Genomic DNA, 72,089 nt, shown 5'->3' on the forward strand with positions numbered 1-72,089 from the left:
TAAGTCTGGTTTTATTTAGAAAACTAAAACTATATGTGAATGTATATAGTAGAATACTTTCTGATAAGCTATAAGTTAAATGTTTAACCGTGGTTAAACATCAGGGTAGGGAATCAGCCTTGCTCTGGAGGAAGTTGATGCATGAAGGAACACTTTCAATTTTCACTCCATACATTTCTACATTATTTGAATGTTTATTAGCATATACTTCTAAGTTGGCTGACATTGGAGGAGGAAATGGCAACCCACTCCAGTATTCTTGCCTGGAGAATCCCATAGACAGAGGAGCCTGGTGGGCTACAGTCCATAGGATCGCAAAGAGGTGGATACTACTGAGTGACTAACACATCAGAATATGCTTGTGTATTATTTGAGTAATTCTCTTCAAATATTTTAAGGATTTGTTTGCTTCTTGAAATCTACATTGGGTAGTGAAATCTAAGAAACTTGGCAATCATCATTGGAGAAATGTCTGTTTAGTTCTTTGGCCCATTTTTTGATTGGGTCATTTATTTTTCTGGAATTGAGCTGCAGGAGTTGCTTGTATATTTTTGAGATTAATCCTTTGTCTGTTTCTTCATTTGCTATTATTTTCTCCCAATCTGAGGGCTGTCTTTTCACCTTACTTATAGTTTCCTTTGTAGTGCAAAAGCTTTTAAGTTTCATTAGGTCCCATTTGTTTAGTTTTGCTTTTATCATCAGTGCCTTGGAAAAATTATGTCAACACTCATGGAAGCAGATTTAAAGCTAAACAGTTGTGAAACTTTGGGAGGAAATTAAATTTAATCAAGTCTTACTGCGCAGAAGGCAATGGCAACCCACTCCAGTACTCTTGCCTGGAAAATCCCAAGGACAGAGGATCCTGGTGGGCTGCCCTCTATGGGGGTCACACAGAGTCAGACACAACTGAAGCGACTTAGCAACAGCAGCAGCAAGTTTCACGAACAAGGCTCAGACCAGTACAGGCCAAGACGGATGGAGCCTGGTCAAATTGCATTCGTCATCGTCGTTAAGCCGCTCAGTCGTGTCTGACTCTTTGCGACCCCGTGGACTCTAGCCAACCAGGCTCCTCTGTCCATGGGATTCTGGAGTGGGTTGCCATTCCCTTCTCCAACTCGTGAAAGTGAAAAGTAAAAGTGAAGCCACTCAGTCGTGCCGACTCTTAGTGACCCCATGGACTGCAGTCTACCAGGCTCCTCCCATGGGACTTTCCAGGCAAGAGTACTGGAGTGGGGTGCCATTGTCTTCTCCATGGAGCAAAGCAGGGATCCCTAATTTGTCTGTGAAATTGAAGTATTGGCCAAAGCAGCTTTGAAAACATTTTTTCCCCCCTTGAACAGAATACTTTTGTATCCTTAAAATGTAATCTTATGAAAATCTCACTGTTTAAAATTGATAAAAGAAGCATTTCTGATCAAAAGGACAGCAAGGATTAGAGGACCACCTCCTCCACTCCTTGGTCAGGACAGCCACCTTCCCCAGGGGCCCCCGAGGCCCTGCAGAACACTCCTTGAAAACCTCTGGTCTCGATCCCCTTTAAAGCCCTTTAAACTTCTAAAAGAACATCATTTTTATTTACTAGATGTAATTTATGTGAGCCAACTAAATGAGAGCCACAGTGAGTGGAGTAGAGTGTGTGTGATGTGTAAGCAGAATTTGACTGAGGGATAAAAGGAAGGAAAAGCCAAATGGAGTAGCATTACTGGGCTATTTACCTGTGTTAGGTGTTGTGTAAGGGGTTTCAATCCTTATTTTGCTTACTCCTTGAAAACCACCCCTACCCTACCCGCCCCCACCCCCGCCCCGGCCCAGGGCAACCAGGGGAGAGGGGCCAGGAGGACTTCTCCCAACAATAGCACCTCATACTTCCAATTTTTGCTTGGGGTTGTACCTTCTAACAATCTCTTTGGACACCGAAGACTATCCTATGTGAAACAATTTCAGGAAAACATGAGGCAGCATGTTGTTAGCTATTCAACCACATGGTGTATTCTAGAATTGGGAGATGATAAATGTATATGGCTCTGGTTTCACCCTCTCCAGAGCTGGCAGAGCTAGGGTTTCAGTCAGTGCCTGGAGTCAAGGCATCATGATGTATATCCAGCATGATACCTTCACACACACATGCCAAAATAATCCTATAAATCTACCAACTGACCTCAACATCAATCTTAGTAGGTAGGGCTTTTCTGCAGGCTAGTCCCTGCTGTGACTTATTATTGTAATTTACATTATTTTCCAGGTAATCAGTTCACAGAACAGCCAAACAGGGGTCGAGTTATCTTGGAAAAAGCTCAAAAATCTCCCACAACAGCTAGCTTACAAAAAAGATCATCTTTTGTGGAATGCAAACAAAATGGCCTCCACCATTTATTAATGTTCACGAGAATTTATAAATCCAGACATTTTTATATTATTGAATCTACTTATGCCATGTAAACAGAGTATCTTCCCACAAGTTCCTCAGACGGAACCTGATATACAGCACTAGCTTCCAGGTCCTATCAAAGGAACACTGGTTTGGGACAAAGTGTAAACACTTTGGATAGGGACAAAGGTCCCTATCCAGGGAACACTTTGTCTTCTGAGCTGCAAGTTTAGGCAGGATTTACACTGAATTCAGCTGCAATAACCAATGCCGGGTACTTATGCTAAGCCGAGATGCACAGTTTTCTGAGTTATCACATTATTCAACTCAAAAAAGAATAAAATATTGGCATATCCCCAGTCCAAACCATTCTTCCCATGGTTGTTTGTATAAACAGAAATTTTAAATAATAATAAAGAAGGAATTCACCATGGCAACATAATTTCAATTTTAATGTATCATCTAAGGACTAAGAGTAATTTCAGAGAAGAAATAGCTGATGTTGAAAGCTGGTATGATTTTTTATTCAGAAAAGCAGACAGGAACTACATGTATTCATACACATATGTGCACAGCTAGTATGACCTGGAAGATAGTTGACCCTCAACAAACATTGATTATGTAAACAAGAAAGAGTTAGCTATGGGACTTTGTGCAATTAGTATAATATCCGTTTTGTTTGAAGACAAAACTTTTCTTTTCCTGTCAAGGTTTAAAATTTGGACAACACTGTTGTCCATTGTGGTAGAATGCCCACAATAAACTGTAATTACGTTTCCTTTTCCTTTCTAGTGAAAGAAGTTTATTGTGGTCAAACAACCTAGCTTTCCCTGTTTATGACCAGAGTTCTGATGTAATTATTAATAGTGACCTTTTAAAAATGTCCTCTATGGCTGAATCATGTTGATGTTTGGTAGACCCCAACACAATACTATAAAGCAATTATCTTTCAATTAAAAATAAATTTTTTAAAAAATGTCCCCATTTAGGAAACCAGTTGAACGATATAGTAATCTAGAAAAATACCACAAAGTCACCTTTGTGTTACTGGAGATTGTGCCCTGCAGACAATGATCCTTCTCCCAACTAAGGGAGAAGTAGCTCTGAATGCCTTGAGGTCTCTGAACAACCTTTAGGATAAAACACCTCTGAGTTTCCAGGGAATCTTCTGTCAGCATAGAGGTGGAGCAAGTTTTCTTAGTATGAGGGAAATTAAACTCATTGAACCCAAAGGAAAGAGGAGAGACAGTTTGGGGTCTGTAAATGGACCAGACCAGACCAACCAGGCAAACCCAAGGCCCACTGATGTTCTGAGAGATGCCTGTGAGAGAAGCAAACTTAGTGTTGGAGGAGTGGTACTGGACTCCCTCTAAGGACTCCTATGAGGTAGAACCTTGGAGTCATCACAGATACAACCAACACCAGTTCTCTTGGGAGCAATCTCCAATAGTGACATCATGTGACAGCCAGAGGCAATGGGAGCTGACCAGACTTACTTTCTCTCTTTGCTGGGATCGGAAAACCAGGCTCTTGATCCCCAGTGTTCCTGCAGACCCAAAAGAGGCAAATAAAGCAGACGGGAGCACAAGAGATTGTTTGAGAAGAAAGAAAAAAAGGTGGCTTTAATTTAATGCCAAGTTTTCAGAGGAACTCACCCAAGACAAGACAGAAATAATAGGGCCAAAGGACAACAAACAATTTTAGGTAACACTGAGAGTAATGTCTTGAAGGTATACAGAATGTCCACACCTGGCGTTGTTCAAGACCAAGAGTGGCTTGCAGTCTAACGGGCTCATAGTCTATTAGACTTGGGTCACAAAGTCTGGTGATGAGTAGGACCTCCCACTTCTAAACAGCTAGCACTGGGGTCTCCTGCATTGCAGGCAGATTCTTTACCAACTGAGCTTTGAAGGAAGTCCTCTAAACAGCTCATTATATGCTAACTCTGTGTTTCATAACAAAAGACCACAGGGCACTCTTCTCTTCATCCAAAAAGAAACCTAGGCTGATTTAGAATATATTGATGCTTTGAATTTTCAGGACAATGACATGGTTAATAGAGCTTAAAATTGTTTTGAGGACTATCTAAAGCTGAAATTTTTTTCTACACAGAGGTATTATCAGAACGACTGCCAGAAAAACTAAGACTCTGGAAACTGAAAGCTGAAACTAACAGTGCCATTGAGAAAAAGTACCTATCTTTTTCACCAGTTTTCATTGCAAAGAGACTTCTTTAGAGACACCATTAGAGTCAAGGGAGCAGAGTACTGAGAGTGGATAAAGACCAAGAGATCTAGAGAATCTATAGAAAAGATACCTGTAAAGAAGATTGATAAGAACCAAGAAAGAAATGGAAGGGAAAATTATATAGACGGACAAGGAAGATGCAAAGAACATAAAAGAGCCAAATGTGGCACATGCTTTAAGAAGACTGCTACTGCTGCTGCTAAGTCGCTTCAGTCATGTCTGACTCTGTGTGACCACATAGATGGCAGCCCACCAGGCTCCTCTGTCCCTGGGATCCTCCAGGCAAGAATATTGGAGTGGGTTGCCATTTCCTTCTCCGATGCATGCATGCATGCTAAGTCACTTCAATCGTGTCCGATTCTGTGATCTTATGGACAGCAGCCCACCAGGCTCTTCTGTCCCTGGGATTCTCTAGGCAAGAATACTGGAGTGGGTTGACTACTGACACCAAACTATGATTTTAGAGGGAACTGCTCAAAACAAAAGGATGACTAAGAAATGGGAATGTGTTTACAATAATGAATCTCACAATAATGAGTGAGAATCTAAGAATAAGACCCTAAATGAAGAGCGAATTTTCTTTTTTTAAGTACAAAGCCAGTGTTTAAATAGTCCAATGTTTATAGATATATGAAGTGTGAGATGGCATATCTGATCACCTATATAAGCAGTCATAGATCTGACCAGTACATATAGTGAATTCTCTGATCACTAATTCAACAGCTCCACAAGATGGCACATGGGAATTTTCCACTGCTTATAGACTGGGCCAGCCTTTCATTTCCATGAGAAGTAATCTCTTTACAAAGAGCTTGGAGTTTCAAAGGGAAAACTACAGACTGAATCTCATCTCTCATCTCAATGAAAGTTGAAAAGAGTTAGTTGCTGCCAATTATGAAATACTTCTATTGTTGACTATTTGGTGGTGAGGCGTCACTTTTAAAAACTGGTTTCACTGATAATTATGGAGCTTATGGTTTATGTTCTAACTGCTCTGAGATTTGGTCAGCAGTTTTCCAGGTTTGAAACAGAAGTAGGTTCTTTGCAACACCATATTCTCAAATCCTTACTCAAATGTATCAAGTTCTGATTATGGAGATCAAAAACTCAGTGAGGACCTCATGATTGAGCTAATGAGTGAAATGGATCCCTTTAAGAGTTGTTGTAGCACTTAATATAGACTGAATCATTCCATTAAAAGCCAAGCACAAGAGCTTGTAGAATTTCACTTTACTCACTACCACCACCCCTCCCCCCCTGCCTCCCCCCCCTCCCCCCACCCTGCTGCCCCACATACCCACGAAGGGATTAGGTTGTTAAACTGAGTTTCGAAATGTGTTTGCAAGAACTAAACAAACTTAAGCACATAAAGGACATGCTAAGGATCCGGTCAGGTATGAAATAGTAACCCTTGTTTTACAGAAGAGAAGACAAAAAGAATAATTGTGAACTAATCCAAGTAAACAGGATATACTGTCATAATACATTTAAAATCAAACACAAGGATCTGGCAATCTGAATCAGGAAAGAAAACAAGGAAAACTTCCAGTACTCAAGAGGAATGCCAACCTTGGTAGATGCATGTCAAAGAAGGATGGGGGTCTCATTTGTGCATGGATCTTCATTTCTATCCTGCACTTTGCTAAGGCTTCACTCTGTGATATGGGTAAGACACTCATTCGTTCACCACATACGTATGGATACACACACAGTACCAGATCCCTGGCACATTGCATTCAATGCTTTTTTTGCCTATGAATTGAAGAATACCTTGATTTAGCAAAATAGATGGAAAGAATGTTTAATAAAATAAAATGACCCATGTCTAGTTTATGTTTGATTGCTTACTAAATATGTGACAACAGCAAGCTAGATCTTTGATTTTCTAATTCATAAAAAATTACTTTTGAACAACCATTCATGTGTAGCTAAATATTAATATAAGTGCTTATAAAATTATAAAATAGTAAGTATTAGGCAAGTTGCTGTTTTCTTCATCCAGAGAGGAGTTTGAATGTGTTAGTCGCTCAGTCATGTCCAACTCTTTGCGAACCCATGGACTGTAGCCCCCAGGTTCCTCTGTGCATGTGGATTCTCCAGGCAAGAATGCTGGAGTGGGTTGCCATTTCCTTCTCCAGGGGATCTTCCCAACCCAGGGATCAAACAGGGGTCTCCTGCATTGCAAAAAGACTGTTTAGTGCCTGGAAAAGTCTAAAGGAGAGCTTGGGACTCTTGAATTCCAGATTAACAGGCGTCAGAGAAAGTTCTGTTCTAGAAAGAGATGGTTGGTAATCCCATCCTCCCCTCTGCTCAGCTGCCCACAAAATGGACATTGTCATACCTCCCTGCCCTTGACAGTGACGGGCTCACAGTGCAAGCCAGGCTTATTGTATCACATAAGATCCTGAGTCTGGAGCTTTTGTCGCCAGGTTCCTGCATGTGGGGAAAGCTGATCTGGGAGATCAGAACCAATACTCGGCTTCTCTAGCAGAGATGAGAGAGAACTCTGATGGAATGTGAACTAGTTCTGGAGACGTCTCAACTCTTGTTTCTCACGTCTTCCTTCAATTCAAACACATACCTTTTTTGTATAAGCTAATTTGCACTGGTTTCTGTCAACAGCACAATGGCTGACCCATAGAAAAAGGCAGAGACACTCACTCAGATATTCATTCCTGGATCAATGCTAGCTATATGAATGCTTGGGCCTGGGAAAGCAGCCAGAACACTTTCCAAAGGGAGATTCAAAGCCACAGTCTCTGGCTTTGGTGGATATGGGATGCATGCTGATTTGTTGACTGGGTAGTGGTGGCAAGAGGGGAACGAGCCAGGGGTCCTCTGGCCTAGGTCTGAGCTCAGGCCCCCAGAGCTATGCCACTCTGACCTTTAATACACATTTGAGGGATTAGAGGCACAAACAGGATATTAATCCTGACACTGCAATCACATAAGTTTCTTTTTTTCTTTGAATCATTCAAACAGCCTTCCTGGGGCTGGTTTTCATCTATACGTAAGAGTCTCACATTGCAAAGTGCTGTAATTGTTGAAACTCCATGAAAATTTACACTCAGCAAAAACGTAACTATGAGAAATGACATGTGAAGAGTGGTTAGGGAAAGACTGAAATGCAGATAGTTGACTGAGCCCATGCTTGTTTTCAATGACAATATGCATGATGATAACAATAACTTAAACCTGCAGCATTACTATATGACAGGCACTGTTCTAAAGGCATTTGGATGTTAACTCATTTAATCCTCCCAGCAACTCTAGGAGAAAGACACTCTTATTATCCCCATTTTGCAGTTGGAAGAAAACCAAGGCACAAAGAGGTAACTTGGCCAAAGCTACAAATTAGCACATCTTAAACAGGAACCTAACTCATCATGCAATTAGTGTTCCAAATCCAAACTCTTAACAACTACATTATGCCCTCTGTTTTTAAGCGCACCTACTTCTCTACCTGGCACAAAGTCGAATTCAACAAGTGCTTTTCAAATGTTAGCACGTGAATAAAGCGACCTTTTCGAAGAAGGCGTTGATAACAATCACGTGAGATATTTTTTCAAAGGCACAAAGACAGTCTTGGAGGTACCTGTCCAGGAGACAAGGCATCCTTTCTCCAGAGTATTTTGCAGCCACACGCCTAAAAGCACACTCTTTTTCATCAGCTTTGCCTAGAATTCCTCGAGCATTATGTGCAAGGACTAATTAAGTCTTGTTAAAGGTAGGCCAATCTTTGTGTAACTGCCTTAGAAACTGAATTCTACTCAGCAGGCTGGTTTTTGACAAGTAGTACTGTTCCTCACACCGGTGGGTAAAATCATAGGAAATAAACTACTGGAGACAGAAGAGCAGAGGAGAAGAATGCAGTCATCCAAAACTCTCATTTGTTTTCTTTTCCATTTGTTCAATGAAGGTACCAAGTTCTTCTCTTATCAGATACCTATCTAAAAACACAGTTTTAAATCAGGGGTCCCCAAACTCCAAGATTTAGTGCCTAGTGATCTGAGAAGCTGATGTAACAATACAAATAAAGTGCACAATAAATGTGATGTGCTTGAATCATCCCTAAAGGATCCCTCCACCCCCAGTCCATGGAAAAATTGTCTTCCATGAAACCAGTCCCTGGTGCCAAAAGAAAAAAAAGCAGTGGTTGGGGACGACTGCTTTAAATCATGGCTTTCTTAGCACCCAGAGTGTTGGCAGGCAAGACTTCCGTAACTAGAGTCTATAATTTGAACAGTGTGCTTATAATACAATTTATTAAAGAATGTGTATTAAGTAAACCGGAATTTAGATCAGAGTAAAATTTTGATGAATAACCTCACTAGCCTTTTTCAATAAGAATCAAGTTTTCCTACATTTTTACTGTAAAGATTATGTTGCTAGAACCAAACTTGGTAGCTTACTATAACCACTCCTTCGGTGAAATGCTGAGATCAAGTTTATTAATCCTGCCAGCAAGCTTATCTAAGAACTAGTAAAGACCATTGCAATTATTATTTACTATGTGGTTTTACAAAACAGCCAAAGTTTGACTGCTTGCACTCTTAATTGTCTAAGGGCTTCAAGGATCGAAGGAACAAAATGGCTTAAAGGTTGATTCAAACTCGAATCATGACAACTGCCACTGTTTGGAAAATTTGGATTCTAAGAACTACTAACAGCTCTCATATGCTCAGAATAACAGCTATGGAAAAAACCTATTAGATCACTGCCTCCACCGATCCCCTTGCTGGTTCTAGGGTGGCAATTAGATGCTCCCCGACTCTGTCTTGCTTCACTGGTGCAGAGGGACAGGTTTAACTCCTTGTGGTGTAGCCAGGTTGGCTGCAAATCTCCAACAGGACATCTTGGAGCTCTTATTTTGCTGCTCTTCCCCTTTGAGGAAACATAGCCACAGGAGCAACCTCACCAGGTGCCGAGAAGACGGAAACACTGTTCACAGGAGACAGTTTGCAGCACTCAGCCCATGGAACAGCCCTGCCTCTGTGAGCCCAGATGTCTCTCTCCCATGGCACCAGGACCCAGGTGCATGTCCTTGCTCGTCAGATGACTTTTTAATTCTTGCATAAGCTGTGAGACTGCTAATGGATGTAACACTCTCTAGATGGAAATATTGCTTGTTTAGAGGCTGGACTAGAGGTTTGAGGAAGCCCCTTATTGTGAAGATAGTCTTTAAGGTCAAAAAGAGGCTGTGCAAGCCAGAAGTTGGGAGGTTTGAAGTGATTAAAAGGATTTACTCTCACTCCTGCCTAGGATACTAAAAGAAGCCGAGTTGAAAAGGTAACTCCTCTCCTCCCCTTCTGACAGTTTGCACAGATCAGACTGATTCAGAGATGCTAGACTAGCATAAATTTTGCTCTTGGGCCCCAAAATGGTTGGCTTTAGAAGTATTCCAGTTGAAACTCTATAGCAGAAACCTATGGAGGATCTTTAGAGTTTGTTTTGAACTTGTAGACAGCTTACATCTTTAAAAAAAAAAATATTCAAATATTTCTGTAGCCTAGAATAGACTATATACTTCTTGAGGGTTAGGCTATTCATGCCCCTCTGGAGCCTCACCCTTTACAGAACCGTGCCCATCGCAGCTACTGCAGTCAGCCTCTCAGGGGGACCCCAAGGATCCCAACCTGCTGGCATGCACACATTGGAATGGTTCTTTCCTGCATCGCCCTCAAGTTGGTTTGTGTAAACCACAGAATATGGCAGGAGTAATAGGATGTCATGTCTGAGAATAGGTTATAAAAGACTGTGACTTCCTCTTTTAATCTCAGTCTCATTTCTCTTTCTCATCACTCATCCTGGGGGAAAGCAGCGTCCCGTGTTTGAGCTGCCTTAAATACAGGTTCCCATGACCTTGTTGTCGATCTACTAAGAGCCAGCGAGGAGCTGAGGTCCGCCAACCACCACATGAGTGAGCTTAGCAGCTGCGTCTCTTTCCCCCGTCGGGCCTTGACATGACTGTAGCACCAGCCAGCTACTTGGCAGCATCCTCGTCAAAGACATTGAGCCAGAACCACCCACTTAAGCTGGGCCTGGATTCCAAAATACATTTCTACATTTCACGTAACTTTGCAACTCAGCAACAGATAACTAATATAACCACAGAGCCTATACCCCTTCTCATAGTAGATGTTCTACAAAACTCTCTTGACTACAGGGTACAGGGAAGGCAACACGGGATATACACAGCTGACAAAGAGTCCGATTAAGTCGCACAGGTTTCTCAGTGGCTCTGATTTAAATAGTTCTCTTCAGCTACCCATGGATCAAAATCATCTTCCTTGACTCCTGGGGAAGACTACCCGGTCCTCTTCTAGGATGACAGCTTCTAATTTCAGTTGAAGCTGAGTTGTGCCCATCTAGTTTGCTTTAAGCTGGTTTTCTTCCTGCCTAAGTTGCATGAGATGTCTCACTGTATGTTCATTTATTCATTCACTCAACATTAATGAGCATCACTGTTCTCAGTGCTGGGGCTACAGCAGTGAACAAAACAAATAAGGTCCTGGCCTCAGGAGTTTACACCGGCATACACTCCTGACAAGCTATATTTGCCAAACTACAGAACTGTCTTGATCTCTTCTGCTAGCTTCCTGGGCTGTGGATCCCCACACTAAGCTCTTGCTTTTAAGGACCCAGAACTAGACAGCGTTTACAACAGAAGCCTGAAAGACATACCTCTACAAGAGACAACACCTCTAACAACTCTTAATTACTGGCAGTCATTTAACCCATAATTGAGGCCACTGCATGAAGCACAGTTATGGACACATTCAATGGGGACAGGAATTTGCCACACATACCCTGCTTCCACCCCTCTAATGTGTATGTTCCATGGCATTTAACAGTGTTCCTGATATACCATACCATGTCATACCATAGTTTTAATAAATCATAGTTTATCAACTCATAGACATTCTGATATGACATTTGCTGCTTAACATCCATCTGGAAGTAGACCATGCACATCAGTAGGATACAACCAATTTTCTTAAAAATTGGATAGTAAATTGTATCTAAAATGCATATGTAATCATATTTCCAAGTCTCCGGTGGTTGTTCCACCCACTTTGGCTCATCTTTGCTCTAGTACAAACTCTAAGCTGGAGGAAAATTCTTATCTCCCAGGTCACTGCAGCCAGCAAATAAACATGCCGTCAAAATGATGATCACAAAACAGTATTTTCTAACTCTGGGCTCCTATCAGCCTCAGTCCCTTCCACAAAGTATGAGAACTCTCAAGAAATGCTTCCTTTTTGTTCTCAAACCAGTCTTCATGGTGGCCAAAGGCCGGTGCCCTGTCCCAGATACAGGGTGACATTCACCCTCAAAAGCAGCAGCCACCATCAATACCACCATCAATACCACTAAGGGTAGAACGCTCCCTCCTGAGAATGCAAACTCTGAGACAAGGCCACCATCTCCTGAAGCTACGAGGGTCCCATCTGGCAAAACTGCTGAAACTGTCGCATAGAAACTGTCGCATGGATGAGTCTGGGTCCCAGGGATTAATTTCAGGGGGTGGTCACAATGTCACCCCTCTACTCTAGTATCGGTTACCCTTTCTGGCAGTGGAACTTTGCTCAAGAGATTTGTGAACACAACACATCTCTACCTTTTCTTGGCAAATTTTTCAGACATATTCATATGTATCTGAATGCTGGGTGCACTTGTCTTAAGTTAACACTCCTGATTTAAGAGTATCTTAGGAAAACTAGTTTGGGAGCCAGATTAATCCGTGTACTTCCAAAACAACAGGTGTTCGTGAAAATCACCAGAAAGGCTGAGAAGCCAAAGTTGGAGAAATTATACAGACCAAAAACTGAATTCATTTGTTCATCACATTTGAATTTATCCACAAAAATCTATTTTCTCCCCTCAGTGCTTTCATCTCAGTCATTAAATTTCCAATCAGAACCAAAGAAGTTTATTGCTGTACTCAGTAGGTTAATTTTTATAAAGTCTTTGAAATTCATAATAAGTGCAGCCCATTACAAAGAGGAAAAGCTCTGGTTTAGAGAAAGCAGACTCTTAGCTGTTAGGAATAAGACTGTTTAGTTGGTGTTATGCTTAGCTTGATTTTTCTATGATCCAGTGAACAAAGAGTTTTTAACTAAGGAGTTAAAATTTAGAACTTAAGCTGTATCCATAGCTCTTTCTTTTATCCTGCTTATTCATTACTTTGATGTGTTTAGTGGTTATTTCCTTAAGGTTATATAAGACAAATTTGTTTTTAATAAACTAATTTTGAATTAGATATTCTTGAAGATAAGATGGGTTCATTAAGATAATTAGTTAAAAGTGTATACCCCAGAGCTATGAAAAAGAAAATTTTGGGAGTAAATTCAAAATGGAGATGAACATGGTATTTCAATTAGCCTAAATAAATAAAAATAAAAAAATCAAAGATATTTAGTGGTATTATATTACGCCACAAATGGAATAGATGGTTCTGCATTTTCCTTTCCAGTGGCTCATCAAAGAACTATCTGTAACCTGAACACTACACTGATTTTAAAAGTTGAATTTTAAAATTTGACTTCTTAAAAACTAGTCCTCCTTTCCGGGGAAAGCAAACAAGCCAACTAGGCTTTGAACATTTTCTCACTAATGGGCATATACATTCATGTTAGATAATGAAATAAATATATCCAGAAGTGTTAAAAATAGAAATAATAAATCTTGGGAAAGAATGTATACAAAAAATTGCAAAGTACATACATCAACTTTTTCTGCTTTGGGGAAAGGATTATTTTTGTTTCCTTCTGTACATTTTGATCACTACATGATTTCCTAATGAATAGATTTTGCATTAGAGGGAAGTTTAAAAAGGAAGAGGAGGAGAATGCTGTATTTGCCACTTGGCATTTGCCCCTTTCCTTTGGTAGAACTCAGCAGTAAGTGGCTTACTCCACACTGGTTCACTTAACCACTACGTATTCAGGTGTTGATACTGTATGCCCCACGGGAGCATCTGGACTGGCACACACAGAGATGATATGTAGGCTGTTCTCTTGGTTTTGTGCCAAGAACAAGCGCCACAAGCAATGGTAGCTAGTGTGCGTTTTCATTAATGGAAGGTAACAATCACCTGTAGAAGGGAGTGAGTAAGTGTGACTTTAAGAAAAGATGGCCACCCTGCCAGGATGGACCTTGATAGAGGACAGCAATATTCAAAGGCAACAAATATCCTCCAGAATTCTGGACTTGGTGCTGGGCTGGTCTTAAAGTATGGATTCATACAGTGCATTTCAGAACACTTCCATTTTTATATTATAGTGTGCCTGTGACCTGTGGGTTCAGAATACAGCCCCATGGTTCACTTATCTTGTTTCTCTCCCACCAAACAGAAATGGGAAAAATGGACCCATTTACGGCTTATGGAAAGAACAAAAATATGTGTAGGCATGCTCTATGTAAATGTAAGTAGCAGGATATCAGAGCAGAGAAAGCATTAGATTATTTCAGCTGTATCCAGACATTAATGAAAGCCAATTTGCAATTAGGTAATTAACCTAAGAGCCAGTGGTAACAAGCAGTGTGTTCTTATTCCTAACATCTTTGCTACAAATTGCTGTTAAAAGCTTCTCCCTGCCTTTTCTCTTTGTCTTTTGACTGCATGGTGATGATATAAGGTAATTGCAAAGTATCTGCAGAATGCTGCATGTTGTTTCATGCAAGCCATTTAGTAACTACGTCAGGTTACCACACAGGAAACCCTTTTAATTACAAGATACAATGGTGTGCATCACCCGGTGGTTAGGGGTTAGGGTTAGCAGTCTCTCTGGTTAACCTTGAACTAAAGGTTCATTCCTAAATCTCCTTTTTGTCCCAGGCTCTGCCCTGCTGGCTTCCAGGGCTGCACAAACCCTCGCTGGGTGGTCCTGTAGCTTAAGGCACACAGAGATGCTCCCTCATTTCTCTGTGCTGGTACCAAGGCCTTGGCTGCCTCTTGGACCCACCTGGTTCTTGTAAACGAACCCAGAAATTCCCATGAATCTCTATAAGGAAAGCGAAAACCTAATCATTGATGACTCAACCCACACTGAGGAATAAACTAAAGAGAGCTTCCTTAACAGCTATCTTAAGCGAATACATACATGTAGTTGCTGTAAGTGATTTGCAGCTTGCAGTTACTTCCCTTTAGCATTTTTTCTATATTTTTCCTCAGAGAATGGTGACTCATTTAGCTATGTGTGGCTAAAAATAATACACCTGCTGCATCTAGCTATGTGTGACTAAGAATAAACATAGCAACTATGGTCTTTTGTGTCCCCTCTTGCTTCATCATCTTGGTGATAAGTTATCTGCTATTTCCCTATTTTTGTGCTGTTTCACTTCCTACCTTAGTATATGTGTCAGTGTTGCTATTTCCCTCAGAAAGGTTGACCTGCTAATTTTCAGGGCATATGGTAAATGTTCCAAAATCCAGTTTCCAAATAAATGTGAGTAATTGGATGGATGTGAGAGTTGGACCATAAAGAAGACTGAATGCGGAAGAATTGATGCTTTCAAATTGTGGTGTTGGAGAAGACTCTTGAGAGTCCCTTGGACTGAAAAAAAATCAAATCAGTCCATCCCAAGGAAATCAGCCCTGAATATTCATTGGAAGGACTGATACTGAAGCTGAAGCTCCAATACTTCGGCCATCTGATGAGAAGAATCGACTCACTGGAAAAGACCCTGATGCTGGGAAAGATTGAAGGCAGGAGAAGGGGACAACAGAGGATGAGATGGTTGGATGGCATCACTGAGTCAATGGACATGAATTTGAGCAAGCTTCAGGAGATGATGAAGCACAGGGAAGCCTGGCGTGCTGCAGTCCATGGGGCTGCAAAGAGTCAGACATGACTGAGCAACAACAACTTGTAATTATAGCTCTAGATATTACTCTTCCTAATATCTATGGAACAGACACTGGAACTTAGAAAAACTTAGTCTCCTTTCCCAGGCCTTCTAAAAAAGTACCTGCTTCTGTGAATGACTTCCCTCTCAGGCACTCTGGCCTTTAGCAGTGTGAGGAGGACCGACTTCCAGGTTGGATGCTCAAGTGAGGGAGAAACCAGGTGCTATTGTGCAAAAATGTATCCCTTTGCTGAGTGCTTTTAAGCTGCAGTTACTGGAGGCCTGGTGCATAACTATTTCACAACCACACACACGTGGGCTCTCACTATTACACCTAAAAGAAACTTCAATCTTTTAAAATTTTCTTCATGAGGTTTGCGGGTATTTAGCAGTGACACAAAGTTTGAAGTGAAACTTTTAGATCTACATTAGATAAGTTTTATTTTACCTGAAAATGGCATTCTAAAAGTTTATCAGGTTAAAATATTTCACATTGGAGAGAAAGACCAATTGGGTTTTTCTGGACTCCCTAAAGTTTCAATACTCCTTATTTTCCTAAGGGCTCTTTGGTAATGATATCCTGCCTTAGGGTACTGAGTTAAAAAGACATCCCAGCATGCCTATCTTGAACCACACCAAATTAAGCACCAGCTCCTTTAAATGGGGCCCTTCTCCAAACTTTGTCTTGGTCAGTTCTCTCCAGCTGCCTCCAGAACGCCAGTGCTCAAACTAGAGAATATTTCTTGACTCCTATTCATGAGCCCCAAACTCATTATCAGGTAGCAAAAGCCTGTATTATTAGAAGCATAAAGACAGGGACGATGTATTCAATTCTTCAAGTGCCTGGTGTACATTATGTATTTACCCATAAAACCACATGGATTTCTTTGTTTTGGCTGGAATTATTTTATGTCAGTATAGTAACTTATTATCTCAGGATTATGAAAACATTCCACTGGCTTTTGATGGCATCAGAAGAATTTCTGAAACATGATTGTAGATCGGACTTAAATTTTAAACATTTATGTGATTGACCTTGGATACAAGCCTGTGACAAAGACCTGCAACTGAAAGCCATAAAATATTTTTAAATGTCTGCTCACTTGTTCAAGTTTGGTGCTTATCACAACTGGGACAATGCTGGGATTTTGAGCTCTTGATAATTATGGACTGTTAGTTACCATCTGGATGCGTTACAGTGGGAAAAAGAATGATCTCGGATAGAACACATTTCTCTTTGTTAAGTTAAATGCAGTTCGTGTCATAAACCAAAATTTTCAAACCATGGAATCACAGCTGGTAGAAGGACTAGGAATCACAAGCATAGCCAACACGCAAAGGATCTCTTTTCCCCACCCTCTCCACTCCCATTTCAATTGCACTTGCCCTTTTCTTTCACTTGGGCTAATTTTTTTTTTTTTTTTGGCCCTGCCACATGGCTTACAGGACCAGGAACTGAACCTAAGCCTTTGGCAGTGAAAGCACCTAAGCACCAGATCACCAGGGAACTCCCTACTTGGGTTGTTATATAAGACTTCAAACCAGGTGTCCAACCTTTCGTCTCTCTTGATTATGTACATTGCTACTCAATCAATCCCGATCCAAAAAAAAAAAAAAAAAAAGTTGAATACATCTCTATTAACATCCTAAATACAAAATCCCTTAACCTGGCACTTAAAGCCTCTGAAATATAATTGCAACCTGCATGCTAAGCCTTAACTCTCATTCGGCCTAAAAAATGTCTGTGTCAGTCGAGATGTACTGCTTTCAACTATTAATCACAGCAATGAAACATCAAGCTCTGGGTGGCTGACTCCATAGGTTCAAACCCTGACTCTGATGCTTATTAGGTCTGTGACTTTAAGCTCTTTAACCTCTCTGTAACTTCATCTTCTCACTGGCAAAAAAGCTAGCATTCATCATTATCATCATTCAAAGTGCCCTTCAATTTCTTACCTCTCAAAGTTGCCTGTTCTCTTTCTCTGGATCAAACACCCTCCGTTCTTTCCTCATCTCTCTCGAGCAATGCTTCTTCAAGGGCTGTATTTGAGTAAGCAGGACAAGAATCACCTGGTAACTTGTTAGAAATTCAAATTTTTACACCCCACCCCAGACCTACTCAATCAAAAATGTTGAATGTGGGGCCCAGCAATTTGTGTTGTAGCAAGTCCTCCAGGTAATCCTGATGCACATTCAACTGTGAGAATAAAAGCCCATTTCAAATGCTCCCACCTGTTTTCTTATCCATCCTGGGGTACCCGATCTGTTTCCCCATTCAAACCCCCAGAGTCAGAGCCTTTGGTATCATTTCTTAGCATTCATTTAAACCATATGTGTCTATTTACCTCATGTCATAACCCTGTCCCCCACATAGCCTTGCCAAATTATGAACTTTTTGTGAGAAGGAACTTGGCGTACTAATCTTCAAATGGGAAGCAGAGCTTAACAAAGTTCCTTTCAAATATTGGTTTGACTGCATTAAATCAAATTATCTTAGTACTCAAAGTATAAGAGATTGAAAAAAGAACTAGAAATACAGGGAAATTTTTTTATCTATTAAGAAGCTCCATGCCAGAAAAATATAGCCACAACATGGACTGAATGTTTCAGGTTCTTAATTAGAAACCAAGTTTCAAGACAGAGAGGTTAAAGTTCCATTCTTACACTCATCTCTTCATTCCTTGATTCTGTAGTGCGAGCCATTTTTTAAAACATAGTTTTCTAAATGCATGATGATGGGTAGAAAATGTAATATCAGGATGGAGGCAAAATGAATGTGCAAGGCTAAAGTACTTCCTATTTTATGTCCTACAAAAGGAACACACAATGTTATTTGTTTCTCCTTTTCCCTAAGTAGCTTTGAACTTGAAAATAAAGCCAAGCTCAGCTTATTGAATTGCAAATCCAGTAAAAACACATAATTTCTTTCTGAGAACATGAAGTTTGTCATATACAAAAGAAAAGAAAATGCTACTTATTAAACCATCATTCACTAATTAGTACCAGTAGCAATTTTTTAAAAGAAAAAATAAAATAGTATTTACTCTGGCTTTTCCAAACTATGTGTGTACAGTTGATTATACATGTATATTTATGTTATATATATAAATGTATTTATATGTATATATATCAGTGAGATCACTATGAACAAAAATGAACAAAATCACTTAGGGATTCTTTGCAGGCTTGATAGCCAACTGCTAGTTAGGCAGCAGTTGAGCACAAGCCTGATTTTCAAGCAATTTATAAGTTAATGTGACTTTCAAATGATGGAAAAGGAATCCACTGTTGTTGGTGGAAACAATTTCTTTTGATCTAGTACTTGGGCTGTACCTATTATATTTACTTTCCTTGAAGGCACCTTTACCTTCTTCATAACTTGAACAAAGTGAAACACAACCTGAGCTCGTATATAATCAAAAGCCGTGATATGACCCTGTTCCAGCCATATCTATGAGATTGTTGGAGTTTCCCCCTCTTTGGCAGAGACTCATATGCTGCTGCAGTCAGAGATAAGTCACCAGCCTGTGTATGCAACGAAATTCAGGTGAAGGTGATTAAAAGACTGTCCTATCCCATCAACTTTTTCACAACTCCTAGAGTCTCCTTTCTTTGCTCATTGTTTGAGGGAAAAAAAATAAGCCATGTAAATGACAGATGCTAGTGAGGCAGCTGACTGGCAGATAAAGTCCAAGCAAAACAATTTCCAAAGGTAATTTTATCCGTATTTCCCCTCTGTTTAAAGATTACTTCTAGAAGATCTAGAAGGAGCATTCTTAGCAAAATTCTAAGAAACACCTAAAAGGTTTTGGGAAAATTCCCCCTGCTGTGGCTGGTTGTGGAACAAGATGTTAGAGATTTCAGTGACGTACTCCACGTGAGTCACAGGACCAATAATCAGCGCACGAAACCATTCACCTGCTAGTAAAAGCCACACAAAAGGATTCTAGAATCCTCACTTTCATGACAGGGAGAGTCTGTTTTTCAGAAGAAAAGTGAAAGAGGGGAACAGGGGTGGTCCTAAGAATAAAGGGAAGACGTTTCCTTTGTGATAGAGTACTAGAAAAATGCAGGCTTTTTTACAGAGAACTAAGAAGAAACTTATAAAAGCCAGCAGGGATGAATCATGAAAACATTATAGTCAGTGAAATAACCAGACCCAAATATTGTAGGATTTCACAATGAAGGGCCTGAAATTGGCATATTCATAAAGACAGAAAGTAGATACATATTACCAGGACCTGGGAGGAGAGGATAATGAAAAGCTATTGTTGAATGGGCACAGTTTGTTTGAGATGATGAAGAAGTTCTGATAAAAGATGGTGGTCATGGCAGTACAGTATTATAAATGTACTTAATGCCACTTAATTGTATGCCTTAAGTTTCTTACAACAGTGAACTTTATGTACATTTTAGCAAAGTAAAAAATAATATATATATATATATATGATGAAAACAAACAACCAAAGTATTAAAGCAAGCAGGAAGACCTGATGACAGAAAGTAACTGATACAAAGATGTCATAAACCTGGAGAAAAAAGAATTTTCAGAGCTATAAAAAAGAAGGAATTAGACTGGATTCTCATCTGCAAGAATTATATCACGTTCCCAGAGAAAAAAATAGATGATCAAACAAGAGAGCTTGTCACTCATAAACAACTGGCTAGAGAAAAAGTCAAGAGTCTTAATCAAAATCCAGGGATACTGGGTTGGAGCACAAAAGCTAAAATTATTCTTAAGCCCAATAAAGAAAAGGGGGGGAAATAGGACATTAGAAAATCTGGCCCTGTACGGTGTATCCCACACCTGAAATTCAGTGATTTGGTGATTCAGAGAACTTTAAAAACATTATAAACATTCAGCATCGAGCAGTTAAAAAAAAATGGTACAAATACTCCAGGATTACAGAAAATGATTCCCTTTTGTTAAATAAATTCACTATAAAAATACCTCTGGTGTGCATATTAAAGCAGCTACTCTTCAAGGGTGGTCGCCAGACCAGCAGCAACAGCCCTTTCGGGGGAGTTATCAGGAAGGTCAGCTTCTGGGCTCCGTAACAGATCAACTACGTCAGAAACGCGGGGATCTGGGCAGCAATCTGTGTTTCTACAGACCTCCCAGGTGATGCTAATGCTGAAGTGTGAGATGCAGCGCCTCGTGAAGGAACCTAAATAAAGGCCTGCAGGTGATTAATCAGGCTGATTGGCCCAAGGGCGGCCACGGGCAGGCCTCGTGCTGGAGGCAGCTGCTCTGGAAAGGGGCAAAGCACCAAAGCCTACATTGGAGGATCTTTGCCTCCTTTTCCAGGAGGTTTTCTCATTTGACTCAGAACTACTTACCTGTTGCCAGTGTTAGGAAACCAAAGCTGTAGAGAAATCTGCACACTGATTGTGCTAGTGAGACATTGGCAGGGCTCTTCCTGCTTTCAGAATTCCTGCGGGGTTCCTGCCTTTCCCCTGCACGTCCCCTTACTGGGAATGTATCTGCAATTGACCATGTTGTTGTTATTGTCAAGTACGTCAGTATGTCAAGGCTGTATATTGTCACCCTGCTTATTTAACTTATATGCAGAGTACATCATGAGAAATGCTGGGTTGGAGGAAGCACACACTGGAATCAAGATTGTCAGGAGAAATATCAATAACCTCAGATATGCAGATGACACCACCCTTATGGCAGAAAGTGAAGAACTCAAGAGCCTCTTGATGAAAGTGAAAGACGAGAGTGAAAAAGTTGGCTTAAAACTCAACATTCAGAAAACTAAGATCATGGCATCTGGTCCCATCACTTCCTGGCAAATAGATGGGGAAACAGTGGCTGACTTTATTTTTGTGGGCTCCAAAATCACTGCAGATGGTGATTGCAGCCATGAAATTAAAAGATGCTTACTCCTTGGAAGGAAAGTTATGACCAACCTAGACAGCATATTAAAAAGCAGAGACATTACTTTGCCAACCAAGGTCTGTCTAGTCAAGGCTATGGTTTTTCCAGTGGTCATGTATAGATGTGAGAGTTGGACTATAAAGAAAGCTGAGCACTGAAGAATTGATGCTTTTGAACTGTGGTATTGGAGAAGACTCTTGAGAGTCCCTTGGACTGCAAGGAGATCCAACCAGTCCATGCTAAAGGAGATCAGTCCTGGGTGTTCATTGGAAGGACTGATGTTGAAGCTGAAACTCCAATACTTTGGCCACCTGATATGAAGAGTTGACTCATTGGAAAAGACCCTGATGCTGGAAAATATTGAGGGCAGGAGGAGAAGGGGACGACAGAGGATGAGATGGTTGGATGGCATCACTGACTCAATGGACATGGGTTTAGGTAGACTCCAGGAGTTAGTGATGGACAGGGAGGCCTAGTGTGCTGTGGTTCATGGGGTCGCAAAGAGTCGGACATGATTGAGCGACTGAACTGAACTGAGCTGTTGTTGTTTAGTCGCTCAGTCGTGTCTGACTCTTTGCAACCCCATGGACTGTAGCCTGCCAGGCTCCTCTATCCACAGGATTTCCTAGGCAAGAACACTGGAATGTGTTGTTAAATCATTCTCCAGGGGATCTTCCTGACCAAGGTATTCAACTACGTTCTCCTGCCTTGGCAGATGGATTCTTTACCTCTGAGCCACCAGAGAAGCCCAATTTATTACGTAGATTTATTCAAATATTTCAGAATGTATGGTCATATCTCAACATTGTCAAGAAACCTTTTCAAGTTAGGCCCCATCTGTTATGACTATGTACGTATTTCTACAACACAATAGTTCAGTTGGCAATTTAAGGAGGATCATTGAATGTGTGTTGTTTTTTCTTTTAATCTTTGCTCTTTTTTTCCTGTCATGGAATACCCAGGCACAAGGACCATATAAAGCTACTAGTAACACCTTCTGTCCATATTAGACTAAGATTATGAAACCTCCTTAGCCTCAGAATGATGTCATGTTACTATTTTTTTAATCTATAGGTGTATATTTCTTTTATATCATCTTCAAGTTTAATAAATATTAGAATTTTCCCTTTATGTCAAATGCATTCTCATTTTTCTCAAGATAGCCTGAGGGTCTAGCTTAATTCCACCTCCTTAAGGCTGTATATCTGCCCATCACCCTTGCTGCCCATCTGCCCCTGTCCCAGGTGTCTAGGCAGCACTCAGGAAGAACAAGATCAGTACCCTTTCTTGGTTCAAGGCCAGCTTCCAAAACCATCTGTGCCTCCATCTGACTTTCCAACCTTCTAATCTGTGCTCTTGTCACTTCTCTAGAGCATCACACCAATTTTCAACCTGATATTGGTATTACTTTTTTGGTCTTCAGGGGAGGAAAAATACTTCTAGGGTCTCTGACTAGACCTAAGAATTAAAACAACAAAAGACAAACAGGAGAAAAACATATTAGTTTTATTAGAATTTTACATATATATGGGAACCTTCACAAGAGAATAAAGACCTGAAGAAGCAACCAGAACAAAAAGTTTTTATATCTTTTGGACAAAGAAATGATAAATTACAAGAATTAAAACAAACATTTTTGGAATAGAGGCAACAAATAATGGGAAGTGAGCAGGAGGTAACTGGAGGGGGGGGTACAAAACTAGGAAGATAAGGTTATTTTAGCAAGTGTGTTTGTACAGACTCATGTCAGCATTGATTCTCAGTCTCTGGTATTAAGGACCTCTTCCTTGTCTAGGAAGACATCTTTCTCATTTAATGGCCTGTTTTTAGGTAGAAAAAGGTAGATCAGAGAGCCCTTCCTGCATCCACTGCATCTTCAAGGGCCTTCAACTCAAAATCATCAGTATACCAAAATAGCATATTTTGGAGTGGCATGTCCTGAAGTCTTTCAGATACTGACTTCTTGCCATAATTTACACTGGCCCAATGGCAACCCACTCAAGTAGTTTTGCCTGGAAAATCCCATGGACAGAGGAGCCTGGTAGGCTACCATCCATGGGGCCTCAAAGAGTCAGACATGACTGAACAACTTTACTTTAGTCTACTTCTGGAGGTTCTTGATAACAATTGTGCAGGATCTAGGAAATAGCCCATCAAGCTAGCTTTTCTACCAGTTTCCCAAAAAGCTTCAGAACTATTTTTTTTTTTTTAAGTGGTAAGAGGAAGTTTTCCATGTATTTTAAGTGATGATTCCTCTAAAATAAAAACATGGATATTCACTCAATGTTGGTGACTGCTCCTGGCTAAAGTCTGAATGTAACCTACCAGCTGCCCATCTGAGAATCTGTGATTATGGAATGTATTCCTAATGGTGAAAGTAGTGCCCTGCACACTAATTAGACCTTTTATTAAGGAATGAAGGATTGCTGAGCCAGTGAAACTTAGAAGGGAGGAAACATGATTTCTAAAACTTTGATAGAAAAGGACATCATTTTTTAATAAGTCATAAAAAATATGCATGGACTCAGAGTTAGCATTTCAAGGAAATAAGGTAGCCTGGATAGAAAGGATTAGCTGGTGAGCCAAATAGAAATTTTAATGCACTTTTTTCCTCCTTCCTATTTTAGTTTAGTTTGACCTCCTTGAATCCAATGGTGTGGAAGAACTAGTGGTTTTATGTGCAACAGCATTATTTTTATGTCCCCATTACTGAGGACAGGAGTCAATGCTCCTAGGCAGCTTTACGTATCACTAAAATGCCCAAGATCATGAGTAGTTCCATTCAGTAATAATAATAATAAAAACAATAATGACAGTGACAATATAACGCTAGGCTAAACTGTAGTAACAAAAATGCACAAACCATGGTGGATTAACACAGTCAACTCTTATTTCATGTTCACGCAAAGTCCAAATACAGTCCAGAAGCTCTCGTGTGAATTCTCCTTTGCTAGTGACTCAGGGATCCAGGATCCATGCATATTTTAGCTACACCATCACCAAGGTTGCTGCTGCCAAGGTAGAAGGGAATACAGGAAACACACTGACTTACTAACTGTCTTAGCCCGTAAATGCTGCTTTCCTCTCACATTTTATTGACCAGAGCTAGTCACCTGACTCCAACCTGACTGCAGGGTAGGCTGGAAAGTATAGTAGGGCACAAGAATATTTGGTGAGACTTTCTCACAAGGAGTAATAATTCTTTGATCAATGCCGTCTGTATTCCAACTACTGTGCTGGTTAACTTATATACATTATCTCAGATGCTCAAAACAACATTTTAACACGTGCTATTAGTTTCACTTTATAGATGAATAAACCAAGGCCCATAAAAATTAAGTAGTTTTCATGTATTATCTCAGATTATAGCAGAAACCTTTGAAGATATGTATTATTAACTCTAGCTTATAATTGGGGCTCATACACATAATGGCAAAAGTGGGATTTGAACTTTTTTATTTTTTTATTTTTTCATTTATTTTTATTAGTTGGAGGCTAATTACTTTACAGTACTGTAGTGGTTTTCTTTGAACTTTAGAACGGGCTCATCCTCTTGCTTCTCCACGTGGCATGTGCCAAGTAAAATGGCAGTCTCTGGGAACACCAGAAACAACAGGAAATGTGAAGAAGGCAAAGAGAGACGCCCACTGGTATTCTCTGACAGCAGAACTGCCATCAGCATCACACCAGGACCAGAGACATAAAGACCAGGATTTCCAAAGGCAAAAAGCCCACCACTTGCTCAGAGTCAGATTTTCTGTGAAATTAACACCATTTAAGGTTCAGAAGCCTCATTCTCATAGGCACCTTCCAAGGCCCTGGGAAGGACCCCAGCAATGTGCCCAGAGAATATTATATTTCTGTAAACTATGGAAAAGATCTTATAACAGCAATTAGTTAAGACCGTGGTCTCTTTCTACTCCAATGTCCTGACTGTCACTTAGCTTCTCATGGTAATGGTAACCTGCCTCTATGCACATTTAAGATCCAGTGAAATAGAAATTGAATCGGGTTTACATTTACTTTGGCTTGAATGAGATCTCTTCCTGTGATTCACAATCACTCCATTATAAATAAGTTATTGCCAACCATCCCGGTGTAAGGAATGGTTTCAAGGATTATCCCTAATGCCTGCTATGCTGACTCACCCGACATCACAATACAAATGTGCAGAGCTAGACATATTGTGACATGAACATTTTCCTTGGCACCCAGGAACAGAAGTAGATATGCAAAAAAGGAAACTTAAGGAATCAGAAGCTAATCTTTGGAAAATTCTTCCAATCATCAGGCTTGTAAGTTTGTGAATAGAGGATACAGTTCCCATAAGTATTTAGTCAAATTAGAAGTTCTTTCTGTTAGGAATACACACAATAAATCAGCATATACAATTATAAAACACCATATTTTTTTCTTTTGATGGCAATCACATGAAATAAAATGTATTTATCACATTTCTATGTTTGGAGGAATACTAGAGACTGCATATGTGAGTAAAACTTTTAGAGGTTTCCAAAATTTGACACAATAATTTTCATGACCAATAATGGTTGTGGAAATAAAAGAAATGTTTATAAGCTATCAGTAATAATAAAAAAATTTCAGTCAGCCATATGGGGAAAAGATTAATTTATTTTATCTACAGAAAATTATGTAAGTTTTCAAATTATTGCTATATCAAGAAGTAATCCAAAAATACAGTACATATCCAAAAATACTGGGGGAAGGCTGTTTAATTTCAAGTTTAATTTAATTTGTGATATTTATGAGTTCTTTTTATTTTTGTGTACAATTTTTCTATGTATAAATTCACCATCATACCTACTTTGTGTTCTTTTTCTTAGAGTCCTCCAATTATGTAAGCTTTATGTCCTCCCATATATAGACTGATAGTGTCTTGCCTCTCTCCCACCCAATTCATAGGGTAAAACCTAATCCCCAATTAGCAAACTGACTCATTGGAAAAGACCCTGATGCTGGGAAAGATTGAAGGCAGGAGGAGAAGCAGACGACAGAGGATGAGATGGTTAGATGGCATCACCAACTCAATGGACATGAGTTTGAGCAAGTTTCAGGAGTTGGTGATGGACAGGGAAGACTGGCATGCTGCAATCCATAGGGTTGCAAGGAGTCAGACACAACTGAGCGACTGAACTGAACTGAATCCCCAGTTGATTTGGGTCTTTGGGATGTGATTAGGTCATGGGGGGAGCCCTCATGAATGGAATTACTGCCCTTATAAAGAGACTTCAGAGAGCTCCCTTGTCCCTTCCATCATGTGAGGACACAGTGACAAGATAGTCATCTATAACCAGGCAGCCAGCCCCCTGCTAGCACCAGCCTCCAGAACTGTGACAAGTACATTTCTGCTATTTATAAACCACCCAGTCTATGGTATTCTGTTATAACAGCCCCAAAGAACTCAGAGAGCCCCCACTCCTAAAACCTGGTTCCACCCTCCTACTGACATAAAGTAGCAGGAAAAATGCCCATCTTAACTCACCCAGCAGAGCATCAGCTGGTGTAACATTTGAAAAAATAATAAAGGATCTAGACGACAATAACGTGATTAGCTGACATGCCAGCCATTTCAAAGCATATAAGTTTTTGATGTTTTAAATTATTCAACCCAGGAGATAAGTATTAATCTGTAAAGACGTGGATTTGAAATTCCATTGCCAAAGATAAAGAACAATCTCTAGATTGCTACTTGTTATATCTCCATGCAGATTATATTTATCAATCATCGGTACTATTCAACTTTAGAGGACGCCTGTGGCTAAATTAGGCCAGGAAATAAAGGTCCTTGGATAAAAGTGGCCTTCATAGAACTAAGAAAGACGTCCTTCTGATCCACTCTGGACAATTTAAACTCTCTAGGGAGAATTAGAGTTTCTACCTGTCACAAAGTGAAGTCACCCTCTTGTTAATGGATATAGGATACTTTTAATCACCAAGATATGCAAAGAAATTGGATAGTACCTAGAAAAAAGTGGGGGGTGGGTGGAGAGCTTAATGCTGATGATTTGAAGCTTAATAAATAATGCGAATGCTTAAGCTTAATATCTGATTTTATTTTACAGCATTTTTATTACCATCAACATTTTCAAAAGTTTTGCTTGGAAAGCAAAAATAACACTTCTCATGTTGAATACCATAAAGGGGAAAATGAGACTATAATAAGTCACTGTCCTTATCACATTTTATCAAAATCTCAAAATATGTAACAGAAATTAACCTGGTAGCCCTTAAGTTCTAGATAATTCTGAAATAATACATTAGCTGTTCATTAGCTGGGCAATCTATGACCTAGAAAGATGAAGTGATTGTTGAAGTTTAAGTAGTTAATCAGGTGCAGAAACAAAGGTGGGGAGGAGGGAAAGAAAGAAAGGGAAGTCCCTCAGTCGTGTCCGACTCTCTGTGACCCCGTGGACTGTAGCCTATCAGGCTCCTCTGTCCATGGGATTTTTCCAGGCAAGAATACCGAAGTGGGTTGCATTTCCTTCTCCAGGAGATCTTCCCGACCCGGGGAATGAACCTGGTTCTCCTGCATTGTAGGCAGACGCTTTACCATCTGAGCCACCAGGAAAGTCGGGGAGGAGGGAACTGGAAGCTAAAATCCTGAGCACAAATTTCTGGACTAATCCATTCCAGGAAGTTTCTTCCTAAAATTCATATTCTATTTCTTCTTAATAAGACACTAAGACCCTGGTTTCAGTTAACTAATAAATTTCCAGAGACGATTTAATGGTCACTCTGAAAGTCATTCAAAGGATCTAATTATATTCCAATTGTTCTGTGTTGTGAACCACACGTAATTTTGAAGAATTTAATTCACAGAAAATCCATATTACAATAAATCAATGAAGAATGAGTTTATTGCAGAAAATCCTTATTGAATGAAAATATTTCTGTTCACACTTTATACTTCCTCCACACTTTATTTCACTCTAATTTTGGGAAACCAAAAATGAAACAAACTAGCCAAAAACTAGATAGATATAATCCCAGAATCTTTTTATTTTTTAATCCAGAAGGGATTGTATAGATCATCCACTTAGCCTCCTACAGACCCAAAAGTTTAAATGTCATGTCCAAAATAGTCATTTAGTTAGAGGCAAAATTAGGACCAGATAACAAATCTCCATTCCTACTACCAAAGGACCATGATCTATCCCAGACCTCTCCCAACCCCCTCCAGGAAAGATATAGGGAAAAAAAAAAAAATCTTACAGTGTATGATCACATTAAAAAATAGTCCTATTTTTTATATGAGCAGAATTACTAAGAGAGCTTAATTTTTTAAATTGTTTTTAATCAAAATAAAACTCATCTTCCCAAGAGACAGCTGAGAATATGCTTCTGCTTTTAACATTGGCGGGGGGTGAAGAGGGTGTTAGCACAGAGGCAAAAGGAAAAACTAAGTGAGGGGGGAAACTATACAGAACTATACACTCAGCAACTCCATTAAAGCCATATGCTGGAAGCAGAGGAAAAGGAAATGAAAAGCTTTGAAATGCAGCTGTCCCACTCCCTGCTATTTCCACTCAAACCTGACTATTTTTCCATCAGGATCCAGCACATGTGTGGTGACACGTGGAAACAGGGTGAGCTCATGAACCCAGGGGAATAGAACCCAGCATTCCCAGTGGAGCACCCTGGAAGCACACGGCCACGCCCAACCTCCACCTCTATGGATAGCAAATGTGGAAGAAGACCTCGCCATGGAAAAACTCACTTCACAGCACAGAAGGAAAGCCAAAAGATAATTCAGACACCTGGTTGCTATTTACTGATTATGCCAGCAGACAAAATTGTCAGATCTAAAACTAGTCTAATTGGGCAATATCTTTATTTATTAAAATCAGAGCAAGGAACTCTCTGGGTACACTGGAAGAAAGCAGGACCAAAAATCGAGCAATCAGTGATGACTCTGCAAATACGGTGGAGTTGTTCTGACAGTTGTTCATGTTCCTTCGATAGGTTTTATTTAGAAACCCTCTCCTCTGAACACAGGGCGTAACAAAGCAGCTCAATTTATAGAATGGAAGGAAGGCTTCTTTCAGTCCATCTTTTCTTCATGACTTCTGACTGTTGTTTCTGACACGGCGGTATTAACATTTTAAATTGAATCTGTAAATAAGCATTATGATGAGATGCTTCCCTTACTAGGAAGGCCAGGCTCAGTAGATGACCTTCAGTAAGATGATCAGCTGCTTTGCTTCCAGTAATCTAGTTTTGATACATCCTTCTTCTAGGTATTAAGGTCTGGTTTGAATTAAAGTCTGCAGCATGCTGAGAGCTATAAGAGTAACTGAAAGGACTTGTTTTCAGCTGGTGGCCAAAAATGGCTTCCTTGTGGTTTGTAGCATACAGTTTATTCATTTAACTACTTGCTCATCTGATGGGTATTTACTGACATCCTCTGCATATACATATAAAACATGACCTAGGTATACATATAAAACATGACCTAGTTTCAAATCTTGTTTCTGCCAGGTATTTACAGTGGGGCATGATATTTAATCCCTCTGAGCCTCATTTCCTCATAGGTTTATTGTTAGAACTGAAGGAGATAATATATCTAAAACTTAATAAGTAGTGGCTTTAAAAAGACAGCCTCTGCCTTTGAATAGCTCAGGCCGAAAGTATAACATATACATAAACAACTAAAATGTCATTTGATTTTTGCTACAACAGACGGTGTATATACCAAGTAATCTGAGAGTACAGAGAGTGGGGAAAGGAGGATGTCATCAATAAAGCATCAAGAAGCAGGTGACCTTGAAGTATGAGAATAGCAGGGCAGGGAGAGACATTCAGAGACATTCAGAAAAGTTAAGACTGAATTCACCAGGTCTTAGAAAGTGAAAAGCCCCTTTGGGAAGCAGCAGAAGAATTTATTCCCTAAGGCTTGCGATACTTCTGTTCTTGGAAGCTGGATGTTGCTAAGGTATTGCCTTTTCCAACTTCATATCACACTATGTGGCCCTGATGTCATTTTTTCTCACCCACACAGTACAGGCTGAGGGACCTGACCCTCCAGAGGCAAGAGTTTGGAAAAAGAATGGGGTAAAATCAGGAGATGAATCTTAGAGGAAGCAGAGAGAAACTACTGGATAAACTAGAGTTAAAAAACAGAATAGTTCAAGTACATTGTACACTAAGGATATGTTGTTGTTCAGTCACTCAGTCATCTCTGACTCTTTGTGACCCCATGGACTGCAGCACACCAGGCTTCCCTGTCCTTCACCATCTCCCGGAGCTTGCTCAAATTCATGTCCATTGAGTTGGTGATGCCACCCAAGCATTTCATTCTCTGATATCCCCTGCTCCTCCTGCCTTCTATCTTGACCCCAGCATCAGGGTCTTCCAATGAGTTGGCTGTTCGCATCAGATGGTCAAAGTATTGGAGCTTTAGCTTCAGCACCAGTTCTTCCAATGATTTCCTTTAGGATTGACTGGTTTCATATTCTTGCAGTTCAGGGACTCTCAAAAGTCTTCTCCAGCACCACAGTTTGAAAGCAAGGATATGTAGGACTTAGTAAGCATTCTATTAGTAGAAAACATTCCCAGTCACCAAAATATTGGAGTTGACATGTCTTCTAACATGTAGCAACAGTAACCTACAGTCACAAACTAGTAAATTTATCATTAGTGAAGCAATGACCTAGAATGGAGATGGCAAATGAAAGGTACCATTGTCCCCTCCCCAGCCCTGGGCAGACATTATTAATCAATTTGTTGTTGTTGTTCAGTTGCTCAGCTGTGTCCGACTCTTTGCGACCCCATGGACTGGGCGTGCTTTCCCATGGAGCCTAAACACAACCTCAGAATCTTAGCTCTTATTGTTATGTCTGAACTAGTAGCTATGTGGAGAACATGCTGAAAACAAAAGACAATGAAGAACATGATATTGTGCCTACCGAAAGATCAGACTTGCAGTCTCATTCATCTGATTAAAAAAGAATCATGCAAATCCAAAGTTCAACTCTAGATATTTCCTGTAAAAGGGTCTAAAACACTGTGTTGGATATTGTGGATTAGCTTCCTCAGCATTAAGCCCATCTCCCTTCTAGCACCAAGAAGCTTCAAAGCTAGGAAATGACACCTGGTCCCTTTAAATGATTCATAAACTCTCATAAAGAGAAAGGCAAGTCTGTGACAGATGCACTATCCCCTGTGCTCAGCAACAGTGATGGAACCTGGAACCTCCTGAACTAGAGACTTCTCCCTCCCTGGTGGAGGCAGACTGTATGTAGCATCTCACCCCGACGCCCTGGTTTGGAATGAGATTTGGGGAGTTATTACTGGAAGTTCAACCTAGAAGCTCTTTCCTCACTCCCTCCTCTACAATGATTTCACAAACCTCTTAAATAGCCAAATACCTTTCTTCTTAAACAGGCTAGATTCTGTTGCCTACCACTGAACTCTGGCTAACAAAGGCATGAAAAAACCTACCTTAAGCCGTATTTTCTGGAGGAAAAATATTTAGCAAAACTAGTTCTAACAGCATGAATGTTTTAGTTAGAACTCATATTCTTGTAGCTCCAGCTATTAACTCTGTGAAAATGACTTTAATATCTGTATTTCTACCTCCAACTTCTGACCTTGTCTGCATTCTCTTATCTCAGATTGCTTCCTGTACTTCCACAGTTGGATTTCCTGCCAACGCCAGGACGTCATATGTCAATAATTTCATTTTTCATCTTCTCTTTCATTATCCTGGCCACCTGAACTCTGAATTCCAGCATAATCTGACTTTCCTCTTTCTCCCTTACCAAACCCTGAAAATTCTTTTGCATAATCTCTCTTTTCTATCTCTTCTCCACCACCACTAACGTCAGTCTAGGTCAGGCCTCCTTCAGCTCAAACTTGCACTATTATATTATTCTGTTGGTTTCCCTGCTATTACTATCTCCCCAGCCCCCTTAGCCATTTACCCTAGCCATGGCAACCCAATTCTTACTCCTAAAAATCACTCTCATCTTGATACTTCCCACTCAAGCATTTCCAGACTTCCAATACTTTGAATATAAGATGCAACAACATGTTGGCAATAAAGGCTTTCACAATCTGCCTGCCAACTCTCTCCCCAAGGTAATTTCCCACTACTTCCCTCACTGAATCAGTGCTACAGTCAACTAAGCCAAACTGGCCTCTTTATTTCCACATCCTATTAACACACTATTTTGAAAAGTCATGTGCTGTACATATTTTCCCTTCTTGCAGTACCCTCTCTGCATACCACGTAATGTTGAATGGAAATCAAAAGTCTTCCTCCATTGGAAGGGAAAAGGAGCAGGGAAGAGGGCACAGACTCCAAAAGCTATCTGAATGACAAACTGGAGAAAAGTTACTAAACAGGGAAAATAACATTTTAGATTATCTTTATTATTTTAGTCAGTTGACTAACAGGCGCATACATTTTATTTAGATTCTGGTAGAGCTACAGCTGGGTGTTAATCTTGTGGCCCTCCAGCTTTGAAAATATTATTCTAACGGCCCGAAGCCATTAGATCATCCACACTGGATGAGAAATAGTACAGCTGACTTCCAGAAATGACTTTCTGGTGAATATAATTATCAATAAGACCAGACAAGAACTTGGTTAACTTTAGAGAAAATCCAAGCAGATGACTGGCTAGCTGAAACCCCCATCACCACCATATGTTTTCTCTGTGACAATTTTAGGATCTGCAGCAGGAATGCATTATTCATTATATCCATCTCACCAGATGGACTCAACTCTACTTGAAGAGCAAGGAAAAACAGTTTTCCTTCATCCTCTCTCCTATTTTGCAGTTTGCTTACAGGAGCAGGTAAAAGGATTCCCTCCCAGATACATAGCTTCTTTTCGCACATCATCTCTGCTCCCTTCCCTAATGCCACTGCACTTTTCCACTTGATGCTTTGGCATAGTACACTGATGCATCTGAACTCATACTTGTTGATTATGGTCTTAGGCTCACTTTCTTCACATTGTTGCTGTCTACACTCATATCACACAAGGGATGGATGTCTAAGGCCCTAAGGGTTATTTCTGGCACCCTGTCAACTGTCACTTGTCAAAACCCGAGAAGCTCCCACAATCTTCTTTAGACATCAACCAGTGATTCCCCAGAGGGCTAGATGTTTTCTCTTCATCTTCTCTCTATCTCCTGCATATTTAGTTCAAAGAACTCTAGACTAGGCAAATGCCTGCTTCTTTATTCTAATAAGATGTTCCCTACCTATGGCTAAAAGTATATCCTGCTAATATTTGCAACCAGGATATAGAGAAGTAAATCCCATCCTTAGATTCCATAGCTAGTCTTTACCTTTTAAATTCTGCTCAATCACCTGAAGTCACAAAACTTAACTGGAAAAGGTGAATGAAAATTTCCCTACATCTGAAGTCCATCAATTTTTTTTCTAGAAACTTCTTGACCAAATATGCTTCCAAACCCATTCCTTTTCCAATAAATAGGCTCAATAACTCTTTTTAGACTTCCATAACAACAGTTGCAGGAAAGACAAGCCACATCAGATCTGAAGAGAGCCACATTCAAGGAATCACAGCATCTATTTTTCACTCTAAAAGTTAATTTTCACCGAATAGTTAAGGCCCTCCTGAATGAATCATAATTCTTCCCAGGTTGTTATTCCATTCTTTGTCCCATATTCTTTTCTTTTGTTTCCTCTCATCCAGGTCACATTCTTCTGCTCTCATTTCTCAAGAGCCAAGTATTGATTCACCATTATTCTCAGGAGTATGCATACTCTTTCTTTTCAAGATATTCCAGATTGTCATCCACTTTTTGATATGTAGACGCTCACATATCATGAAGTATCTTGATTGCCTCGCCTTGAGGTAGATTTTTACATTCTCTTCTCACATGTCTACTTTTAATTCTTCTGACTCAGGTTTTTATTCTCTTCTATCTTACTAGATGTGTTGCCAGCTTTTCTCGGTTCTCTCCAAAAACCTTGTATCCAATAGTTTTTTCATTCCCAAAATTCCTTCACACTTTGCTCAAGCCAGATTGCATTTAGTTCCTGTGTATCTGGTTCTTCCTACCCACAAAAATATACACACATTCTCTAGTTTACCCTGAGCTCCATTTCTGGAGCTAAGGAGTTCTAAGAAGTTCTAGCATTGGAATCTGAAATGGAATCTTCATTCTTTATGACTCCTCTCCATAACTGGCTTGGTTGAAGAAATGTTTAATCATACATCTGCTGCTACCAAAGAGGCTGATAACTGTTCTGAGAATTACCCAGTGTACTTCATTCAACTACTCAGCCGTGTGTAGAGCTCAAGAGAAGGTGTCTTGGGCCCTTTAACAAATGTAAAGCACTCTCTTCTTGAAAAATAGAATGATAAAATAGTGGATTCTGTCATTCATCAGGCCTGGTCAGATATCTCAAGGGGCTCTGTATCTTTCTTCATGGTTATCATCAATTATCTTGGTGATTAATTGCTTAATATCTGAATTCTTAACACTGACACCAAATATCACCCTCCAATTTGCTACTTGTTACCCAAAACATGAACCACAGGCAATAGGTTCCACAGGCATCACACTGCACATGCAGCATTTCCACCAACATTTCCACTTGCCGCAAAGCAAACAAGAATGACAATGCACTTGTAGGCACGTGCCCTGAATGCGATTGGGGTGACAGGCCACAGGTGCAGCAGAAAGCAAATGAAGGAGCTTCTGCTTGGGCTGCCGAGTCACTGCTAAAGATTATAAACACCCTTGCTCATGCCAGAACCTCTTGGGCAATGGAGCCACGGGAGACATCTCAGAGGAAAAGGCTGCTTGACTTCAACTCTAATAACCTGAACAAGATGCAGGGCAGTTAGCCCCAGGCTGTGGCCTCCAGGGAAAGCTTTTGGTCACCTTGCAACAGGTGAGTTTTTCTCCTGTGGTCCTGAGCAACGTTACACTTGTTCCTCCATCCATGCTTCCCCATCCTCTGTGGATGAATCTAGTTTTTCTTTCCTCCTGTCCCAAACTATAACACATGAATTAGTTTTTCTTCTGGACATTTAGCAACTTTTTGCCCTCAGGCCACAGAAATTGGAAGTACAACAAGTAGTGTAATGCCCTAAGACAAAAGAGAAATTAATTCTAATCCTAGTTGTGTCTTGAGCAAGTCACATTTCTGGGCCTGTTTCTTCAGCTGTTAAATAAGGAAGCTATATGCTTCAAGGTTTAGTTTGGTTTTATTTTTCCCTCGGGTGGATCCACTAGGGCAGAGTCTTTCAAGCTGGGGTGGGGTGGTGGGGTGGTCAGAATTTACTAGTGGGTCATAAAATTAATTTTTATAATAGAGTGGAATATATCAGAGTACATTGAAAAGAATAAGAGTATTGTATATGCAAATTTTGTTGTGCCTTCATGTACATCTATGAGTTAGATGTCAAACATACTTCTTACTATGGATAGAAGTAGAAAAAAATTAATCTCTGCCCTAGAGAGACAGAAATTATCTTAGTAGTTGCTGAGGGTTGGGGATAGGAATGGAATAACTGTTAAGGGGTTGATGGAAAGGGTTCCTTTAGGGTGGTGGAAAAGTTCTAAATTAGGTTGTGGTGAAGGTTGTACAACTCTGTAAATAAATTAAATTAAACTGCATGCTGAAAATGGGTAAATGTTATAGTATTTAAATTATATCTGAACAAAATTATTTAAAAATAAACAAAGCACTGCTCTAGAAGGACATGGATTTGATTTAGAATACCAAAATTATACCATGGATTTTATCTTTCTAAGGAGAGGAAAGGTAGCTTTTATCAGACTATTAAGTGGATCCAAGACCCATAGAACTTTTAGAACCAGTTGATCAAACTGTCAATCTCCTTCGAGAACTAAAATTCTATAATTCTAAAACATTAAAGTTCATTTTAACTTTAGTTCATGAAAATTATAGCTATAGGAAATTATTCCCTGGTGGTCCAGTGGTTAGGACTCCACGCTTCCACTGTAGGAGGCATAGGTTCCATCCCTGGTTCAGTTCAGTTCAATCACTCAGTCGTGTCTGACTCTTTGCAACCCCATGGACCGCAGCACAACAGGCCTCCCTGTCTATCACCAACTCCCAATTTACCCAAATTCATGTCCATTGAGTCAGTGATGCCATCCAACCATCTCATCCTCTGTCATCCCCTTCTCTTCCTGCCTTCAATCTTTCCCAGCATCAGGGTCTTTTGAAATGAGTCAGCTCTTCACATCAGGTGGTCAAAGTATTGGAGTTTCAACTTCAACATCAGTCCTTCCAATGAACACCCAGGACTGATCTCCTTTAGGATGGACTGGTTGGATCTCCTTGCAGTCCAAGGGACTCTCAAGAGTCTTCTCCAACACCACAGTTCCAAAGCATCAATTCTTCAGTGCTCAGCTTTCTTTATAGTCCAACTGTCACATCCATACATGACCACTGGAAAAACCATAGCCTTGACTAGACAGACCTTTGTTGGCAAAGTAATGTTTCTGCTTTTTAATATGCTGTCTAGGTGGGTCATAACTTGAAGGGGGGGCTAATCTTCTGTATGCCCAGTGATACGGCCAAAAAACAAACAAACAAAATTATAGTGATAAACTTTTGCCTCCAAAGCATTTTAAAGAGTCTGTTTATGGGTGAATGAGATTATATGTATTAAAATACTTTTACAAATAAACTATTGTGCAAATTTGAAATATTATCAATAGCCTATTGAGTTATTATTTTATTATATTTACCTGCATTTGGCCTATATTTGGCCTACAGTGTTTTTAATCATAGCTATGTCTGCAATTCATGTGCTAACTGAATATTGTAATGGTATTTATGCCTCCAATTTTTTTCTCTTCTTTGTCTATAATGCCAAGGATGGTGAAGCTCACAGATCCTCCACAATCCTTTCACTGGTGTGCAAACACTTTGGTACTGAAGGAAACCAGGATACATCACCCCAAAATTTTCCATTTTGGCATGTTGACTATTTTGAATTAAAGGCACTTAAATATTGCAGGTGCAAGACAGACACTTTGACTCTTCCTTCTTGAAAACAGGAGTTAATGGTGCCCTCCCTGTACCAGGAGGAAAGAAGACATTTTTAGTAGCCCAGAGAAGGCACCAGAGTAATCTGCAAACAAACCTTGTTCTATTAGTCTACTCCCACATATTTACCTTCCCACAGTCTGTGCCCTTAGAAGCCTAAAACTACTTTCCTTTCTTCTGTCATTACTCTACAATGTCTTATTCTTGGTTGAAGATGCTATATAAGCTGGAATTCTAACCCACCATTTTGTTATTTTTGGTTTAGGTTTCTCCCCCATGATGTGGGCTATACACATCAAAATATTTTTCTCTTGTTATTCCATCTTTTGGTTAAAGATTTCCAGCTGGAAATCTAAGACAGGTAGAGATAAAGTTTTACCTTTCCTAGAGTACCAAACATAAAGAAGAGATAGAAAGGGACAAAAAAAGAGCGTGGTGGTTTCTGTATCCACGGAAACAGAAAAACAGAGGAGCCAGGTGGGCTACAGTCCATGGCGTCACAAAAGAGTCAGACACAACTTAATGACTGAACAACAAACAAAAAGACAGACTAGGAATTTTTCAGCAAAGTGGCGCTATCAAGACAGGAAAAAGCATTTCTGGGTAGGAGTGATGCTGGCTGAATTCTTACATACAGGTGGTGAACTGTCAGCCAACTATACTTATTAGGTTGTGAGTTCCTTGATGGCAAAAAAACACTTCTAGTTTTTCTAATAATCTTTACAATAGGGCTTTATATACAGTAAGTATTTAGTGTTTGTAAAATTGCAATGTTTGTTAAAATGCACAATGGTTGATAATAAACTAAAGACTGGATGCATCCTAAGTGTCCACAAAGAAGGGATTGGTTAAATAGATACATTCAAACTGTTATAATAGTGAAGTATGTCTACATGGGGCTTCCCAGGTGGTGCTAATGGTAAAGAAACACCAGCCGATGCAGGAGACACAGGAGACGTTGGTTTGATCCCTGAGTCGGACAGTTCCTCTGGAGGAGGGCACGGCAACCCTCTCCAGTATTCTTGCCTGGAGAATCCTATGGACAGAGGAGGCAGCGGGCCACAGTCCACAGGGTCACAAAGAGTCGGACGTGACTGACGTGACTTAGCACACACACATGTCTTGAAGTCCAAGAAAGTTAATCTTATTATGCCACTTACTTAAGAAGTTCATAGGAAAAATACCAAACGGACATCCTCTGGCATGCAATACTTTGTGCCATATCCATTTTAGAGTAGGTTAAACAATTCTCCCTACATCGTAAGACTCTAGCTTCTAATCTCAAAGAGTTAACCCAATTTTTGTGAACAATGAAATCTTTCTGTGTTACATTAAAATTCATCAGTAAAATGGTGTTCATTTACATTAATTATAGTGGTGATTGCTTACAGTTATGCCAGAGAAGATATTCCAGGCTCAAGTTCTATTTTTAGACAACTGCTCTGAGGATCATTCCACACCTGTCCTATTTAGCAGCTGGAATAGTTAAGCATTATAGTGCTTTTAAAATAGCAGATAAGCCAACCACAAAGACATATTTTAAACAAGGGAGTTTTAATATTGAAGATCATGACTTGAATTCTTTCAATGCTATCTTAATGAAAGTATTTTAAGATCTAAGATATGATCCAAGTCAGATGGATTAAAAGAAAGTGGATTTGCCTGAAATCAAAAGAAAATAAAAATTTATTCCCCACTTCTCTGCTTCTATACCTTAGTTGTAGTCGCTAGAATCAAGTAAGAATGAACTTGGGCTCCATTAAATCCACATTAGAATGGAGAAGGGAAATATTTAATAACTGTGTTATGTCAAAGTATGTTTTGAGCTGAAAAGAAACTTCTGAGATTTCCCTGGCCCCAGTATAACTTCAGTACCCTTGTTTTACAGAAGAGGAAACTGAGACTCAGAATGTTAATGTGAGATTCCCAATGTGGATTCTAAAGACTGTCCAAGGAACCATGGTAAAAATGAGGCTCAACATAATATGAGTTGTGCTACTATATATAAAATAGGTAAACATCAAGGACCTACTCTATAAAACAGGGAACTATTTACTATAATAGAATATAGTAGTAGAATAGTATATTATAGTATAGTAGAATATAGAATACAGAATATATAGAATATAGAATAGAATAGTATAGTAGAATATACTATAATAGAATATAGTAGTCTATAAGGAAAAGAATCTGAAAAAGAATATATGTACTTACATATTATATATACAAAGCCAAATCACTTTGCTGTACACTTGAATCTAAAACAACACCATAAATTAATTATTGTTGTTCAGTTGCCCAGTTGTGTCTGACTCTCTGCAACCCCATGGACTGCAAGCACATTATAGTTCATTAACTATACTTCAAATTAAAAAAAAACAAAACATAATGTGACATATTTCTCATCCATCCCAGGATAAGTGAGCATGGTAACATATCCTCATTTGACGGAGACTGGGTTACGAGAAGAAGGTATGTAACCCAATATCAGGGAAATTCATTGATAGTTGGATTTTAAGGAAGATATTCTGAAGACACAGAACTTCACCTGGGCTTGGAAGAAAAAATATTTGGGGCAGAGCAGAAAGCTATTTATGATACTCTGACAGCAGAAAAACAAATCAGGGAAAAGAAAATGTACAATGTTAAGTTTTATGATGGGTGTTTTAGTTTGTGTTCAGAAAGGGCTATTTAGATTTCAAATTAATGTTCAAAACTTTTTTAACTCAATGTTTTCTTAAGCATTTGAGATCAACATTCAAATCTACCACTTAAAAATCTACTAGTTGTTATATAAATAAGAAAAAACAGTTTTATATGTTCTTTTGTTTAATGTTCAACTAATTCATGTTGAACAGTTTAAAATCACATAAAATCTGCTTAAATACTTTAAATACTTAAAATCTGTTAAACAGTTAATTACACTTTATCTCACATTTTAAATTATATATTTAGTAAATTTTATTTTTGATAAGCATTTCAGATACCCGAGCAGACACACTTATAACCATAATAAGAAAGATCTTCCTCCACTCTCACATAACTCTTATAGATTTAATAAATTATGTCTGCAAAAAATATAAGTCCTATTGTCAATTGTCCTATTGTCCTTTGACATTGCAAAACTGATTTTTTTAATTATTCAAATTTTATTATGCTTTTCCACTTATATCTCATGTCTAAACCAATGCATATTTCAAATGGAAGTCACATATGTGATCTCTCAGATTAGGTAACAAATATACACATTTTCCTATTTACTGTGTAACATGTTCTAATATAAACATAAGAGTACCTTACCTTGATTTATTTCATTGTATTCATGTTTAAGTCTAAAACCTCCCTGAATATCAAGACATTTACTTCATTAATGGATATTTATCACCTCAGTCATTAAAGTGGTTAAATCAAAGTTCTAAGATTTTAATACAGTTACTTATAGATCAGAAATTTAAACCTAGAAAGTGGAACTTGAGATCTAGGTATCTGTGATTTTGCTGAAACCACAAATGGACTATACCTTTTTATATAAATTGTGTTAATAAGCCCATGCCACTCACCAAATCAACTTTAATCCTCAAACTGAGGTAGGTAGAATTCTGTACCCTCATCCAGGTTGCAATTAACTTTCTTCATGCTTTGATTTGATTCCATTACTCTCTTTACTGAATCCTGAGATACTGTAAACCTTTCTAAATGTTTATTCCAGGTTGGATCTTGCATGTCTTTCATACTTTGTTCTGGCTGTAGGGGTAACCTATAATCTTTTTAATGATACAACGGGCTTTGCAGAGGATCCCGCCCACAGTGTCCTTATAACATTTAACAGAGATATCCTACCACAGAACAGGTAGTGAAGAAGAAGTTCTGAAATAGATGGCCAACAGGCACAAGAAAAGATGTTCAACATTGCTAATTATTAGAGAAATGCAAGTCAAATCTATAATGATGTTATTACTTCACACTGGTCAGAATGGCCAGCATCAAAAGTTTACAAATTAAAAATGCTGGAGGGGTCATAGAGAAAAGGGAACCCTCCTACACTGTTGGTAGGAATGTAAATTGGTATAGTCAGTATGGAAATCAATACGGAGTTTCCTTAAAAAACTAAAAATAGAGTTACCATATGATCCAGCAATGCTATTCCTGGGCATATATCCAGAAAAAATAAAAATTCTAATTCAAAAAAGTACGTGCACCAGAATGTTCATAGCAATACTATTTACAATAGCCAAGACATGGAAGCAACCTAAGTGTCCATTGAAAGATGAGTGAATAAAGAAGATGTGGTACATATCTATATCTACAATGGAATATTACTCAGCAGAGCTATAAGAATGTGGTCTTAAAAAAAAAAGAATGTGGTCTTAAAGGAGAAATAGCTTTATTCAAAGACTCTGGAAAATTCATGACAGAAAATCTAGGGTAACACTATGCCCACCTGAAGGAACTATGTGGTGAAAACGAAGATGTGCAAAGTTACAGAGACTGAGAGACTTAGAATGAGCCTAAAGTTTACTAATGAAGATGTGAGGAGCGTTAGGGTTGATGGCAAAGGTAAAGTGAAGTAAGAAATTAGATCCCAGAGCTCCAACAACCTCAGAGAGAGAACCCCAAGGCAAAAAGTCCCAATTCAACTAACATTCTGTAAAATCCAAGGATTTAAGCAACCAGTCAGCTACTCCTTCAAGTGATGTCTAAAACACAGTTTTTGTTATTACTTGAGATTTTTGATGTTTCAGATATCACTGGAAATGAACCTTGTCTGTTGCCTGTAAAATTCCTCAGTTAAATTAGAGTAAACCCACTTAGCAATCGAATGAACATTTAGCACTTTAATCCCAAATAATGAATTGGCTAAAGAATTTGGTGGCAAGTTATTAAATAATTTGCATTCATTAGCAAAACACAGCAGCACTGTGGCAAAAGTCCATCTGACTCAAAATAGAGGCGTTTACTAACAAAGAGAATGTAATTTAAAAGCAAGGCTAGAAATTAGCAGGTTAACACTACATCTTTTCAACATTTTAAATTCTCTTCTTTAAGGATGGATTCAATACCATTTTTAAGAAAAACCCTCAAAATTTGACTTCTCCAAAATGTATAAATGTTATTATGTTTGTTAAAACTTCACAATGTATATTGGGTCTTTGTACATTTTGCCTGACTTACCTTAAAATATTTTTTGCTTATAAACTCTAATAGTTATTAAACAGTGTTTTCTTTTTGGGGGATACGTATTGTTTCTGGAGATCAAGATGTTAAATATATCTCTTGCTGTCGTGATATGACGAAAGACTGACTTCTCCTGCTGTCTTCCACTGTCTCCGCTGTACAGAAGGACCGACATGGCACTGCTGGGAACCAGACTCCATGGAACTAGACTAGTGCATTGTATTTAGTCTGTGTTGATCATGGATGCTCTCCTTAATAGACATATGCAATACAATAAAATACATTGTTTATGAAATGAAAAAAAAAAAGGTTCCAAAGTATATAAAGCTTATCCAGAATATAAGCTCATATGCACAATAAAAATGTATATATGCACATTGAAGTTGATAGTGGTAAACATACATGTGGTTTTTTGTTTACAAAATTAAAGAGAGTTTTTAAAAAGATAAAACTCTTCTACAACCTGAAAAACAAAGGAAGATCTAGTTGAGCTTGAACTTAGCATGTGATCTTACTCTTAGGCATAATAGATGCACAAAAGACAATTCCAATTAAGTTCTCATGACACTTGTAACAGAAGGGATTTGCATACTTGCTTGTCAACCTCCTACATGATAACACTATTTTTTAAAACCAGTGTTAATACAATTTGTGATGGTCACCAAATTAAATTTAGGAAAATCTTAAAAAAACAAACAAACAAACAAAATTTGACTTCTCTTCCTCACAAAGAACCGATGAGTAACTCCTCACAATGTTTCTAACATTATAATTATAATTATAATGATGAATGTTACACACAAAATATGTCATTTACCAATGGAAAGTATATACTTTTCAAGTACATCTGGGAATTATATAAACAGAAAAAAGCTAGTCAGTGTTGGTTCAGAAGGCATGCTTTTGAATAATGTTTTGTCTACACTTCTGGCTTTTCTGCTTACCTAACTTTCTTTTCTTGTCTTCACTTCTCAACATCATCAAGATTTTTAGACTATCCTAGAGTATTCATCATTGCCCAACTTATAATTTCAAGCTAAGCATGACTCAGAACGCCCTTGATTTTTAACATTCCACCGCCTTTGGTTACCAAAAGGTTACCACTTTTCGATGTCCTTATCAGTCAGCTAACATCAGGAAACTGATTCTACATTTTGATGATTTTCTCAGAAAAGTGAAAACAGCTCTTAGACAATCAATCTAAAATACTTCTATTTTGAATATAAACCAGGTGCATCTTAAATTTCAGTTCTTTCTTTCCTTATCTGTTTTCACTCCATGGCTGATGACTGCGTTATCTTCCAAATTATTTAGCGTTTTCTCCACAGCATTGTCAAGTCAATATAAATCAGCTGAGAATTTTTTAAAGTGGCAATGAAATGCTGAGGTAAACTCAGTGAACTATAAGCTTTCTCAGGCATAATTCTTACTTAGGTTTGCTTTTAGGCAACTGCTCTTATTTGAAGGTCAAGGACGAACTGACACTTCCATTCAGGTGAAATCTGTACTAATTTGAAACTGCAGGTGTTAACTACATTCATTATACAACATAAACACTGACACCTTCCAAAGACAAAAAATGAATACTCTGTGGCTAAAACCAACCAAGAGACTGCACTGATCCCATGAGCCCCAGGGATTATGCATTCCCTTGAGATGTGTCTGAGCCTGGGCCACAGACGCTGGAGGAAAGGTCAAAGTGAGCAACACCTGTGATCAAAAGTATGGAGGCAGAGTAGGTGGCTGAGGAGGGAAGGGGGAAGAAGAGATTTAATAGTGGGAACAAGAAGAGGAGTGGGTACTGAGAATGTAACTCAATAGGTTCAGGGTGAAAACACTTGGGACTATAGGAATGGCTAATGGACAAACTTTGAGTTGATGACATCTGGCCCATCCTTGGAATGGCTTTATTTCTGTAGTTTCTGATAATCTGAATAAAGATTCCTATAATTCCGAATTTCTTCTTCAAAATTTTAAGCATCAGTCAATTCAGAAAATATATGTTTAGAGCTTAAAGAAAGAAAATTAAAAATATGATTTTAGTAATAAATTTGCAGGCTTATTATGTAATTTACTCCAAGTATGAAAGTGAAAGTGAAGCTGCTCAGTCGTGTCCGACTCTTTGCAACCCATGGACTGTAGCCCACCAGGCTCCTCCTTCCATGGGATTCTCCAGGCAAGAGTACTGGAGTTGCCATTTCCTTCTCCAGGGGATCTTCCCGACCCAGGGATCAAACCCAGGTCTCCTGCACTGCAGGCAGACGCTTTAACCTCTGAGCCACCAGGGAAGCCGACTTGTTGTAACTCGAGGTTCTATATTTAAATTCTCATGAAGTATAAAATAATTATACATGACCCCCTCATTTCAGAGAGAAAACATGGATAGTATTTCTTAAAACAGCAATAAAGATCTACTTTAAATTCCTACTAAAACTGCCCCACAAGTGCTATTATTACTAAGGTTTATAATTTTTAAACAAGAGCCAGGAAAGTTTACATAAGTTGACTATACCAAGTAAATGAATAAGTATTTTTAAACATTTGTTCAAATTATGACTTTTAGCATATTATAATTTTATATTATAATTATAAGCATATTATAATTCAGAGAAAAAACTTAGGGACATTTTAGTCTAATTCCTTTCAGGGTAGAGGTGAAGTAATGATGCCCAAGAACACCCTGGGTACTCAAGTTCACAATTGGTACTTCAAGATCCAAGGCAAAAAGTGAATCTAGTTCTTCTAATTCCTAGTCTACCTTCCTTTCCCTTGTATCACACTTTACCAGAAGAAATAATTTTAAAAAATAAATAAATGTCATAATGCTAAGGTATTGGCAAAAATGCTCCATTGATCATGTTATGTTTCATCTTGGTCAAAGTTCAAGTCTGCTTATATGTAGACTATAATCAAAATTAGAAGACAGAAATGAGGAAGCATATACTGGTATAGTTATATTATCTTGGCAATGTAATTGTAAAACAGGGGAAAACTGTAGATTTAGCTCCCCAGAAGTAAACTGTATTTAAAGAAATATGCTATTCTGAGAGAATTTTTCAAGCAACAACAGAAAAATTAGGATCAGATTTGCTGTTATTTGTTGTAAGAGAAGTAGCATAAATTCATCATTTTTTTTTTTTTTTAGGTTAAAAAGATGACCAACAGCCAAGAATTTGCATCACCATAAGGAAACACAGATTTTGTCACATTTGTTTCTTTACTCACATCCCAGAGAATGAAGAATTGTCTAGGCATATTTGTCCCTAGGGTATATATGACAGCTAATGCAGTGATGTTTGCCCTGTGGTTTTCAGACTTGATTGAAATGACTGGTAGAATAAATGTGTATTATGGTTGATAGCCTTCTAAATTTGATAAAGAAAACTATAATTATAGCCAATCTTACCTGCTCTAAATGAAATACAGTATGCAATGAGGACATCTTTGTCCTATTTATGACCTGTAAAATGGCTTAGAAATTATAGTTTAACTGGATGCTTTGATAATTAAATATATATTTACCTGATTACCTAAGATATCCATGACAAAAACAAAAATGTAAGCTAGTAGGTTTTTGTTTGTTTTAGTTTCTCTAAAATTATTCACATCTGTAGTCAAATATAGTTTTTTCACATGATGCCTACTAGACAGAAAAGAAGAACAGAAGATACTATACTTTTTTTCTGAAAAGGGCTTCTATAATTTTATTTAGATGAAGTAGAACTTCCTTGGTGGTCCAGTGGTTAAGAATCCATGCTGCCATTATAGAGGTCACAGATTCAATCCCTGGTGATTCCCACGTGCCACATTGTGTGGCAAAAGAAAAAAAGTAAATGCAATATTTAGGGGAAGCATATAAGTCTATAGCAGAAAGAGACTAGAAAACAAAATAAAACTGTTTATCCTACTTCAAATATGAACAGAATTAAGATCTTTTACTTAGATTTTTTTTCACTCTTAAAGTTCTTCCTTAAAATTTTTTATAGTGTAAATCTCTCTTTCTATGACTTGAGCCCAATTTTCATTTTCCACCTTCAACAGAGGTAGAACTATTTGTGGGGACTATAATACGTGATAACCTCCACTAGAAAAGTAATCACCAGCACAAACACATGCTTTGTACTGTCAAGGATGGCTTAAAAATACGTTGTTTCTATTGATATTGTATGTTGGTGAAGGCTCCAGACTGTTATTCTGATTACAGACTGAAGTATAGCTCCTTCTCAGGGACTTCCCATGTGGCGCTAGTGGTAAAGAACCTGCCTGTCAATGCAGGAGATATGAGACACAGGTTTGATCCCTGGGTCAGGAAGATCCCTTGGGGGAGGGCAACCCACTCTAGTTAGTATCCTTGCTTAAAGAATTCCATGGACAGAGGAGCCTGGCAGGCTGCAATCCATAGGGTCGCACAGAGTTGGACACAACTGAAGTGACTTAGCACAAGGTAATTTTATACCTAATGACAAAGAACTATCTTAATTGTTACCTCCCACTATCTTTTTATCCAATGAGAGCAGGTGGTGGTGGGATATAGGTAATAGTGGTGTATTCCTCACTCACATGAAAGTCCATTGGTAGTCACACATAACTGCCTCTTAGATCTTGTTGTTCAGAACTAGATTACATGGCCATATCCAGCTGCAAGGGAGGGTAAGAAATGCAGTCTTGATTTGGGGCAGTCATATGCCCTAACGGCACATAACCAGAGGCTTTATTAATAGAGAATAAATGAAAGATGGACTTAGGGGAATAACAAATAGTCTCTTTCACACTCCACACCACACATTTTAACTTTGAGTTGTGCCTAGTTTCTGTCATACGAATTTCTTTAATATCAGTTGGACTCTCAAACAAACTAACATTATTCATAGTTTTTAAACTCTTCAAATGTAATTCTGCAGAAAAAATTAAAATTGGAATCAAGGACAATAGAGAAGAAAAAAAGTCGCTAAACATCATGTTACCTAGAATTTACAATGACATATGCTGATTTATATTCTATGAGAGAAGAAAATAATTACATAGTTTTCACTCTAAAGAAACCTCATATAAATTGATTTATTTTATTTATTAAGAACTCAGCTCTGATCTTTTCTTGAGTGTCTTGCTGCAATTTCTCAAAATAATTTGAAGTGTTACTTTAAAGGGACAGGACTCAGTCATAAAATTTAGCTTTGTTTGGGAATTCTAAAACACGGCCAGGTCATTGTCATGCCAGAACATTTCAAGGTGCTTCACAAAAGATGTACAATTACTTACAAACTGTAATGCAATCTGTGGTCTCAAGATAAGGATTGAAAACAGAAGGAAACAAGTGAGTCATTACAACTATTAGCTTCTATTTTTGATAAGATTATAAAAGAGTCGGTTGCTTTCAGTCTTAGCTGCTTCCTATGTGAATATGCACGAAGAATGTAGGTGTGGCAAATAAAACAGAAGCTATTTTCATACATTTTCGTAACATCTTACACATACTTTTAAACTGAGTTCACTGCTTGCAATCTAATCTTCAAAAAATTATGCTACATTAAAAATTAAATGAAAAATAAATAAAAATTAAAAGAGAAAACTCTTCCTATTTTTACTGAAATAAGGTTTAGATTTGATGTCCCCTGAAACTCCGATACTTTGGCCACCTCATGCGAAGAGTTGACTCATTGGAAAAGACCCTGATACTGGGAGGGATTGAGGGCAGGAGGGGAAGGGGACAACAGAGGATGAGATGGCTGGATGGCATCACCGACTCAACAGGCATGAGTTTGAGTAAACTCCGGGAGTTGGTGATGGACAGGGAGGCCGGGCGTGCTGTGATTCATGGGGTCACAATGAGTCGGACACGACTGAGAGACTGAACTGACTGAACTGAAATTCCTATTTACTTGCACTCTACATAGTATGATTTATATTATCTGTATTAAATCTTTCAATATTTAAATGTTTTTCTTTTCCTTTTGCCTGGACTATGAGATATATGAGCACTAACACTTCTAGATTTCTGGGCTTTATGTATGTATTGAAGGAAAATTATATGAAGATTAATTTTTTTCTTCAAAACTGCTACTTGCTTTTCTGACTTACTATAGCCTCAAATCAGAGTCATTCTCTGGTGCCCATCCTTCTGATGGGTTCACAGTTTCATCACTGACATTTTGACCTTTGATTCTGTTAAGTCAGAGAGTTTTGACTTAACTCTGTGTCTTTGATAAGCATACACAAAAACCAGAAAGACAGCCTTGAAAAGATGACTGATTATCAGAATGGTAAACACAAATCTGGAATTTCCAGTGAGGATGCCCTGTGATGAATATAAGTTAATTTCAAACTAGGGATCTCTAACAGCACCTAACAAATGTACCTGACACAGAGGGTTAATAGAAATTGCAAGTGCTATGCTGCTGAATTTTTATCCTCAATGTTCGACACTTTTTCTTTAGTAGTAATAACGGTATCAATAGTTAGCATTAAGCATTTACTACGTGTGGACACTGCTGTATGTATCACACAGCTAGGCTGTGGCAGATGGGAAATATCTACCCAAGCAATCTTACTCTAGAACCCGTGCTCTTGATCTCCAAACAAACTTGTCTTCCTCCTTTGTTCATTTCACAAGTCATACCTGCAAAAAGATATTTCCCTTAAAAATAAAACTGAAGATGTCTTTGGACCATTTATGTTTTGTGGCTCATTTAAATAATATTTAGGTTGCTGCTTTCTTATATGATAACTACTATCTACAATCCTTCCATCCATATGGCTTTAGTGGGAGCACCAACTGACTCTGTCTTCTAGACTAAAATTTACTGAACAGTGGGTGAAACCTGACTCAAGATGAGCCACTGTGATCTTTTCCAGGATGTACAGCATTGATTGAGGTTCATGTTTTAGCCTGGTTATCTTCTTGAATAGTGAACACAAAATGAGGAAGGTGGTAACAACAGTCATTTTCTACCATATGGACCAGGTGAGAGAAAAAACTGATGTGGGAATGAAAAATAAAGTAAACCGTCACAGAAAAGCAGAGATGGCTTCCTGGGGTTACTAGAGTGGGTTGATTGCAAAACTGACTCCAATTCTTAACTCTCCTTCCCTTATGCCACTCCCTTCCCCATATGACTTTACAGCTCTTCCCATCAAAAGGCAGAGCCTACTATCTCATCTCTTGAATCTGGGCTGGCCTTGTGACTTAGAGAAAGTAACAAGAGTGCTAGTTTCAAGCCTAGATTACAAGAAGTCTTTCATGTTTACACTTTTTCTCTTTGATCTATCCACTCCCTGAGAACACACTTGGCTAGCTTGCTGGAAGGATAAGGAGCACAGCCATGGTATCCCATCCAAGGTCTTTCTAAGAAGCCAGTCCCTATGGGATACACAAACTGACCAAACAGACATGAAGAAACCCAGCTGGGATCATGCAGCCTAAATGAACAGAACAACCCAACCAACCCACAGGCTTCATGAAAAATAAGAAATGATTATTAGAAGCCACTAAGTCTTTGTTTGCGATACAGTGTTAGCTAACTGATAGTTACCTACAATGTTTCCATCCATGGTTTTGGAGGCACAGACCCATCTCAGCACTAAGATTCCATGGCTCACATTTACAATAAATTTTCCAGTTAATCTTGTTTCCTCAGTGGAGCTTCTATCATTTACAACCCAAGGAATTTTAACTAACTGGGGTTTGATAGGATCTGAGACTAGCAGGGACAACATCTTACTCTTGCCCAGAGTCCCACAAGAGGTAGCCATATCATGCGATAGGGTGGCTCAAGGATACTGGGTAGGGGAAAGATGGGGCTTCTTAAGAAAATAAAACCCTAGTTAGATATTCCAGTTAGAGGAAATTTAATCCAATTGGTTATAAAAGTAATAAAAGAGAGAAAATAGGGAAGGAGGGAGGAGGAGGATTATGAGCAAGAAGGGTATATCCAAAGACTAGAAATTGCCAGCACTCCTGGGTTGGGGTTCAAAGCCTGTACCTGTCACCATGCTGATAGAGACTCTGTTGCAGTCAGCTCTGGATCTGCTGCTGACGTGCCACCCCAACCAGGAATGGAACTTGGGCAACACTGTCACCACAATAATTACCATCATCGCTGCCTGAGACTGCCAGAAACTGGAAGTCACAGAATGATTTCCTTTTCCTCACTTCCTGAATCCCAGTATCCTGTCAGTGCCTCCCACTGTGCAACCCCAGTCAGAAGCCTACTGGCGAGGGACCCTGGGAAGTGCAACCTGCAGACTTTCAGCTCCCCAGAATATTAAAAGAGCAAAGAATAGCAGCAGGAACAGAGCTGAAAGCAAACGGATAAGTGACCGGTATAGGAGAGACTGTCATAGGAGAGGTGGCAATACATTTTAAGAGAACTATCTCAGAGGGTTGCTAAAGATCCTTGTGGTCAAACTCGGTTAAAAGAAGCTGAGGTGCCTCCTATTCAAGACCTTGTGGAATTGGACAATAAACATGTTCAAGTGCTTGGTGTCAAAGACCAAGTGTTTACCACTAGACGTATGGACTGCACAGTGTCCATGGGACTCTGGCAGAATCCTATAGAAGGAGAAAGGAAATCTAAAAAAAAAAAAAATATATATATATATATATATATATAGACGAATTTTTCCCTCAACATAGTAAGAGAGAAATCAAAAAGGTTAAATTTGGAGAAAGAAAAAAAGGTGAACATTTCTTACAACCAGACCATTCAAGTGTCCTACATGCTCTAGAATGGTGGAGTTCCAGGAGATGTGAGCATTCCTTATAACACAGGATGGATAAGGAAACTGCGGGGGTTGAATGGTATGCTCTAGGATCACAGAGTTGTTCACTGACTCCTGAACTAGTCTTTCTATTGGACCATGCTGCCATCATGATTACATAACAGTGAGCTAGAAATAGATATCCCATGAGCTCCACTGTGAATTCTTCAATGTATTTGTGGCCAGGTTTCTACTTTTGTTTTGTTGGTGGTGATATTGGCAGTATTTTTTCTAAATTATGTAACCAATGTGCTAATATATTCTCATCACAACAACTTAAAAGTATACAGATGATATGCTCAAAGCAGGAAAATAACGCCCCCCCCCCGCCACCGCCGCCATTGCCACCCACATACATAGTTAAGACCCTCCTCAGAGGAACTGTCATAGGAGCTGAGATTGCTAATCAAGGAACAAGAACCTTGAACTCATACCTTTATGAAATCTGGCCAACTGAAACCTGGATTGAGATGAAAACTTTATAAAACTATCAATGAGGTGAGCTGGGTTTTATCATCTGTTTGCTTTACAGTGCTGAATCTACTTTTAGGGCAGACTGTTTCTTTGATCTGATAATCCTAGATAGGTCCTTTAGCTATGTAAGTGTTAAACTGATCCCACATCAGAATGGAAGGTGTTTGAGATGGTGAGCCCCTCCAGCTTGAATGTTTTGGTATACAGAGGTTCAGATAGTAGGCTGCCTACATGGGAAAGCTGTATTCTTCACTTACATGCAAACAGTGCTAAGTGTATGACAGGTATTACTCCGTTTGAGAGAACTATTTTGTTTTATATATTTGACTTGAGATCCCATTGTCCTAAAAATGTCACTTGTTCTTACAGATGAGGATAAGTATGTGTGTTTGTTTGCAGTCTTGCTGACAGGTTAGAGCTGAGCTCTGAGAAGCTGAAGGAGCTGTTTTCTCTAGAGTCATGGCACATATCAATGCTGCTTTGAGGTCCATGAGACACTTGGCAGCCTTCTAAGCACTGTGAGATGGAAGGTCCCTTCACAGAGGCAAGGGTACCATTAGCAATGGTGATGGTGAGGCTCCTTTAGGGCCATTATAGTCAGTGAACATGGACTCAGGGGAGTCAGAGCAGGGCAGAAAAACAGTGATGGGTTCCTCCTGGAGATCAGAGCAGGCCAAGTGCACAACTACTAGAAATAATCAGAGTATTAGATATTAACTCAAGCCCAGATTGTTAAAAGCTGGCAGTTAAACTTTATGTAAATATATGCTCCCCCAAATTTGTTGTTTTGAAACAATATACAGCAAAGCAGCACAGGCTATCTCTGAATAATAGGATTAAGGGTGCTTACGAATTCTTTTTATACTTTTGCTTTTGAGCATTTTCTGTTTTTTTCAGCAATGTACGTGTACAAGTTGTAAAATTTTTTTAATAATTAAAAATTATTCCAGAGGAGGGAAACAAAAGATGATATGCTACATTTCAGTTCAGATCAACACCTACATTGTCTTATGTTCATGTGACAGTTTTTGAAGGGCATGTGAAAACTTGTCTTACTTTTTGAAATATCATTAGTTAGGACATAATTTCCATTCATTAAGATCAGGTTATCTGGAGCAGCAGCATTTGGGTGTGTGCTGATAACCTGGTAAGCACAGTCTTTTATAGTCACTTGGGACTTGGTTTGTTTACCTGTTCTTTGGCAGAAACGATAGACCTGTGATTGGAGGACTTCCCCTGGTAAACAGGTCTTCGGGCCACTGAGGTTACTTGTTTGGTCCTATTTGCTGCACAGTTAACACACCTCCACATCTCCAGAGTTCTGCAGCACGGTCACAGGAAGAATACATAAGACCTCTGTTCTTCCTCTTTGCTCTAGTAGAAGATGACGTGTCCACAGAGTCTTACAGGTGGATCTTCTTGTTTAAGTATGTAGATGGTGGCCAAATATCTTAGACTGCCCAATTTTAGATATTGTTAAGCCACTTGTTCTCAAAAATATAGTTTAAAAGTAGGGGACTTTGGGGAATTCCTTGGCGGTCCAGTGGTTAGGACTCTGAGCTTCCACTGCACCAGGCTTGGGTTCAGTCCCTGGTGTGGGAACTATGATCTTGCAAGCTGTTCTGCAAAAAAAAAAAAAGAGTAGAGGACTTTATGCTTTAATTGAGTGAATTGGATGATATGTGAAATATATCTCAATAAACTGTTTTAAAAGAGGAAGCAAGAACACAGGGTGACATATTAGAATAATAATCAAAAAAACCCCAATGCTCTGACCTCAATAATTATTTGTTTAATTAATAAATAGTCTCATAAATAGCTATTAGAATAATAGCCTAAATAGAGACATTTAATCAACCTGTTTTTTAAAATAAGTATAATATGCATAATTCAGAATTTATATAATTGGTAAAAATGTAAGAAACCAAAGCTCTAAGCTTCAGGGCTATTTGAAGAAAGCCTCCATGTACAAACCATAAAATTACAATTGATCAATTGATTTGTGCCAGTATTGTGAGTACCAAGAAAAAACAGAGGGGAATCAGATCTAGAGATATAAATATAAATCAATTTATGAGGGCAGTTTTAAAGATCTGAGAATGGTGTATGTGATAGGCAGCCTACAAGATGATCCTCAGTGATTCCCACTTCCTGCTATTCATATAATTCCACCCCTCGCCCATACTACGTTAGCATTGTTCTATATGACCAATAGCATATGGCAGAAGTGATGGCTTGTCATTTCCAAGGCTAAGTCACAAAAAGACGGTGTAGCTTCTATATCCCCCTCCCTACCAGCTCTCTTGCTCTCAGGTAATTTGCTTTGAGAACAGGAACGGCTGTGTCATGAGCATCCCTTACAGAGAGGGCCTTGTAGTGAGGAAATGAGGCCTCCTGCTAATGGCCCACATGAGTGAGCTTAGCAGCAGATCCCCCCCGTTAAGTCAAGCCTTCAGAAGACTGCAGCCTCTGCCGACGGCTCAACTGCAGCTTCACGGGGGAGCTGAGCCAGAACGGACCAGCTAAGCTCCTCCTAGATTCCTGAGTGTCGGGAACTGTATAGGATAATAAGCGCTTGCTGTTTTCAGCCACTAAATTTTGGGAGTAATTTGTTACTCGGCAATAGATAAAGTAGAGGCTAAAGCAACTGACAAAATGTAGCAATCCAAGACATATATATTATAGGCCTTTCTAGAAAACATACAACTGGCAAAATTCTGTTTGCCTGGGGCCTTCTATCCTATCATTCCCTTCCTCCCCAAAAGATTTCAACATGCTCAACTGGAAGATTTCACTCTCCCGTGGAAACATTTTTTCTAATTGCATAATGAAAGTCCATAGAAAATTTAGATTTACTTTAAGTTGGTCATGGTTTTTCTCTTTAAATTTTAATGTTCTATTCCTAAATACTAGATGTACTTTTCTTATAATATCCATGAAGTTCATTATGTAAGAAGCATGATTTAACATTCAGACCTAAAAGAGTTGACAAATTTTAAGAATTTTTTCCATTGTAGAATTTTTTTAATCTTTTTTTAAAAACTGAAGTATAGTTGATTTATAATGTTGTGTGAGTTTCAGGTACACAGCAAAGTGATCCAGTTATACATATACAACTGAATATATATTTGTGTAGGTTATTAGAAGATACTGAATATAGTTCCCTGTACTATACAGTAGATCCTTATTGTTAATCTATTTTATATGTAGTAGTGTGTATATGTTAATCCCAAACTAGAATTTTCTTATTCTTTTTATGATTTTGACAATAGGTAATTTTGCATTTGAGTCAAACTAGAATGTAGAGGATGTTATATCTTGTGTAGATGTACAGCTGAAAAGCATGTAGAGGTGTTGCTGTCCAACATCAGATAAAATGAGCTCAGTCTTAGAGAAAGATATTATTAAAGAAAGAAAAAGAGAATTTACAGTCTTCTCCTGGTCTAACAATGCCAGTTTATTACCATGAATATCTCCAAATAAAAAAGTGAGTATGACGAATGATGAGAATGGGAAGGTAGTATAGATTGTCTCCCCAGCCCCACTTTTCCTCCCCACCATCTACATGGCTATTGGGTGACTCCTGGCAACTATGTTCAACAAAAGCACCCTTTGACCTAAATTGATAGTGCTGAGGTGAACATCTGCTTATCCTGGAAATCTGGAATGGTGAATAAGGTGAGGAGAATGAGAAAGGAAGGGGATTGAATTAGGTTTTTTTTTTTTTTTTTCCATTTATTTTTATTAGTTGGAGGCTAATTACGTTATAATATTGTAGTGGTTTTTGTCATACATTGACATGAATCAGCCATGGATTTACATGTGTTCCCCATCCCGATCCCCCCTCCCACCTCCCTTCCCATCCCATCCCTCTGGGTCTTCCCAGTGCACCAGTCCCGAGCACTTATCTTATGCATCCAGCCTGGGCTGGTGATTTGTTTCACCCTTGATAGTATACTTGTTTCAATGCTATTCTCTCAGAATATCCCACCCTCGCCTTCTCCCACAGAGTCCAAAATTCTGTTCTATACATCTGTGTCTCTTTTTCTCATATAGGGTTATCGTTACCATCTTTCTAAATTCCATATATATGTGTTAGTATACTGTATTGGTCTTTATCTTTCTGGTTTACTTCACTCTGTATAATGGGCTCCAGTTTCATCCATCTCATTAGAACTGATTCAAATGAATTCTTTTTAATGGCTGAGTAATATTCCATGGTGTATATGTACCACAGCTTCCTTATCTAGTTTTTTTAAGACTGGCTGAATCTGTGACATATAACTTCACTGCTGTCTGTGTTGTGTTTTTATCCATGTAGCATGAAGCAGAGGAAGACTGCTGGCTGAGAGGAAGGTGATGAGTCTGAAGTACAGAGACAAGTATATACAGGAGCCCAGAGAACATTTCCAGCTCTATTTCCTTGTACCTAGTTGCTCAAGATACTCCTGATGTTCTTCCAATACATTCCTCTTTTCTGTTCAAATGAGGTGGGTTTCCATTACTTGAAAATAAGAGGTCTAATACGGAAATATTGTAGTGATATATTCTAAGGATTAATTAAGGAAATCAGGAAAGATTTAGCCTCACAGCTGTTTATCACAGCATTGAAAACATTAAATATTTAACAGAAGCAGATGAGTACCTCTATAATGTACCCAATATATATAAATCATGTTTTAGGGTAATATTAGGATAAGATTATGTGTTTATGATACATGCTAGTGAAAAATGTTAAGTTTGAGGAGGCTATGTCCTAATTAGTCACATTTTTTTAACTATTCATATATAGGCATACTAGAAACTATGGCACTGTATAAACTGTCAGTAGGGGTTCTCTATGGTAGAATTGCAAAATTTTTGTCTCCCCTCCTTTTTAAAAATCTCATTATTGGTAAGGAACTTGCATTTCTTGTGTATTAAGAACAAAGAAATGTCAATGTATGACAAAAACCACTACAATACTGTAAAGTAATTAGCCTCCAACTAATAAAAATAAATGAAAAAAAAGAACAAAGAAAATTTTATACCAAAAGAAGAATTAAAATAATATGTGGAAAGTTTGTCAGTCCACAAGTAAAACTAAAAGCTATAAAAGTTTAAAGAGTGACAGCTCAGGAATAGGTTAATATTGGAAATGAGATAACACTATGATCATGAGAATGTGAAACAAGAGGAAAAAAAAAACCTCCTCCAAGTACATTACAGCTTGATTGCCATAATTATAGTGTATAGATAAGCAAGAGGTTTATAACAACTGGTTGGATAAACAATATGTGGTTTGTAAGGCTCAGTCATTCTCTGCGGGCAACTAGCCACTCCTCTAATCTCACTCATACAGTAATAATTTAATTCAGAGTATAAATCCAACAGATAATAAACGTACCCGAGAGGGATGAAGTATGCAAAAATCTAAGCATACAATGATAAACTGTCATTTATATTTAAAGCAGATGGTAGAAAAGGACCAAAAAGAAAAAAGTCAGTGGAAAAGCAGAAAATGATCAGATTGCATATTAAACATATTTTTGCAGAAAGGGATTAAACTAAACCATGATTTATTCAAATACAAAACATCACAATCAAACTCTCTCTAAATACCTGCATGGCATCTCACCCTTTCTAACCTGTTTTATACCAAAGAACTTCAATCACAAGACGTGGTTGGCAGTATTTCAGAAATGCTATTCAACAGTACAAGATCCTTTTTTTGGAAACTAGGATTAGCTTAACACAAATATGGGTATGTAAAAGTAGGCAGTGAGTTATGCAATATTTATTCAAGTGGAATTCTTCCAATATTTTCTGGAAGAGAGGTACTTTTCAATAATGCCATTCTGTAGACCAACATGTTAGAGAAAGTGCTTATGAGTATTCCTCTTTTCCTCAAATGAGTGTTTCTTAAGAATAAAAAGGCACAAAAGTGTGAGAGCAAGATAAACCTCAGATTTTAATGTAATTAATGACTAATTTCAATAAAGTTTATATAGAAATAAAATAAGCTCAGATGTTTTATAAGTTGTCTCTACTACCTTTTATCCATTTATTAAATTCTAAAAAAAAACATTGACTTGGATCTGCAAGATTCTAATCTCTCTCCTTCAGTTTACCCATAGCAAGCTGGCTGCATGTCAGGAGTGAACTATCTCCACCTATATTGTCTGTGCAGTAAGCCGTGTCCATCACTGTCTCCCTCTCTTAACTGTATGTTACCTATTTTCATCTTGAGCATCTTTAGTCTGGTCCCTGATCTGATGGTAGAATTGAACTCCATGTTCTATCCCACCATTTATAACCCTAAACATTGATTTTCCTATGTTTCTATTTTTCATTAGTTTTTTTCTTTTTCCTCTTGACCTCTGAAATCTGATCATTATCTGAAATTCAGTCTATAACACTGGTCATCTCTCCACAGACTTTTTTTAGAGCCCTCTTTCACTCTCAAGATTTCAATTCCTCAATTTTAGTCCCAGCTGCCAGCTGGGTATTACTATTATGTTATGGCCTCATCTGGAGGCCATCATCTTGCTCTCTAAGCTGACTCTTCTCATTCTTCATTATTTCATTACTGAGTTCTAACAGTTCTTTCACAGAGTATCCAAAATCCATCTCTCCATTTCACTTTGCAGTTACCTTTCTTAGGCTATGGCCTTATGACATGGGTTTCTCCCTACCTGGTATCTCCCAGAAGAAGAGCTGAGATAGGCTTGCATATTGGTAGTTTACATGGGCAGTGATACCAAGAAGCAGGATTTAGAGGCTGATGGAGTGGGACGGTAAAGGAGGAAGAGCCGGTCCAAAGACTGCTTACTGAATTGGCCACCACTCTGGGCAACTGATGCCAGGTCTCACCAAGATCTGCTAATGAGCCTTATGAAATGCATCTCTGAAAATCCACCTGGGAGACGAGAGGAGGAAATATCTACTCATAAGATCCTGTCCCCCACTGATTAAAGATGGCTGTTCCGGCAATACGTCCTCTGCACTTCCGGATTGCACGTGCATGAGACTGCACTTCTACTGGCCTTTGAGGAGCTCTGGGCAGGAAGCAATAAATAAATGTTTTTAGCTTACATGAGTTTTGTCCAGTTGCACCTATAAGACGTGGCACAAAGGGGATTGAGTGGCTTATGAAAGGCGTATGATGTATCTTGCTTAATTTGCTGTGTATGTCTCTTGTCTCTTCAACAGGACTCTGTCTCAATGGCATACATCCATTTACCGACAACTACTACCGCTCCATACAGGCTTTACCCCCAGTATTGATGCCAAAGCACTGTCACACACACAGAGCACTGTTTTTAAAGTTTGTATTTTGAATTGTTTTTTAACAATGTTACTATGTTCCTATTATCTGGTTTTCTTAAGACCATTGCACATTTATGTAGGAAGTCTGGCTAGTTTAGCAACATAGCCACTGGCTAAAGAAGGCTATCTAAAGTTGGAACACTGGACTCATTAACCCTCATGGTCCAGCCAACTAACCTAGTAATTTAAGGTTAGTGTTTGTAACATCTTATTTTTACATCCTACAGCTTAGAGAGAGATTTTTTGCGTTCTCTAATCTATTCCATCAAGATGGGCTGGAAGACTTCAGCAGTGGTGTATAAGACCAAGTTATAATGATCTCAAACTATGCTTGTTCCTACACATCAATAGTGTTGATTCATAAAATGTTCCAGTGAGAAAACAAATTCACCTTCTTTATCCTCTGAGTACAATATAACATCCACAGCATTTATCATTGTCTTTAGTTACTTGTCAGTGGTTTTCAAATATTGAAGGTAAAAGTCAGTAGAATATCTCTCCTAGAGGAATTCTGGGGAGTTCTTTGGACCTGAAATAAAATCCTTAATGTTTTTAAGGGAGAAAAGTTCAAGAATTTGAAAAAATGCATACACTCACTTAACAATATTCATCGAGCACGCTATTGTAAAAAAGCACTACAGTAGTCCCCCTCTTATCCACCACTTTGCTTCTCACAGTCCAGTTACCTGCAGGCAACCATCATTTGAAAATACTAAATGGAAAATTCCAGAAATAAATAATGTATACATTTTAAATTGTGCGCCATTCAAAGTGGCCTGATGAAATCGCAAGCTACCCTTCTCCGCTGCATCTGGGATGTGAATCATCACTTTGTGTAGCACATCCCACCCATTAGTCACTTAGAGACCTTCTGGGTAGCAGTCTCGCAGGGTTTGTGTTCTAGTAACTCTCGTTTTACTTAATGATGGTCCCCAAAGAGCAAGACAAAGCTGACAATTCAGATATCCTCTCACTTTGCCTAATTTATAAATTAAAGTTTATCATAGGTATGTGTGTATACAGAAAAGTAGCCTGGTATCATAGGTAGGGTATGGCACTGTACCTGGTGTCAGGCTTACAGGGGGTCTTGGAACATATTGGCCATGCCTCCTATGGATAAGGGGGAATATTGTGTAAGATCATGTTTATCACTTCAAAAACTAGTGTTTATTGCTCTACTTATAAAAAAATTACATATACTCTCTGCAAAATAAACAAACAAAAACACAGGAACAATATAGCACCTATAATCATACCACTCAAAGATAAACACTGTTAACCTGTTACAGATATCTCTAGTGCTTCTGTGTTAGAGTCCTGTTTAAAATGCTTTCACAGGAACAAATTGAAGGTGAAAAAATGCAAATGCAAGAATCTCTTTTCAAGTAGACTCCACGTTATGTCCTACTCTCCATAGTATCTACCCCAAGGGCTGACACATACTATGCACTAATGAAATTGTTTAGGGGGCAGTTCCTGAGTCTCATTAAAAACTAAACCAAAACAAAACATATTAATAAGCTCATTTCCCCAGAGTGTCTGCTGTTAAGTGAGACACTTAGAAGGCTGAGTCACATTAACTCCTTCTGATCACGAAGGGATATTCATGAACTTTAAACAGAGTTTCTCTATATTCATCAAAAGATGGTAAGTTCTGGATTTTAATTAGGAATGGAATTTGGTGGCACAGGCAAGAAGAATCAGGAGAATGGTATCAATCGAAGCACATGTAGGGATGGTGTCATTGTCTCAACACTCCTTTATATCACCTCAACAGGAGGAGTAACACAAAGATTAATTTATCATATCAGGGACTCATTGTCTCAACACTCCTTTATATCACCTCAACAGGAGGAGTAACACAAAGATTAATTTATCATATCAGGGACTCATTTTCACATAGGATAAAAGGTGAATATACTGGTAAAATTATAGTTTTAACATTTATGCCAGAAGACTGAAAACAAAGCCTATTATTTTCCTTTTGTTTGGGAATTACATAGTACTTGACTTCAGAAAAATTTGCTTTCCAGCAGTTATTCATAGGCTGGATATGAACAATTAGCCTTTTTTTATATGGAATATTTTCTCTTCTACACTAGTATTAAAAGGAAGATTCTGATACATCTATGGAGAAAAGAAATCATCTTTGCACCCTCAGGAGAGAAAATAAGTATTTCCAATCTCTTCCAAAAGGTGGAGATGAGGGACTTCCCTGGTGGTCCAGCTACTGAGAATCTGCCTCGCAGTGCAGGGGATGCAGGTTTGACCCCTGATTGGGGAACTAAGATCCCACATGCCGCAGAGCAACTAAGCCTGTGCCACAACTACTGAGCCTGAGTGCTGTAATGAGGGATCCCTCGTGACTTAACAAAGAGCCTGTGTGCTGCAGCTAAGACCAGACACAGCCAAATAAATACATAAGTATTTAAAAAATACATATTTTTTAGTATTTTTTTAAGTGAAGATGAGTCCCATGTTTGTAAAACCAAATTCTTTTTGACCTTAAGGAAATGAAACTAGCTTGTTTTCTGATAATAGTTTTTCTATAGTTTTGCTGAGGTTATTGATATTAACCTCATAGTTTTACTATGCAGTCAAGAGTTTATGAAAGGAGAGAGGATATCCTTTGAGTTGAGACTTTAAAAAAAGTAATAGGTCTGACACAGGAGGCCAGGAGGGGATGGATAATGGTACCATTAGGACTAGTTCTGTGTGACTACCTGATGCTCGTGATAGCAGAATTCAACCTTGGTCCTATGTCCCTGGCACTAGCTTGTTTAGCTGAAATTCTGCCTTGGTCCTGGTTCTCATTCTGCTCCAATACCCCCGAGAGAAATAAGAATCAAGTCCAGCCTGTGCCAGGCTCCTTTACTGAGGTTTGGTATCACCTTTTCCCTTAAAAATGGCAGGTCAAAAAGGAAGCCCATTATTTAGGGACAAACCATGCAGATGGTATTTCTGGTTTGTCTCCCAAGGTCAGCTAGCTGCTTTACCTAGAATCCATGTTAAACAGTCTTTACATCAAATCTTCTATACCAAGATGGCGGATCATCAGTCGCTGAGAAGTCAGGCCTCTTCCTAACTTCTCTGCCTTCTGAATAATCTGTTTTATCCCAGTCCTGAGAAGGCCAAATTGTTCAGTTAACAGGACAGGTTTTCAGACTACCCATTGGTTAGCTGGAGAAAATAATATGATATGGGATGAATGGTCAATAGCATAATATAAGAAACTGAGAGTAATCAATATCTTTAAGATCCTATCAAGAAGGAAAATTATATGCAAAATAGCTTCAAACACTGATCAGTAGTAGTTTTCAATTAGAGGCACCTCTGTTTTAAGTTGACTTTTTCAAAATATCTTAAAATTAGGGAGTTAGAGTTACCAAGTTATTTGAATTGTACTGTAAATCACTGGGAAAATTCAGTCTAATTGACTGTAAAACTCCTCAATTATCTTGGTAATTTAGAAAAATTAGTGCTTCCAATCCTGATTTACCCAAATAAGTATGCCCAAATAAGTATGCTTATTGACCTGAATTACTATCTTTTTATTGTAAGTAACATTCTGGTTTGGATTGGCAATCTTTTAAGTGACATTTTAAGGCTTAACCTCTTTATTAGGAGAAAGAAAACTTAAGAAAGAGAACTTTTTAAATCCCTTGCTTTGTAATAGTTGCTAATAAATCAGAAAAAAATCCACAACCACAAAAACTGAGTCTAAAGTTGAGTTTATTCTGACATTTCAATGACAAAATTCTAATTTTCTAGTATGAAAAGATCTAATCAAATGCAAACAAATTGATTTTAAAAGAAGGTAATAATTTATTTAATCAAAAATACTGAAATTATTTGTTTATAATCAAATTTCCCAGCACTGCCAAACTAGCTTTTTTCTTATGAATTTTGTCAGGCTGTTTAGTCAACTAAATGGATATAGGACTTTCCAGGTAGCACTAGTGGTGAAGAACCTGCCTGTCAATGCAGAAAAAGTAAGAAACACAGGTTTGATGCCTGGGTCGGGAAGATCCCCTAGAGGAGGAAATGGCAACCCAATCCAGTATTCTTGCCTGGAGAATCCCACAGACAGAGGAGCCTGGCAGGCTTCAGTTCCAGGGTTGCAGAGTCAAACACAACTGGGTGACTGAGCACACACGCACAGAATCTCTGAGGGGTTCTTAACTCTAGAATTCACTCCCCCTGGTGGTCTAACAAATTGTAAACTTACTAGCCTTCAGGGAATGGCATTAAATACTTTCTCCTTGACAACTATGAACACAAAACTAAATAATACTTGCATGTCAAATGACCAACTATAGTTAATTTAAATGCATTTTCATAAATAAGATACAATATTTATTTTTAGAAACTAGTAAATAATTCTAGTTAATATACTTATGAAGTGAAATGAAGTGAAATGGGTAACCTATCCCTTCACCAGGGTATCTTCCTAACCAGGGATCAAACCCAGGTCTCCCACATTACAGGCAGATTCTTTACCAGCTAAGCCATGAGGGAATTGTGTATATTCACAAGGGAATTGTGTATATTCACAAGGGAATTGTAAGCCACAAGGGAATTGTGGTATACTAATACTAATTGTTTAATATCATAATAAATAAAACTTTTATCGACAAATAAAATAGCAATTATCAATTTACAGTAGTAAGTTAATAAGCCTGTTTATACTCCATTGCATTTGTATAGAGAACACCTAACATATTTCTATTGTCATAATGCTTTCCCAAGCAAAGTGAAAAAAATATTTATTTGGTGAATTTAGGTAGCAGAAGAGAACATTTGCAATTTATATGTTTCAAGCCAATTTGAGGAGAAATTACATACCTCCTTCAAGCAATACAACCTAATTTCCAAATCTTCTAACCTATCCTAAACTTAACAAGAATCTTTGTTCCATAGACTTTGTGTGAAAGTTCAGATCATTATCAAATGGCAAAGAGATGATTCTATACTATGCATTCTAAATGCATTTTTCCAACTAACTCATGGGGTGCTATAAATGCTAAGCATTTATAAACAATCGATGACATGAGAGGATTACAAAAACAAAGATAACATTTTTCTGTTTCTCCTCTGAGGGCCAAAAAGCCAAATGAAATGAGAAACATACAGGTCAAAAACAAAACCCTCAAAAACTCCACCTTGATTGACATCCCAGAACATCCATGGGAAACCAGGTAGAAAGTAGGAAAGATAGGGACAGATTTTAGCAGACGTTAATATTTTTGAGTTATCCAATTATTTAGAACAATTGCAATTAATTCCAAGGCAAGTTTAGTACTCAAGAGGAAATTGATTTGGAAAAGGTAGGTTGTGAGTTTAATTGAATATGAGCAAAAATGAATTAAACATCTATATAAGAAATGCTTATCCAGGAATTAAGCAAACTATCTGAGACCTATTAAATGGTTCTGTCTTCCCATAATTTCTCATCTGCTGCTGTTGTCAAGACAGAAAGACTAATTTTCAAATGTTGATAATAACAGCAAATATTTTGGGATGCAAAGAACTTCAGCAGATTAACCTGTTATTCTCACAGTAACCTATTGAGACCTATTCAGACCCCTGGAGTTAGTAAGAAGATAATTTTAAACTAAAGACATTTGAGATTTAACAGATGCAGAAAGAAGCCTGTTCAGAGCTTCTCTTATCGAAAAAAAGGCAGAAATTTCTGGAAGAGAGGTAGCCATAAATCCCCTGTCCATGGGGAGATTTACTGCCCAGAAAAAAGATGGAGAAGACCACCTGCATCAACAAACTTTGTCACAAACTTCCTTACTTCCCCTTTGTCCCCCTAAAAGCCCATTTGTTCTTCCCATAAAGCCTCTTCTCCCCCTCCCCATCCTTATTAACGGTTGGGAAAATCTCATTTTTCTTTATGCTCCCATGTACATAGTTGATTAAAAGCTCTCTTTTCCCTTGGTAATCTGACTTTTATCACTTTAATTCAAATATCCCCAATTATCAAACCCAGGAGGGTAGAGGAAATGTTTCCCTCTGACAAATCCTGTAATGTAAGTAACTTCATCTTCATTGTAGACATCAGAAAACTTAGGGCTCAGGGAGATGAGGAAACTTGCTGAAGTTTGCTGAGCTAAAGGAATCAAGAGTTTAAATACAAGATTATTGCTTCAGAGTACTTATGCTAGTTATCATTTCATTTAATTATTCCTATCGGGTCCAAAGACTCTACCAACCTAAACAAACTGTCAAAACTTAAAAACAATTCTTCCAAAACCCTACCATTGATGTCTTAATTCTGAGTGTTTCAGTATTTACCAGGAGGGACATTATTTGGATGACTGCAAATTTACTCAAATTATGTGGTAAAAATAAAGTACATAAAGCAATTATCTTAATTTTACTTCCTTCACAAGTTTCTAAAATTGGTATGCTTAATTCACGGGAAGAAATTCTTTACATACAATTGGAAAACTGACTCAAGGTGAAAAAATCTAGCAAAAGCAAGACTCCATTGGTCATACGTTACAAGGAGGAAATTGAACGGACAATACACAGGACCTAGAGCAGTCAGAGACCAATGTCTCTGAGGCCCTAGACATGCCCCAACTTTGCAAAGATGAGGAATCTGCCCTAGGGCAGCCATTACTAACAACCATAAAGAAAGGCAGCTAGCCTGGTCACAGAGAAAAAACAGTGGCTCAGAGAATGAGGATTAAAGGAGGTATAACCTGGGGATGTCCCAGGGTTGGGAAAATCCCCTGGAAAAGGAAATGGCAACCCACTCCAGTATATTCTTGCCTGGAAAAACCCATGGACAGAGAAACCTGGTGGGCTATAGTCCACGGAGTTGCAAATACTTAGTGACTTAGTGACTAAACAATAACAAACCTGGGGTGAGAGTCAAAAGGAAGTAGGAAGCCCTGCATCATACAGCAAATTCCCATTGTCTATTTATTTTACATATGGGAACGTATATGTTTCAGTGCTGTTATCTCAGAGGTGCAAAGGCAGAAAGAAAGTTCCTGCAATGGACACAGAAAAGCAAGTAGCCTGCAAAGCACTGAAGCCGATAGCCCCACAGAGCTAATTATGTTACGACAAGCCAGAATAAATATTACTATCTTCCTCCAGTGAAAACAATTGGGATGAACATGGATAGAGTTTCAGGATATTTTTAAGAAAAAAAATCAAGTAACAAAACACTATGTACAATATGACACTGTTTCTGTTTTTAAAAATCCATAAAGCATCCAAAGAAGACATATAGGTGGCCAATAGACACATGAAAAGGTGCTCAACAACACTAGTTAGTAGAGAAATGCAAATCAAAACTGCAACTATACCACCTCACACCAATCAAAATGTCTTAAAATAGCAAATGTTGAAGATGTTGTGGAGAAAAGGGAAGCCTCCTACACTGTTGGTTGGAATGTAAGTTGGTGCAGCCACTATGGAAAACAGTATGGGGTTCCTCAGAAAACTAAAAATAGAATTACCATATGATCCAGCAATCCCACTCCTGGGCATGTATCCAGGCAAAACTTTAACTAGATATGTGCATTCCTATTTTCACAGCAGTGCTATTCATAATAGCCAAAACATGGAAAACTAAAAGCCCATCAACAGATGAACAGATAAAGAAAATACGGCACATATATACAATGGAATATTATTCAGCCATAAAAAGAGCAAAATAATGCATTTTCAGCAACATGGATGCAGTTAGAGATTATCATACTAAGTAAAGTAAGTCAGAAAGAGAAAGACAAATGCCATTTGACATCACTTACATGTGGAATCTAAAATATGGCACAAATGAACCTGTCTACAAAACACACTCACAGACATAGAGATCAGATGTGTGGTTGCCAAGGGGGCTGGGAGGAGGGGGAGGGATGGACTGGCAGTTTGGGGTTGATAGATGCAAACTATTACATTTAGAATGGATAAACAACAAGGTCCTACTCTTTAACACAGGGAACTGTATCCAATCTCCTGGGGTAAACCATAATGGAAAGGAATATAAAAAAGAGTATATATATATATATATATGTAAATATGTGGGTGTGGGTGTGTGTATAACCGAGTCAGTTTGCTGTATGACAGAGATTGGCAAAACATTGTAAATGAATTATACTTCAATTTTAAAAAATCTATAAAGTGGTATATATTTCCCAAGCATACATATGAATATCCATCTGTAAAGGCATAATAAAAAGACTGGAAAACTACTGTGGAAATAAACAAATGAGAGTAATCAAAGGATATGTATGCAGGGCTTGCTATATTGAGGGAGTCATTCACCATCACTAATGTTTGGCAGAGGCTGAAAGACAGGCAGGGGAGTGGTAAAAAGAAGTGCTATAGTGGGAAACAGGAAGGCTTTGGGTATTCTGTGATTGGAAGTTGTTGGCATGGAAAGCTAGAGACTGGCTAGCCAGAAGCAGGGGTATCTTAAGTGACTGCTTTAGGGAGCATGTTTTCCTCTTTCTGGTTGGTCCTGAGTTGGAAACTGGCAATCATTGACCTAACTTGCTGAGCTTGTGGTTTGACTTACCAGCTTGGGTGCTAGAGAGAGTGTGTGTCAGTGTTCTGTTGATATATGTGGTCTGGCTCTTGTTCATTCATATATTCAGTCCCTCATTATGCACTAAACTGATATTTTTGGTTACCATTAGCAAGGTGGGAAAGGGGTATGGTCATCAAAGACTAAATTCCTTATCTGTAATGTTTTACTTTTTTTATTAAAAAAATTACTTATTTTTATCTGTATAATTTTTTTAAATCCTGAAGCAAAATGGCAGAAGGACAGTAGCTGTCATTTCTAATGTTTACAACAGCATCGAAGGATTGATGCTTTTGAACTGTGGTGCTGGAGAAAACTCTTGAGAGTCCCTTGGACAGCAAGGAGATCAAACCAGTCACTACTAAAGGAAATCAATCCTGAATATTCATTGGAAGGACTAATGCTGAAGCTGAAGCTCCAATACTTTGGCCACCTGATGTGAAGAACTGACTCATTGGAAAAGACTGAGGCTGGGAAAGATTGAGGGCAAGAGGAGGAAGGGGCAATAGAGGATGAGATGGTTGAATGGCATCACTGACTCAGTGGACATGAGTCTGAGCAAACTCCAAGAGAGAGTGAAGGACAGAGAATCCTGGCATGCTGCCATCCATGGGGTTGCAAAGAGTCAGACACTACTGAATGGTTCAACAACAACAACAGTGGAAGATGGAGCCCATTGCTATTGTACTATTGAGAATACTAAGGCACTAGGAAGTTAATTTGCCCAAGATCATACAGTTGATAAATAGCAGAATTTAATTCCACATATATCTGATCCTAAAAGCTACTTTCCATTATGCCATTCTGCTGTTTATGAAAGTAGTTATTCTATCATTAAAAGAGAGAATGGTCATTTAAACCAGCTAGAAAGGGTAAGCATAAGACATGTTGGATTAACACAATATTAGCATCTATGAGTATATTAGACTCTGTCTACCAATATGATATTAGAACTAAGAAATTATTGCTATTTTTTTTTAATTGAATTTATAAGCCTATCATATAACAGCCCTGAATGAATTAACACAAGTCTGATCCTTTGTATTTCCAGAAAGGTAGCTTTGGCTTTTGAAAGAGATAGCATCTAAAATGCAGTTATGGGGGAGGAGCCAAGATGGCAGAGGAATAGGACGGGGAGACCATTTTCTCCCCTACAAATTCATCAAAAGAACAATTGAACGCTGAGCAAACTTCACAAAACAACTTCTGATCGCTAGCTGAGGACATCAGGCGCCCAGAAAAGCAGCCCATTGTCTTCGAAAGGAGGTAGGACAAAATATAAAAGATAAAAAGAGAGACAAAAGAGCTAGGGACGGAGACCCATCCCGGGAAGGGAGTCTTAATAGAGGAAGTTTCCAAACACCAGGAAACCCTCGCACTGGCGGGTCTGGGGAAGTTTTTGAATCTCGGAGGGCAACCTAACTGGGAGGAAAAATAAATAAAACCCACAGATAACGTGCCTAAAAGCAACTCCCAGCAGAAGAGTACCCCAGACACCCGCATCTGCCACCAGCAAGTGGGGGCGAAATGGAGAGGAGCGGGCGGCATTGCTTAGGGTAAGGACCAGGCCTGAGTGCCCTGAGGACAATCAGAGGGAGCTTTTGTGAGATAGCTACTTAAACTGTGGGATAGCAAAAGAGAGAGAGAAAATTAACCAGCCCAAACACACGAACGCCGGCCGTTCGCGGAACAAAGGGTCTGAGCAAGTCCAGAGAAGAGCTAGCCAGCTGCGGACCGGCCCAGCCCTGCTGGAGGCAGGAGGCAGGGGGGAGGGGAAAGGGGCAAACTTGGCCCCAGAGACAGCATCCCCTACCGCACTGCCAACAGTTTCTAATCAAAGACTTCCTGAGATTCTGGATGGTTGACACCGGGAGGGTCGTGGCTAAACACAAGGCGCACGCACCCGACCGTTGCGGGCGGAAACTGAGGCTGGGGCCGCAGAGGAGAGAAGGCACACCACACCCGGGGAGAGTGCGCCCGTCAAGCTCCTGGCTGCCTGAGCTGCTTGGGCCGGGGAAGGCACGAAATGCATGCCCAACCGAGTCCGCGCTTTTGTGGAACACCCGAAAACTGGAACCACACGCAACGCAGGGCACGCTCCATATAGAGCAGCCGGGAGCCTGAGCAGTGTGGACAGGGAAAGCAGCGCCCCTCCCTCCCTGCAGCGTGATGGAACTAGCAAACTTGAACAAGAGACCACCTCTGCCCGCCTGTGTCAGGGCGGAAATTAGGCACTGAAGAGACCGGCAAACAGAAGCCAAATAAACAAAGGGAACCGCTTCAGAAGGGACCGGTGCAACAGATTAAAATCCCTGTAGATAACACTGACTACACCGGAAGGGGCCTATAGATATCGAGAAGTGTAAGCTGGAACGAGGAGCTATCTGAAACTGAACCAAACCCACACTGACCGCAACAGCTCCAGAGAAATTCCTAGATATATTTTTACCTTTTTTTTAATTAAAAAAAAACTTTTTTTCTATTCTTTTCTTTTTTATTTTTTCTCTTTTATTTTCTTTTAAAATTCCCTATTACTCCCCCATTACTCCTTAACTTTCATTTTCATATATTTTTATAATTTTTTTAATTAGGAAAAAATTTTTTTCTTGTTTTTTTTTCTTTTCTTTTCTTTTTTCTTTCTCTTATTTTCTTTTAAACTCCTCTATTACTCCTCTACTACTCCTTAGTTTTCATCTTCATTTCACTATAACCTTGCAAAAACAACAAAAAAAAAGAGAAGCCCTATTTTTAAACAGAACTTCATATATATTTCTAAAATTTTTTGTGTTTTTGTTTTTGTTTTTAATATTGTATTTTTAAGAGTCTAACCTCTACTCTGGATTTTTAGTCTCTGTTTTTCAGTATGTGATATAAATTTTGGACATTTAAGAATCCAATATTCAGTTCCCCTTTTTATTCAGGAGTGTGTTGATTACTCTCTCCCACTTTTGACTCTCCGTTTTCTACCTCAGAACACCTCTATTTCCTCCTTTCCCCTTCTCTTCCCAATCCAATTCTGTGAATCTTTGTGGGTGTCTGGGCTATGGAGAACACTTTGGGAACAGACAACTGCGTAGATCTGTCTCTCTCCTCTTGAGTCCCCCTTTTTCTCCTCCTGCTCATCTCTATCTCCCTCCTCCCTCTCCTCTTTTTCATGTAACTCTGTGAACCTCTCTGGGTGTCCCTCACGGTGGAGAATCTTTTCACCATTAACCTAGAAGTTTTATTATCAGTGCGGTATAGTTGGAGAAGTCTTGCGACTACTGGAAGAATAAAACTGAAATCCAGAGGCAGGAGACTTAGGCCCCAAACCTGAGAACACCAGAAAACTCCTGACTACATGGAACATTAAGTAATAAGAGACCATCCAAAAGCTTCTATACCTACACTGAAACCAACCACCACCCAAGAGCCAGTAAGTTTCAGAGCAAGATATACCACGCAAATTCTCCAGCAACGCAGGAACATAGCCCTGAGCGTCAACATACAGGCTGCCCAAAGTCACACCTAACACACAGACCCATCTCAAAACTCATTACTGGACACTCCATTGCACTCCAGAGAGAAGAAATCCAGTTCCACGCACCAGAACAACGACGCAAGCTTCTCTAACCAGGAAACCTTGAAAAGCCAGTCATCCAACACCACCGACTGGGTGAAACCTCCACAATAAAAAGCAACCACAGACCTCCAGAATACAGAAAGCCCACTCCAGACACAGCAATCTAAACAAGATGAAAAGGCAGAGAAATACCCAACAGGTAAAGGAACATGAAAAATGCCCACCAAGTCAAACAAAAGAGGAGGAGATAGGGAATCTACCTGAAAAATAATTTAGAATGATGATGATAATAAAAATGATCCAAAATCTTGAAAACAAAATGGAGTTACAGATAAATAGCCTGGAGACAAATATTGAGAAGATGCAAGAAATGTTTGATAAAGACCTAGAAGAAATAAAAAAGAGTCAATTAAAAATGAATAATGCAATAAATGAGATCAAAAACACTCTGGAGGGAACCAAGAGTAGAATAACAGAGACAGAAGATAGGATAAGTGAGGTAGAAGATAAAATGGTGGAAATAAATGAAGCAGAGAGGAAAAAAGAAAAAAGAATCAAAAGAAATGAGGACAACCTCAGGGACCTCTGGGACAATGTGAAACGCCCCAACATTTGAATCATAGGAGTCCCAGAAGAAGAAGACAAAAGAAAGCCCATGAGAAAATACTCGAGGAGATAATAGCTGAAAACTTCCCTAAAATGGGGAAGGAAATAGCCACCCAAGTCCAAGAAACCCAGAGAGTCCCAAACAGGATAAACCCAAGGCGAAACACCCCAAGACACATATTAATCAAATTAACAAAGATCAAACACAAAGAACAAATACTAAAAGCAGCAAGGGAGAAACAACAAATAACACACAAGGGGATTCCCATAAGGA

The sequence above is a fragment of the Cervus canadensis genome, chromosome 4 (genome assembly GCF_019320065.1).
Source record: "Cervus canadensis isolate Bull #8, Minnesota chromosome 4, ASM1932006v1, whole genome shotgun sequence".
In the NCBI taxonomy this organism is placed as follows: Eukaryota; Metazoa; Chordata; class Mammalia; order Artiodactyla; family Cervidae; genus Cervus; species Cervus canadensis.